The 72,089-nt window shown below is 36.2% G+C and overlaps 3 protein-coding genes and 2 non-coding genes across 5 annotated transcripts; 3 read left to right on the top strand and 2 right to left on the bottom strand.

Moving 5' to 3' along the window:
• The first annotated feature begins 8,006 nt into the window (after positions 1-8,006).
• LOC148581649 (small nucleolar RNA R71) lies at positions 8,007-8,114 on the top strand. Its single transcript, XR_015896830.1, has one exon. It is a non-coding gene; the product is annotated as a small nucleolar RNA R71 (small nucleolar RNA).
• Positions 8,115-21,398: 13,284 nt separating this feature from the next.
• On the bottom strand, positions 21,399-23,631 carry LOC107621686 (Polyketide cyclase/dehydrase and lipid transport superfamily protein). The gene is made up of 2 exons (XM_088492334.1): positions 21,845-23,631; positions 21,399-21,764 (listed from the first exon to the last, which is right to left on the bottom strand). Exon 1 carries the CDS (start codon positions 23,457-23,459, stop codon positions 22,983-22,985), a length of 477 nt encoding a protein of 158 aa, XP_088348460.1. The 5' UTR covers positions 23,460-23,631; the 3' UTR covers positions 21,399-21,764; positions 21,845-22,982.
• A 5,933-nt stretch (positions 23,632-29,564) lies between these two features.
• LOC107621573 (small ribosomal subunit protein mS33) lies at positions 29,565-31,503 on the top strand. The gene is made up of 2 exons (XM_016323605.3): positions 29,565-29,883; positions 31,137-31,503. Exons 1-2 carry the CDS (start codon positions 29,651-29,653, stop codon positions 31,225-31,227), a joined length of 324 nt encoding a protein of 107 aa, XP_016179091.2. The 5' UTR covers positions 29,565-29,650; the 3' UTR covers positions 31,228-31,503.
• Positions 31,504-36,949: 5,446 nt separating this feature from the next.
• Positions 36,950-37,915, top strand: LOC107621771 (Avr9/Cf-9 rapidly elicited protein). Its single transcript, XM_016323774.3, has one exon. It carries the CDS (start codon positions 37,132-37,134, stop codon positions 37,750-37,752), a length of 621 nt encoding a protein of 206 aa, XP_016179260.1. The 5' UTR covers positions 36,950-37,131; the 3' UTR covers positions 37,753-37,915.
• A 25,115-nt stretch (positions 37,916-63,030) lies between these two features.
• LOC148581648 (small nucleolar RNA R71) lies at positions 63,031-63,134 on the bottom strand. Its single transcript, XR_015898193.1, has one exon. It is a non-coding gene; the product is annotated as a small nucleolar RNA R71 (small nucleolar RNA).
• Positions 63,135-72,089: the final 8,955 nt, after the last annotated feature.

The following is a 72,089-nucleotide window of genomic DNA, read 5'->3' as shown; positions in this document are numbered from 1 at the left end:
TCTCCTCTTTTGGGTGCTGGACGCCTGGAAATGGGCAGGAGGCTGGCAGTGGATGCCGGTTTTGGGCCTTCTATTCTGAAGCAAAGCATGAACTATTAGACATTGCTGGAAAGCTCTGGAAGTCCACTTTCCATAGCCATTGAGAATGCTCCATTTGGACTTCTTCAGCTCCAGAAAAGCTCTTCCGAGTGCAAGGAGGTTAGATCCGGACAGCATCTACAGTGCTTTCTCTGTCTTTGAATCAGATTTTTGCTCTAGTTCCTCAATTTCAGCCAGAAAATACCTGAAATTGTACAAAAGCACACAAACTCAAAGTAGAATCCAAAAATTTGAATTTAACACTAAAACCTATGAAAACTTAATAAAAAAATAAACAAAACATGCTAAAAACTATATGAAAACAATGCCAAAAAGCGTATAAAATATCCGCTCATCACAATACCAAACTTAAATTGTTGTTTGTCTCCAGGCAACTAAAAACACAGTAGAATAAAAAGAATAAGTAAGATACAATAAATTTCAAAGTTTCCAATGAAGCTCAGTTTTAATTAGATGAGCGGGACTTAGTAGCTTTTTACTTCTGAATAGTTTTGGCATCTCACTATCCATTGAAACTCAAAAATGTTGGTCTCTTTAGGAACTCAGAATTCAGATGATATTATTGACCCTCCTATTTTATATCTTTTTTATTCTTGAGCACAACTTTTAGAGTCTTGGCCATGACCCTAAGCACTTAGTTTTCCAATATTACCACCGGATACATAAAGGCCACAGACACTTTAACTAGGTGAACCCTTTCGGATTGTGATTCAGCTTTGCTAGAATCCCCAGATAGAGGTGTCCAAAGTTCTTAAGCACACTCTTTTTGCTTTGGATCACGACTTTAACCGCTCAGTCTCAAGCTTTTCACTTGACACCTTCACGCCACAAGCACATGGTTAAGGACAGCTTAGTTGAGCCACTTAGGCCATGATTTTATTCATTTAGGCCCTCCTATCCATTGATGATCAAAGTCTTGGATCCTTTTACCCTTGCCTTTTGGTTTAAAGGGTTATTGGCTTTTTCAATCTGCCTTCCTTTTCCTGCATTTTTGGGCAGTCATGGATTTTTCTCTTTTTTTTCGCATGTATATTAAAAAAAATTTCCTTTTATTGCAACATGCATTTTCTTTTTCTTTTTTATGCTTTTTCTTGCTTCAAGAATCAATTTTTAGATTTTTCAGATTACCAATAATATTTCTCTGTTATCATCATTCTTTCAAGAGCCAACATTCATAAATTTTAACTTCAAATATGCATTGTTTATTCATACATTCAAAAAATAAAAGCAATGCCACCACATCAAAATAATTGAACTATTCTTATTATATAACTTGAAATTCATGTATCTCTCTGGTGCGCAGAAATTGTGATTACACTTTGATTATGTAAAATTCATCGCTCTTTCTTTCCCTGGTAATGGCGCCAAAAACATGATGCCAATACCATGGTTCACAATTTCGCACAACTAACCAGCAAGTGCACTGGGTCGTCCAAGTAATACCTTACGTGAGTAAGGGTCGAATCCCACAGAGATTGTTGGTATGAAGCAAGCTATGGTCACCTTGTAAATCTCAGTCAGGCGGATATAAAATAGTAATGGGGTTTTCGAAAATAATTAATAAAATAGGGATAGAAATACTTATGTAAATCATTGGTGAGAATTTCAGATAAGCGAATAGAGATGCTTTCGTTCCTCTGAACCTTTGCTTTCCTGCTATCTTCATCCAATCAGTCTTATTCGTTTCCATGGCTGGCTTTATGTAATGCATCACCATTGTCAATGGCTACTTTCGGTCTTCTCTCGGGAAAATGATCCAAATGCCCTGTCACGGCACGGCTAATCGTCTGGAGGCATCACCCTTGTCAATGGTTACATCCTATCCTCTCAGTGAAAGTGGTCAACGCACCCTGTCACGGCACGGCTATTCATCTGTCGGTTCTCGATCATGCTGGAATAGGATTTACTATCCTTTTGCGTCTGTCACTACGCCCAGCAATCGCGAGTTTGAAGCTCGTCACAGTCATTCAATCATTGAATCCTACTCGGAATACCACAGACAAGGTTTAGACTTTCCGGATTCTCTTGAATGCCGCCATCATTCTACCTTACACCATGAAGATTTCGATTAAGAGATCTAAGAGATACTCATTCAATCTAATGTAGAACGGAAGTGGTTGTCAGGCACGCGTTCATAGGGAATGATGATGATTGTCACGTTCATCACATTCAGGTTGAAGTGCGAATGAATATCTTAGAAGCGAAATAAGATGAATTGAATAGAAAACAGTAGTACTTTGCATTAATCTTTGAGGAACAGTAGAGCTCCACACCTTAATCTATGGAGTGCAGAAACTCTGCCGTTGAAAATACATAAGTGAAAGGTCCAGGCATGGCCGAATGGCCAGCCCCTCTGATCTAAGAACCAGGTGTCCAAAGATGATCCTCAGATTCTAAGATGTCTAATACAATAGTAAAAGGTCCTATTTATAATAAACTAGCCACTAGGGTTTACAAAAGTAAGTAATTGATGCACAAATTCACTTTCGGGGCCCACTTGGTGTGTGCTTGGGCTGAGCTTGAATGTTACACGTGCAGAGGCTCTTTCTGGAGTTGAACGCCAGCTTTTGTGCCATTTTGGGCGTTGAACTCCACTTTGCAACTTGTTTCTGGCGCTGGACGCCAGAATTGGGCAGAAAACTGGCGTTGAACGCCAGTTTGCGTCGTCTAAACTTGGGCAAAGTATGGACTATTATACATTTCTGGAAAGCCCTGGATGTCTACTTTTCAACGCAATTGGAAGAGCGTTATTTCAAATTCTGTAGCTCAAGAAATTCCATTTTGAGTGCAGGGAGGTCAGAATCCAACAGCATCAGCAGTCCTTCTTCAACCTCTGAATCTGATTTTTGCTCAAGTCCCTCAATTTCAGCCAGAAAATACCTGAAATCACAGAAAAACATACAAACTCATAGTAAAGTCCAGAAATGTGAATTTAACATAAAAACTAATGAAAACATCCCTAAAAGTAACTAGATCCTACTAAAAACATACTAAAAACAATGCCAAAAAGCGTATAAATTATCCGCTCATCACAACACCAAACTTAAATTGTTGCTTGTCCCCAAGCAACTGAAAATCAAATAGGATAAAAAGAAGAGAATATACTATAAATTCCAAACTATCAATGAAACATAGCTCCAATTAAATGAGCGGGACTTATAGCTTTTTGCCTCTTGAATAGTTTTGGCATCTCACTTTATCCATTGAGGTTCAGAATGATTGGCATCTATAGGAACTCAGAGTTCAGATAGTGTTATTGATTCTCCTAGTTCAGTATGATGATTCTTGAACACAGCTATTTTATGAGTCTTGGCCGTGGCCCTAAGCACTTTGTTTTCCAGTATTACCACCGGATACATAAATGCCACAGATACATAATTGGGTGAACCTTTTCAGATTCTGACTCAGCTTTGCTAAAGTCCCCAATTAGAGGTGTCCAGGGTTCTTAAGCACACTCGTTTTTTTCTTTGGACCTTGACTTTAACCGCTCAGTCTCAAGTTTTCACTTAACACCTACACGCCACAAGCACATGGTTAGGGACAGCTTGATTTAGCCACTTAGGCCAGGATTTTATTCCTTTAGGCCCTCCTATCCACTGATGCTCAAAGCCTTGGGATCCTTTTTATTTGCCCTTGCCTTTTGGTTTTAAGGGTTACTGGCTTTTTGCTCTTGCCTCTTGGTTTTAAGAGCTTTTGGCTTTTTCTGCTTGCTTTTTCTCTTTTTTTTTTTTTCTTTCTATTCTTTTTTCGCCTATTTTTTTTCCCTTTTTTTTTCTGCAAGCCTTGTTCTTTGCTGCTTTTTCTTGCTTCAAGAATCATTTTTATAATTTTTCAGATTATCAAATAACATGTCTCCTTATCATCATTCTTTCAAGAGCCAACATATTTAACATTCTTAAACAAAAACTTCAAAAGACATATGCACTGTTCAAGCATACATTCAGAAAACAAGAAGCATTGTCATCACATCAATATAATTAAGCTAAGTTCAAGGATAAATTCAAAACTCATGTACTTCTTGTTCTTTTGAATTAAAACATTTTTCATTTAAGAGAGGTGATGGATTCATAGGACATTCATAACTTTAAGACATAGTTACTAACTACTAATGATCATGTAATGAAGACACAAACATAGATAAGCACATAACATAGAAAACGAAAAACAAAAGAAATAAGAACAAGGAATGAATCCACCTTAGTGATGGTGGCGTTTCCTTCTTGAGGAACCAATGATGTCCTTGAGCTCTTCTATGTCTCTTCCTTGTCTTTGTTGCTCCTCCCTCATTGCTTTTTGATCTTCTCTTATTTCATGAAGGATGATGGAGTGCTCTTGATGTTCCACCCTTAGTTGTCCAATATTGGTACTCAATTCTCCTAGGGAGGTGTTGATTTGCTCCCAATAGTTTTGTGGAGGAAAATGCATTTGAGGCATCTCCGGGATCTCATGGTGATGAGCTTCATACGCCTCTTGAGCTCCATGAATGGGCTCTCTTGCTTGCTCCATCTTTTTCTTAGTGATGGGCTTCTCTTCCTTAATAGGAATGTCTCCTTCTATGAAAGCTCCAGCTGAGTAACATAGATGGCAAATAAGATGAGGAAAAGCTAGCCTTGCCATGGGGGATGACTTTTCGGCTATTTTGTAGAGTTCATTAGAGATGACTTCATGAACTTCTATTTCCTCTCCAATCATGATGCTATGAATCATGATGGCCCGATCCACAGTAACTTCAAATCGGTTGCTAGTGGGGATGATGGAGCATTGGATGAATTCCAACCATCCTCTAGCCACAGGCTTGAGGTCCAATCTCTTTAGTTGAACCGGCTTGCCTTTGGAGTCAATCTTCCATTGAGCTCCTTCCACACATATGTCCATGAGAACTTGGTCCAACCTTTGATTAAAGTTGACCCGTCTAGTGTAGGGGCGTTCATCTTCTTGCATCATAGGCAAGTTAAATGCCAACCTCACATTTTTCGGACTAAAATCCAAGAATTTTCCCCAAACCATTGTAACATAGTTCTTTGGATCCGGGTTCTTACTTTGATCATGGTTCTTGGTGATCCATGCATTGGCAGAGAACTCTTGAACCATTAGGATGCCGACTTGTTGGATGGGATTTGTTAGAACTTCCCAACCTCTTCTTTGAATTTCATGTCGGATCTCCGGATACTCATTTCTTTTGAGTTTGAAAGGGACCTCGGGGATCACCTTCTTCTTGGCCACAACATCATAGAAGTGGTCTTGATGGGCTTTGGAGATGAACCTTTCCATCTCCCATGACTCGGAGGTGGAAGCTTTTGTCTTCCCTTTTCCTTTTCTAGAGGATTCTCCGGTCTTAGGTGCCATCAATGGTAATGGAAAAATAAAAAGCTTATGCTTTTACCACACCAAACTTAGAATTTTGCTCGCCCTCGAGCAAGAGAAGAAAGAATAGATGAAGAAGAAGAAGAAATGGAGGAGAGGAAGAAGGGGTTGTGTTTCGTGAAAATGAGAAAGAATGGAGGGCTATATATAGGGAAGGGAGGGGGTGAAGGTTCGGCCATTTAGGGTGGGTTTGGGTGGGAAATTGATTTTGAATTTTGAAGGTAGGTGGAGTTTATGAGGTAGGTTTATGGGGAAGAGTGGATGGATGTGAGTGGTGAAGAGGTGATGGGGAAGAGAGATTGAGGTGATTGGTGAAGGGTTTTGGGGAAGAGTGTTTATGGGATTGTGTGAAAGAAGGGTGAGAAGAAGTGAGTGGAGGTAGGTGGGGATCCTGTGGGGTCCACAGATCCTGAGGTGTTCAAGGATTTACAACCTTGCACCAAATTAGGCATGTAAAATGCCCTTGCACACAACTCTGGGCGTTTAGCGCCAGGTTGGTGCCCATTTTGGGCGTTCAACGCCCATTTGTTGCCCATTTCTGGCGTTGAACGCCAGAACCATGCTTGTTATGGGCGTTCAGCGCCAGCTCTTCTCCAGGGTGCAATTCTGGCGTTCAGCGCCCAGATGCTGCCCATTTTGGGCGTTCAGCGCCCAGATACTGCCCATTTTGGGCGTTCAGCGCCAGAACCATGCTCTGTTCTGGCGTTGAACGCCAGGCAGATGCTTCCTCCAGGGTGTGATTTTTCTTCTGCTGTTTTTTATTCTATTTTCAATTTTTATATTTATTTTGTAACTCCTCATGATCATGAACCTACAAAGACATATAACTAAGAAAAAATATAGTTAGATAAATAAAAATTGGGTTGCCTCCCAACAAGCGCTTCTTTAATGTCAATAGCTTGACAGTGGGCTCTCATGGAGCCTTACAAATGTTCAGAGCATTGTTGAGACCCTCCAACACCAAACTTAGAGTTAGACTGTGGGGGCTTTGTTTGACTCTGCTTTGAGAGAAGCTTTTTCTGCTTCCTCTCCATGGATGCAGAGAGAGATCCTTGAGTTGTAAACACAAGGTTGTCCTTATTCAATTGAAGGATCAATTCTCCTCTGTCCACATCAATCACAGCTCTTGCTGTGGCTAGGAAAGGTCTTCCTAGGATGATGGATTCATCCTCTTCCTTTCCAGTATCTAAGACTATGAAATCAGCAGGGATGTAAAGGCCTTCAACCTTTACTAACACGTCCTCTACTTGTCCATAAGCCTGTTTTCTTGAATTATCTGCCATCTCTAATGAGATTTTAGCAGCTTGCACCCCATAGATTCCCAGTTTCTCTATTACAGAGAGGGGCATGAGGTTTATCCCTGAACCAAGGTCACACAGAGCCTTAAAGATCATGGTGCCTATGGTACAAGGTATTATGAACTTTCCAGGATCCTGTCTCTTCTGAGGCAATGTCAGTTGATCCAGATCACTTAGTTCATTGGTGAACAAGGGAGGTTCATCTTCCCAAGTTTCAATACCAAATAATTTGGCATTCAGCTTCATGATTGCACCAAGGAACTTGGCAGCTTGCTCTTCAGTAACATCCTCATTCTCTTCAGAAGAGGAATACTCATCAGAGCTCATGAATGGCATAAGGAGGTTCAATGGAATCTCTATGGTCTCTATATGAGCCTCAGAGTCCTTTGGTTCCTCAGAGGGAAGCTCCTTATTGATCACTGGACGTCCCAGGAGGTCTTCCCCCTTGGGATTCACGTCCTCTCCTTCCCTTACAGGTTCGGCCATGGTGCTTATGTCAATGGCCTTGCACTCTCCTTTTGGATTCTCTTCTGTATTGCTTGGGAGAGTACTAGGAGGGATTTCAGTGATCCTTTTACTCAGCTGGCCCACTTGTGCTTCCAAATTTCTAATGAAATACCTTGTTTCATTCATGAAACTCACAGTGGCCTTAGATAGATCAGAGACTAAATTTGCTAAGTTAGATGGATTCTGCTCAGAATTCTCTGTCTGTTGCTGAGTGGATGATGGAAAAGGCTTGCTATTGCTAAACCTATTTCTTCCACCATTATTAAAGCCTTGTTGAGGCCTTTGATCCTTCCATGAGAGATTTGGATGATTTTTCCATGACAGGTTATAGGTGTTTCCATAAGGTTCACCTAAGTAATTCACCTCTGCTATTGCAGGGTTTTTAGGGTCATAGGCCTCTTCTTCAGAAGGTGCCTCTTGAGTACTGTTGGATGCAGCTTGCATTCCATTCAGACTCTGAGAAATCATATTGACTTGCTGAGTCAATATTTTATTCTGAGCCAATATGGCATTCAGAGTATCAATTTCAAGAACTCCCTTCTTCATAGGCGTCCCATTACTCACAGGATTCCTCTCAGAAGTGTACATGAATTGGTTATTAGCAACCATGTCAAAAAGTTCTTGAGCTTCTGCAGGCGTTTTCTTTAGGTGAATGGATCCACTTGCAGAAGTATCCAATGACATCTTTGATAGCTCAGATAAACCATCATAGAATATATCCAGGATGGTCCATTCTGAAAGCATGTCAGAAGGACACTTTTTGGTCAACTGTTTGTATCTTTCCCAAGCTTCATAGAGGGATTCACCATCTTTTCGTTTGAAGGTTTGAACATCCACTCTAAGCTTGCTCAGCTTTTGAGGAGGAAAGAACTTGGCTAAGAAAGCCGTGACCAGCTTATCCCAAGAGTACAGGCTGTCTTTGGGTTGAGAGTCCAACCACACTCTAGCTCTGTCTCTTACAGCAAAAGGGAAAAGCATGAGCCTGTAGACTTCAGGATCTACTCCATTAGTCTTAACAGTATCACATATCTGCAAGAATTCAGTTAAGAACTGAAAAGGATCTTCAGATGGAAGTCCATGAAACTTGCAGTTCTGCTGCATCAGAGAAACTAGCTGAGGTTTTAGCTCAAAGTTGTTTGCTCCAATGGCAAGAATGGAGATGCTTCTTCCATGTAAATTGGAATTAGGTGCAGTAAAGTCACCAAGCATTCTCCTTGCATTATTGTTGTTAGGTTCGGCTGCCATCTCCTTTACTTGTTCGAAATTTTCAATAAGGTTGTCTTTGGATTGTTGTAATTTAGCTTCTCTTAGTCTCCTCTTCAGAGTCCTTTCAGGTTCTGGATCAGCTTCAACAAGAATGCCTTTTTCTCTGTCCCTGCTCATAAGAAAGAGAAGAGAAAAAGAAAAGAAGAGAAATCCTCTATGTCACAGTAAAGAGGTTCCTTATTGTTAGTAGAAAAAGAAAAAGAAGAAGAAATTCGAACACAGATAGAAGAGGGGGTTCGAATTTGGTGAGTGAAGTGAGGAAGAGATGTTAGTAGATGAATAAATAAATAGAATAAGATGAGAGAGGGAGAGGATTTTCGAAAATAATTTTTGAAAAAGGGTTAGTAATTTTCGAAAATTAATTTTGAAAAGGGTTAGTAGTTTTTCGAAAATTCAAATAAAAAAATAAAATAATTAGTTTAATTAAAAAGAAATTTTGAAAAAGAGGGAGATATTTTCGAAAATTAGAGAGAGAGAGAGAGAGTTAGTTAGGTGGTTTTGAAAAAGATAAGAAACAAACAAAAAATTAGTTAGTTAGTTGAAACAAAATTGAAAGGATAAGAAGTTAGGAAGTTAGAAAAGATATTTTGAAATCAAATTTTTGAAAAAGGTAAGATAAGAAGATATTTTTGAAAAGATATGATAGAAATTAGTTTTTAAAAAAGATTTGATTTTTAAAATCACAATTAATGACTTGATTCACAAGAAATCACAAGATATGATTCTAGACTTTAAGTTTGAATCTTTCTTAACAAGTAAGTAACAAACTTGAAATTTTTGAATCAAAACATTAATTGATGATGTTATTTTCGAAAACTAGGAGATAAAGATAAGAAAAAGATTTTTGAAAAATATTTTTAAAATTTTCGAAAATAACTAAGAAAAATGAAAAAGATTTGATTTTTTGAAAAAGATAAGATTTTTAAATTGAAAATTTGATTTGACTCATAAAAACAACTAGATTTTAAAAATTTTTGAAAAAGTCAAATCTAATTTTCGAAATTTTAAGAGAGAAAAAAGGGAAAGATATTTTTTTTTATTTTTTGAAATTTTTTATGATGAGAGAGAAAAACACTAAAATGATGCAATGCATGAAATTTTTAGATCAAAACAATGAATGCATGCAAGAATGCTATGAATGTCAAGATGAACACCAAGAACACTATGAAGATCATGATGAACATCAAGAACATATTTTTGAAAAATTTTTAATGCAAAGAAAACATGCAAGACACCAAACTTAGAATTCTTTAATGCTTAGACACTAAGAATTCAAGAATGCATATGAAAAACAAGAAAAGACACAAAACATGCAAATGCAAAGATCAAACAAGAAGACTTACCAAGAACAACTTGAAGATCATGAAGAACACTATGAATGCATGAATTTTTTTCGAAAAAAATGCAAGATGCACATGCAATTGACACCAAACTTATAACATGACTCAAGACTCAAACAAGAAACACAAGATATTTTTTATTTTTATGATTTTCTAATTTCTTTTTTGTATTTTTATTTTAAAATTTTCGAAAATCATTTTGAAAAACAAAAAAAATAAGGATTCAAAATTTTTAATATGAATTCCAGGAATCTTATACTCTAAAGCTCCAATCAAAGGGTCAGGCATGGCTTAATAGCCAGCCAAGCTTTAGTATGTAATTCAGACATGACACGCCTAACATGCCCTACAGTCGTGGCTTTACAGCCAGCCAGGCTTCAACATGCTTTATGAAACACTAGAATTCATTCTTAAAAATTCTGAAGAAAATTATATTTTTGAAAACATTTTTATTTTAAAAATTTTTTTGAAAACAAAGGAGAATTTTTTGAAAGATTTTTGAAAAAATTTTTGAAAACAAAACAAAAAGAAAATTACCTAATCTGAGCAACAAGATGAACCGGCAGTTGTCCAAACTCGAACAATCCCCGGCAATGGCGCCAAAAACTTGGTGCGCAGAAATTGTGATTACACTTTGATTATGTAAAATTCATCGCTCTTTCTTTCCCTGGTAATGGTGCCAAAAATATGATGCCAATACCATGGTTCACAACTTCGCACAACTAACCAGCAAGTGCACTGGGTCGTCCAAGTAATACCTTACGTGAGTAAGGGTCGAATCCCACGGAGATTGTTGGTATGAAGCAAGCTATGGTCACCTTGTAAATCTCAGTCAGGCGGATATAAAATAGTAATGGGGTTTTCGAAAATAATTAATAAAATAGGGATAGAAATACTTATGTAAATCATTGGTGAGAATTTCAGATAAGCGAATAGAGATGCTTTCGTTCCTCTGAACCTTTGCTTTCCTGCTATCTTCATCCAATCAGTCTTACTCCTTTCCATGGCTGGCTTTATGTAATGCATCACCATTGTCAATGGCTACTTTCGGTCTTCTCTCGGAAAAATGATCCAAATGCCCTGTCACGGCACGGCTAATCGTCTGGAGGCATCACCCTTGTCAATGGTTACATCCTATCCTCTCAGTGAAAGTGGTCAACGCACCCTGTCACGGCACGGCTATTCATCTGTTAGTTCTCGATCATGCTGGAATAGGATTTACTCTCCTTTTGCGTCTGTCACTACGCCCAGCAATCGCGAGTTTGAAGCTCGTCACAGTCATTCAACCATTGAATTCTACTCGGAATACCACAGACAAGGTTTAGACTTTCCGGATTCTCTTGAATGCCGCCATCATTCTAGCTTACACCACGAAGATTCCGATTAAGAGATCTAAGAGATACTCATTCAATCTAATGTAGAATAGAAGTGGTTGTCAGGCACGCGTTCATAGGGAATGATGATGATTGTCACGTTCATCACATTCAGGTTAAAGTGCGAATGAATATCTTAGAAGCGAAATAAGATGAATTGAATAGAAAACAGTAGTACTTTGCATTAATCTTTGAGGAACAGCAGAGCTCCACACCTTAATCTATGGAGTGCAGAAACTCTGCCGTTGAAAATACATAAGTGAAAGGTCCAGGCATGGCCGAATGGCCAGCCCCTCTAATCTAAGAACAAGGCGTCCAAAGATGATCCTCAGATTCCAAGATGTCTAATACAATAGTAAAAGGTCCTATTTATAATAAACTAGCCACTAGGGTTTACAAAAGTAAGTAATTGATGCATAAATCCACTTCCGGAGCCCACTTGGTGTGTGCTTGGGCTGAGCTTGAATGTTACACGTGCAGAGGCTCTTTCTGGAGTTGAACGCCAGCTTTTGTGCCATTTTGGGCGTTGAACTCCACTTTGCAACTTGTTTCTGGCGCTGGACGCCAGAATTGGGCAGAAAACTGGCGTTGAACGCCAGTTTGCGTCATCTAAACTTAGGCAAAGTATGGACTATTATATATTTCTGGAAATCCCTGGATGTCTACTTTCCAACGCAATTGAAAGCGCCCCATTTCGAGTTCTGTAGCTCCAGAAATTCCATTTTGAGTGCAGGGAGGTCAGAATCCAACAGCATCAGCAGTCGTTCTTCAACCTCTGAATCTGATTTTTGCTCAAGTCCCTCAATTTCAGCCAGAAAATACCTGAAATCACAGAAAAACACACAAACTCATAGTAAATTCCAGAAATGTGAATTTAACATAAAAACTAATGAAAACATCCCTAAAAGTAACTAGATCCTACTAAAAACATACTAAAAACAATACCAAAAAGCGTATAAATTATCCGCTCATCACTCTCAATTCTTTTCAAATAAAATTTTCTTTTAAGTAAGGTGAGAGACATATGGAACATTTTACAATTTTAAGACATAAATACAAATGATCATGCAACAAGAACAAGAGAACAGACAGAAAAATATAACTGAAAATAAAAAAATAACAAAAGAAAAGGAGATAAAGAGAACGAATCCACCTTTAATGGTGGCGGCTAGTACTCCTCCTTGAGGATCCAATGTGGTGCTTGATCTCTTCAATGTCACTCCTTTGTCTTTGTTGTTCTTCCTTCATGGCTCTTTGCAGGAGTGGTAGAAGTCAAAAAGCAAAGCTTTTGCAACACCAAACTTAAGAGTTTTGCTCGTCCTCGAGCAAATATGACCAATGGGGAAGATGGTGTGGGACCCAGTAGTCCTGAGAGGCTAGGAATTTAAGAATCCCTGCCCTCTGCATTGGCATTGAACACCCAGAGTCTGCTCCTTGGCTGGCGTTCAATGCCAGCTATGCTGCCCATTGGGGGCATTGAACGCAGAGCCAATGCTCCCTGGCTGGCGTTCAATGCCAGTAACACTCCATTCAAAGTGTTTTGTTTTCACTGCTTAATATTTCTGTCTCTATTTTGACTGCTGCACATAATCATGACCTTACAGAAAATAACTAGAAAAACAAATTTAAATTAAAGAAAACATAAATAATAACTATGGTCGGGTTGCCTCCCAACAAGCGCTTCTTTAATGTCTTTAGCTAGACTTTACTGTACTTAACTTAGTACCAGTGTTGAGCCTCCTGGCTTTATATCTCCTTCAAGGTAATGTTTAACTCTCTGTCCATTGACAGTGAACCTATTTTTAGGATCTTTACCTTGAAGTTCTATGTGCGTATAAGGTGATACACTAGTAATCACATAGGGTCCCTTCCAACAGGATTTGAGTTTCCCAAGAAATAATTTGAGTCTTTAGTTGAAGAGAGAGACCTTCTGTCCTAGTTCAAAGACTCTGGAAGATATTTTTTTGTCATGCCATCTTTTTGTTTTTTCCTTATAGATCCTTGCATTTTCAAATACAGCTAAGCAGAATTCATCCAACACATTTAGTTGGAGCAGCCGTTTCTCTCCTATTGCTTTAGCATCAAGGTTAAGGAATCTAGTAGCCCGATAGGCCTTGTGTTCTAGTTCCACTGGAAAATGACAGGATTTCCCATATACCAGCTGATATGGTGAAGTTCCAATGGGGGTTTTGAAAGCTGTTCTGTATGCCCACAAAGCATCATCAAGCTTTCTAGCCCAATCCTTTCTATTGGCGCTTACTGTCCTTTCTAGGATTTGCTTTAGTTCTCTATTTAAAACTTCATCTTGCCCATTAATTTGGTTATGATATGGTGTTGCTACTTTATGGCAAACTCTGTAATGGCTTAAGACAGAATCCAGCTGTCTGTTGCAGAAATGTGTACCTCCATCACTAATTAGTGTCCTAGTGACACCAAATCTGCTAAAGATGTTCTTTTGGAGGAACTTCATTACTACTCTAGTGTCATTAGTGGGTTTTGTTATTGCTTCAACCCATTTAGACACATAGTCTACTGCCACAAGGATGTAGGTGTTTGAGTATGAAGGTGGGAAGGGTCCCATGAAATCTATACTCCATACATCAAACAGCTCAATCTCTAGGATTCGTTGCTGAGGCATGCCGTGACCATAAAGGAGATTGCAAGCCCTTTGGCAACTATCACAGTTACGGACAAACTCTCTAGAGTCCTTAAAGAGAGTAGGCCAGTAAAAGCCACTTTGGAGAACCTTGGTGGCTGTCCGCTCACCTCCAAAATGTCCTCCATAGTCTAAGCAATGGCAATGCCATAGGATTCTCTGTGCCTCTTTCTCAGACACACACTATTGGATTATTCCATCCGAGCATCTCTTAAAGAGATATGGCTCATCCCACAAGTAGTATTTTGCATCATGCATGAGTTTTTGGGCTTGCTGCCTGTTAAACTCCTTGGGAATGAACCTTATGGCCTTGTAGTTTGCAATGTCTGCAAACCAAGGTGCTGTCCGAATGGAATAGAGTTGCTCATCTGAAAAGGATTTGGATATGTCAATGGAGGGAGGAGAAGTCCCTGCTACTGGTTCAATCCTAGACAAGTGGTCATCCACTTGATTTTCTGTTCCCTTTCTGTCTCTAATTTCTATATCAAACTCTTGCAGGAGTAATACCCATCTTATGAGTCTGGACTTAGAGTCCTGCTTAGTGAGAAGATACTTTAGAGCGGCATGGTCAGTATAGATAATGACCTTAGATCCTACTAGGTAGGATCTAAACTTGTCAATGGCATAAACCACTACAAGTAGCTCATTTTTTTGTAGTTGTGTAATTCTTCTGCGCATCATTTAGTACACAACTAGCATAATAAATGATATGCAGAAGCTTGTCATGTCTCTGCCCCAGAACTGCGCCAATGGCATGGTCACTGGCATCACACATTAGTTCAAATGGCAAGTCTCAGTTGGTGCAGAGATGATAGGAGCAATGACAAGCTTGGTTTTCAAGGTTTCAAAGACATGCAGGCATTCTTGGTCAAAAACAAATGAAACATCAGTGGCCAAGAGATTACACAGGGGTTTTGTGATTTTAGAAAAATCTTTTATGAACCTCCTGTAAAATCCTACATCTCCTATGAAACTTCTGATTGCCTTGACATTAGTAGGAGGAGGCAATCGTTCAATCACTTCCACCTTACTTGATCTAATTTTATCCCCTTGTTTGAGATCTGATGTCTGAGAACAATGCCTTCAGTTACTATGAAGTGGCATTTCTCCCAGTTTAGAACTAGGTTTGTCTCTTGGCATCTTTTCAAAACTAGGGCCAGATGATCATGGCAGGAGTCAAATGAGTCTCCAAAAATAGAGAAGTCATCCATGAACACTTCAAGGAACTTCTCTACCATATCAGAGAAGATGGATAACATACATCTCTAAAAAGTGACAGGTGCATTGCACAGGCCAAATGGCATTCACCTGTAGACAAACACGCCAGATGGGCATGTGAATGTTGTCTTCTCTTGATCTTGTGGATCTACTGCTATTTGATTGTACCCAGAATATCCATCCAGAAATAATAAAAAGCATGCCCTGCTATTCTTTCTAGCATTTGGTCAATAAATGGTAAAGGAAAATGATCCTTCTTGGTGGCGTCATTGAGTCTTCTATAGTCAATGCACATACGCCACCCTGTAACTGTCCTTTTGGGGATCAGCTCATTCTTTTCATTATGAACTACTGCCATACCTCTTTTCTTGGGAACAACATGGACAGGGCTCACCCAGGGGCTATCAAAAATAGGATAAATGATCCCAGCCTCATAGAGCTTAGTGACTTCCTTCTACACTACTTTCTTTATAGCCGGATTTATTCGCCTTTGTGGTTGCACCACTGGTTTGGCGTTATCTTCCAGTAGGATTTTGTGCATGCATCGGGCCGGGATGATGCCCTTAAGGTCACTTATAGTCCACCCAAGGGCGGTCCTATGTGTCTTAAGCACTTGAATTAGTGCTTCTTCTTCCTGTGGCTTTAAGACAGAGCTTATGATCACAGGATAAGTATTTTCGTCTCCCAGAAATGCATATTTCAGGGAAGATGGTAATGGCTTGAGCTCAAGCTTTGGAGGCTTCTCCTTTTCCTTAGGAATTTCCAAAGGATCCTCCAAGGCAGGCTATTCATCAATAAGGATGTCATTTAGCCTTTCCTTGAGACTTTCAGCCATGTTTACTTCTTCCACTAGGGAATCAATGAGGTCAATGCTCATGCATTCCTTTGGGGTGTCTTGATGCTGCATGGCTTTTACAGCATTCAGTACGAACTTTTCCTCATTAACTCTCAGGGTTACTTCCCCTTTTTCAGCATTAATGAGGGTTTGTCTTGTAACTAGGAAGGGTCTCCCTAGGATAAGAGATGCACTCTTGTGTCCTTCCATGTCCAACACCACAAAGTCAGTGGGAAAAGTAAAGGGTCAAACCCTAACAATCATGTCTTCAATTACGCCTGATGGTATATTAATAGAGCCTTCAGCAAGTTGAAGACATATGCGGGTTAGTTTGACTTCATCAGTCAAGCAAAGCTTCTTTATTAATGAAGCAGGTATTAGGTTGATGCTTGCTCCAAGGTCACATAGAGTTGTCCTTGTACAAGCATCACCTAGAGTGCATGGTATCATAAAGCTTCCAGGATCCTTAAGTTTCTCCGGTAAGTTGTTTTGAATGATTGCACTGTACTCTTCAGTAAGGAGGATTGTTTCTGTCTCTCTCCAATCCTTCTTATGACTTAAGATGTCCTTCAGGAACTTAGCATAAGAAGGTATATGTTCAAGAGCCTCTGCAAAAGGGATCTTGATCTCTAGGGTTCTGAGATAATTCGCAAAGCGGACAAATTGTTTATCTTTTTCCTCTTAATGGAGCTTCTGAGGAAATGGCATTTTAGCCTTATACTCATCAACTTTAGTTGATGAAGGCCGAGTTCCATGTATGTTGGAAGAGGGGTTACTAGCTTGCTTAGGAGGGTTGCTATTAGTATGTGACTGGCCTCCCTTGCTTGGGCGTTCAACGCCCATGTTGCTGCCCCCTTCCTGGCGGTCAACGCCAGGGGCATCATTCCCTTGTGGGTGTTCAACACCAAGGGTGCTGCCTCCTTGGGCGTTTGAACACCCAGTCTCTGCCTTTTCCTGGCGTTCAACGCCAACAGTGATACCTCCTTGGGCGTTTGAACGCCCAGAGTTATCTTGTGCAGAGACCTGGTTATCCTCTGTCAATTGTGCTTTTCCTATCCTCCTGTTGTTCTGAGGTTGGGTATTCAAGGTTTTCCCACTCCTTAGTTGAATGGCTTGGCATTTCTCTGTTATTTGCTTAGATAACTGCTGCCTTGTTTGATTCAGCTGGGCTTCTGCATTCCTATTAGAAGCCTGAGTTTCTCACAAAGCCTCTTGTAGTTCCAGTAGTTGCTGGGCAAGGGCATGCAATTACTGAGTCAATGGACCATCTGGCTCTGAAGGGTTAGGTTCAGTAGATATGGCCTTAACCTCTCCTTTCATAGAAGTCTCAGCAGCTAAGGACAGATGCTAATTAGTGGCAACTGTCTCAATAAGCTAGCGAGCCTCTTTAATGATCTTTCTCATGTGTATGGAACCACCAGCAGAGTGGTTCAAAGATATTCTAGCCATGTCTGAAAGTCCATAATAGAAGATGTCTAAATGTATCCATTCTGAAAATATTTCAGTGGGACATTTTTTTAGCATCCTTCTATACCTCTCCCAGGCATCATAAAGAGATTCATTATCTCCTTGTTTGAAGCCTTGGATGTCCAGTCTCAGCTGGGTCATCTTTCTTGTAGGAAAGTATTGATTTAAAAACTTTACTAACTGTTTCCAAGTTTTCAAGCTAGCTTTAGGCTGGTTATCCAACCACCTCTTTGCTTGGTCCTTTACAGCAAAAGAAAAGAGCAATAGTCTGTAGACATCTTGGTCTACTCCCTCATTGTGTACTGTGTCAGCAATCTTTAAGAAATCTGCCAAGAACTCAGTAGGTTCTTCCTGTGGAAGACCTGAATACTGACAATTTTGCTGCACAATAGTAATGAGTTGAGGGTTTAGTTTAAAGTTACTTCCTCTTAGGTGAGGTATGCTAATACTTCTTCCATAGAAGTCAGTAGTGGGATTTGTATAAGATTCCAGAGTTCTGCTGAACTCTTCATTCCCATTTGGGTTCATGATGAAGAAAGGTAGAAGAAGAAAAAGAATGTGGGATAAAAATAAATTTTTTTTTCAAAAATTAAAAAAATAAATAAAATAAAAATAGAAAACTAATTCAAAAATAAAAGGAATAATTAAAAATTTTGAAACTTAGAAGTGAGAGGAATTAGTTAGTAAGTTTTGAAAAAGAACAGAGAGAAGATAAGTAACTAATTAGAAAAGATTTGAAAACAAAATAAGATATAAGACTAGAAAAGTTTTGAATTTAAAATTTAAAATTAGAAAAGATAAGAAAAGATAAGATAAGTTAGGTAAGACAAGATAGGGAAGTTAAGAGAAGATAAGTTTTTAAATTAAAAAGATTTGAAATTTAAATTTTAAATTTGAAAATTAAATTTTGAATTTTAAATTTTGAAATTTGAATTTTAAACTTTGAAATTTGAATTATAAATTTGAAATTTTTAATTTTTAATTTTGAAAAAGTAAACAAGATAAGATAAAGATTTTAAAAAGATTTAAATTTTGAAAAGGTTTAATTTTTAAAATTTAAAATTTAAATTTTGAAATTTAAATTTTGAAATTTGAATTTTAAAATTTGAATTTGAAATAAGATAAGATTTTTTAAAAAGATAAGATTTTTTTGAAAAGATTTGATTTTAAAAAGATTTGAATTTTGAAATTTAAAAGTAAGATAAGATAAGATAAAAGTTTTAAAATAAAAATCTGAATTTTTTTAATGTAAATTTCGAAAATTCAATTAAAATAAAGATAGAAAAGATATTTTTTATTTTTGAATTTAATGAGGAAAGAGAAAAACAAGTAAAAGACACAAAACTTAAAATTTTTAGATCTAGGAAGAGTAATTTTCGAAAATTTGAAGACAAACACCAAAAAGAAACCAAACTTAAAATTTTTAAGATCAAAACAAAAAGAAAAGTACAAGAACACTTTGAAGATTAAAAAAAATACCAAGAACAAGACTCAAGAATTTTAAAGAACAAAAGAACTTGCAAAAGACACCAAACTTAAAATTTTGAAACCAAGAACAAAATTTTCGAAAATTATAAAAGAAAAACACAAGAAGACACCAAACTTAAAGATTTGACACAAGATTTAACCAAAGAAACTATTTTTGAAAAATTTTTAGAAAAAAAGACTCAAAGTTTCGAAAATTTAACCCAGAACAAAAACAAAAGACTCAAACTAAGAACAAAGATTAAACAAAGAAAAGAAAAATATTTTTGAAAAAAGGTTTTTAATTTTTTGGAAAAAAAGAAAAATAAAATAAAATACTCTTGAGAAAATCAAAGACAATACCTGATCTAGGGAACAAGATAATCCGTCAGTTATCCAAACTCGAACAATCCCCGGCAACGGTGCCAAAAACTTGGTGTACGAATCCCCACACTTCGTATAACTATACCAGCAAGTGCACTGGGTCGTCCAAGTAATGCCTGAGTGAGTCAGGGTCGATCCCATGAGGATTGTGGTTTGAAGCAAGCTATGGTTATCTTGCAGGTCTTAGTCAGGCGGATAGAAGAGTTATTGGATTTGATTGTTTGATAGAGTGAAAAAGGTCTAAAGAAAAGGGTATAAAATACTTTGTGAATGGAATTATACTCAGGGATAAGAAATTGGTTAAGATTTGGAGTTGCTTTGTCTTTCTGGATTAACTCTGGTATTACTGTCTTCTTCAATTGTGAATAATTTCTTCTATGGCAGATTGTATGTAATTGACGCTGGTTTGAGCAGCCGCCAATACTTCTCCAGATCTGAACCCAAGGGTTAGTGCGGATCCATTCTGATTGAGGGTGAAGCTTCTGCACTTCATTCTCCTTGGTGATCCTACTTAAAACGCCACAGACAAGGTTGAATCTTCCAGATCAGAGGATGTTGCGTCTTTGGGTTCTAGCCTTTACCACAAAGACCCTAATCTCCCCATAAATCGGCTGAACTGGTGTCTCGAGAAGTCCCCAACGAAGTTGTGGATTAGCCGTCTAAGATATGCATAATCAAGCTGGTGGTTCATCATTGTCCGATGAAAGATGCACTCTGAACCCATGTAGAATGTGATAACCTTATGCCAGTTCAACGCATTCATATTGATGAAGAACGAATATACATCTTAGAATAGAGAATCAAACATGGATTAAAGAGGAACAGTAATCTTTTATTAATCCATAAAACTCAGCAATACTCCTCCCCTCAACCTAAGAGGTTTAAAAACTCATACTGATAGAAAATACAATGTGAAAAATGAAATTATGGTAAATGATGGGCGAAGATCCTTAACAAAGAGTGGTCTTCTACTTTAAATACTAAACGAATGACTAGTAAGGGTAAAACAGTCTTTTTAGTGCTAAAATCAACTTATGGGTCCCACTTAGTGAGTGTTTGGGCTGAGCATTGATGAGATCCACGTGCTAGGAGTCCTCTAGGGTGTTGAACGCTGACTAGGGGGTCCTCTTTGGGCGTTTGGACACTGGTCTCCTCCTTTGGGCGCTGGACGCTTGGAATGGGGTAGGAGACTGGTGTTGGACACCAGTTTTTGGCCTTTTATTCTAAAGCAAAGTATAAATTATTATACATTGCTGGAAAGTTATGGAAGTCATCTTTCCATAGCCATTGAGAACGCTCCAATTGGACTTCTGTAGCTCCAGAAAAGCTCTTACGACTGCAAGGAAGTCAGATCCGAACAGCATCTGCAGTGCTTTCTTTGTCTCTGAATCAAACTTTTGCTCCAGCTCCTCAATTTCAGCCAGAAAATATCTAAAATTGTACAAAAATATACAAACTCAAAGTAGAATCCAAAAATGTAAATTTAACACTAAAACCTATGAAAACTTAATAAAAAATAAACAAAACATGCTAAAAACTATATAAAAACAATGCCAAAAAGCGTATAAAATATCCACTCATCAAGGTTCACCATGTGGAAGCACCGGGACAACATGTGGGGGCATGTTACGTCAGCCTTTCAGAGACTCCAAGCAGCTTTCATAGAGATTCGTTGCACGTTTACAAGGTATTCTAGCAGCTTTTGCAACTCGAAAAAGGCGTGTTGATAGTGTCTGCATGCAGGGGAACATGACAGCTCCTTTCTCCGAAAACACGCAAAACAAGATTACAAGATCTTTAAATTAAGCTCGACCACCCTCTTTGTTGCATGTAAACAGTGAAGTGAGTATCGAATTAGTTTAGAAGAGAGGGAGTGAATGCGAGAGAAGAATTCCAGCGGTGAACAAGAAGAGAGTTAGTGGCTTCTTGAAAAAAAATGTGATTATACATAAAAAAAAATATATAAGTTTGTATTTATCAAAAAATGGTACGTGATTATACTATAGACGAGGAATATATATTATCAATTATTTGGATTATTCTGTTTATATAAATTGATTAATTTTGCTTATTTTTTGTATTTAAATTTTATTCATTTTAATTAATATTATTTTTAGTGTTAGCATCATATGATGATATAGCATTGTTATTTTAGCATTAGGGTTTATAGCATTATTATTATAGCCTCAGCAACTATGTCCGAGTCCAACTTGAAATGATCCTGTGAAATCGTTCCTATAGTGCACGTGTGCCTGCCATTGTATCTCCGTATCTCCCAACAATATTTTTTCTATATCAAGTTTGCTCAGATAAGCCAGTCGTACTCATGACCATACGTCTTGCATTTAGCATAGAACATCTATGGATCAGACTCATAAACATTGTAGTCGACTCTTCTAGAGATAGTATAACTCCTAATTGCTGCGACGACCGATTTTCTAGAACTTTATTCTATTATGATCCTGAACTCCCCGTCCCCAGGATCAGCAACACCTACACAAAAAATAAATCATCATTCATTGATCCATCAAAAATATAAATTAAAAAAAGCGTATTACTCACTCTTCACGTACCTATATTTGCATATTCGGAGAATTCCGGTGCATGCATGACATCAAGATCCAAGTTATGCATAAAAGATGAAATGTCCATCGGTTGACTGACTGCAGGAGGATCGGAACTACTGCATTTTTAATTGCTACCTCACCTCCCACATCACCATCCTTGTCCTCGTCGCCGACCTCATAAGTAGCTTTGAAGTCCTCTTCACTATCACTGTTCATTCTTTCGTACACTTCAGCTCTATCATCTTCTATATCTGAATCATGTTGAATGTTATCTTCCTTTATATTGACATACAGCTCAATCTTTGGCTGTTGCACCTGAGTTTGTCGGTGAATATGAAACATATGCTACATACTTCGTTCGTCAAAAATCGACATAATATCAAACTGTATTAGACCACCAAATACTATAACGGGATTCCGATAAAGAATATTACTCACTTTTTTCAACATATCGTTCTCCATGCTTTGACAGAGATCGTTTTGAAACTCTACGAACGTCATGATGGATAGAACTACAAATGAAAACAAATTCTCATACACAAAAATCACTTCCTCACGAGTATTTCGTATAATCTCACAATTGTGATACACCACCAAATTTGCGGTACCTTTCATCATACCACAAACATACTCAAACATCTCTTCTCTTTACAACAAAATGGTACCAAGCTTCGCTTTATATAGGACGAGCACTCAGTACGCCCTCCATATATTGCAACACTAACGAATCATTATGTGACATGTATGCAACACGCCCCCACATGTTGAAAACATGCCTTTTACATGCTGACTGAGTACACCTTCCACATGTCTTTGTCTTACCTGACACATCCACCTCTTTGCAATTACACCAAACACCCCATTTCCAACAAAAATACCACCAATATTTCCATAATGAAAAATCAGCTGCATATTTCTAGTGTTTTGTATGATGTCAAATTTTTCAATTATTTAATATAAAAATAAAAGACCCACCTTACCTTAGTCTCTCTCACGTTTTAGACAATTTAAGCACTACCATAAAATTTTCCTTTATTTCTTTCACATCTCTCAAAAGTATAATGTCATTTAAAGGTACAAGATCGAAAACAACAAACAGCATCAAATATATTATTCTGGCATAATAATCAAATCCTAGTTAATTTCAGACGCTTGCCTTGGAGCATGCAAGCTCAATCTTCTTGGCCATGAACTGAAGAGTGGAATCTATGTAAGAATTGAGATCTTTGAAACTCCAAGATTCCATTGGATCACACACAAAGCTCCACTCGATCTTGCAACCTTCCAATGATGAAGGCACAACCTTGATTGTGCCCACATAGTTCTTGAAGCCCAAGTTGCCATCAACAACATCATAGGACAAACATCGTTGACCTTGGTCAACGGCAAGCAGCCTCTCTTTGACCCACAACACATGATCATCTTTAGGAGCGGAAGCACAATAGCGTGTGGGGCCAGGGTGGCCTTCAACACTCTCAACTTGGTAGCAAGTGTCTATTGGGATCAAGTTGTGTAGGTTGAAGAAATCCTCTAGTAAAGGCCATGTTTGATTTGCACTTGTGCTTTGAAGCTCAACAATAGATTTGCCTTCCCATTTTGATGCCTTTGACTCTTCTGCCATATCTTCAATGGTGTAATGTGAGAGAGAGAGAGAGAGAGAGAGAGAGAGAGAGAGAGAGAGAGAGAGAGAGAGAGAGAGAGAGTTGGGATGGAATCTTTTGAAATGTGGGTGCTGAAGGAATTAATAGCTGAGAGAGAGTTGGGATGGAATCTTATTGAAATGTGGGTGCTGAAGGAATTAATATAGCATAGCGGAAACAGCAAACTCTTGCAACCACTCATTAAAGAATCTAAGATCTAAGAAAATAATATTTTGTCTCTTTTGTAGCTGCTAAATTTTATGGTGTTTATAATTTGATGTTTAATTTTTGTTTAATTTATTTTTATAATAAATTTTAAATATTTAATAATTATTTATTTTTATATTTTTTAAATTAAATCTCTACCATATTGTTTACAATTTTATAAATGTTACTGCCAATATTTTGTTTGTTTACACTTATAACCAACCCTAATCAATTCTTCATTTTTTTTCTAGTAAAACTATTGCCGTGTTGGTCTCTTATCGTTCTTCTTATATTTTTTAATTTTTAATATATATTAGACAATTGATTATATTTTAGTAATATTATTTGTTTTAAACGACTCTAATAATAATTTATTTTTTAAAAAAAGGAGAACAAATATAGTATGTATTTATTATTTTAATAAAATCTTTTTATTCGAGAATAATTTTATTTTTGCACATAATTAATTTCTGCTATTATTAAGAATTTCTTTTTAATTTTTTCTTAGACTCACTTTTCATTTTGGAAGCCTTTCAGATAAAAATATCAAAAACAAACTTTTTAAGATATTTTTTAATAATTAAAATTTAACATATATAATTGATCAAATTGTGTTATTTTTATTAAAATTAGATCGGATAAATCAGTTTAGCTAGCAAAAAATCAAAAAATTAAATTTTGAATCGGTCTAAATTAATATTTTTTTTATAAAAAATGATTACAATTCTCTATTATAAAAAATAACTAAAATACTCCTATTATATATGTATATATTAATTTTGAAAATTCTAAATCCTAATCCTATCACGACAAAAAATATTGTAGTTATTCCTAAATCCTAATCCTATTATATATTATATAAGGATTTTGTAGTTATTTTTATAAAAAATAATATTAATTTAGACCAATTTAAAATTTGATTCACAATTTTCTCGGTCAAATTAAATTGTCTAACCTAAGTTTGATAAAAAATAATACGATTTAATTAATTAAATATATTAAATTTTAATTATTAAAAAATATTTTTAGTAAAAGATTTTTAAAACATTTTTATCTGAGTAGTTCTTTTTATTTTAGGCCATTGTTATCAAAAGGAAGTGAAAAAAAATCTACGTGTACGTAACCTAAATTTGTAGCAAATGAATATTTTAAAGGTCTTTGCTGGGTTTAATTTCTCATATGGCGGATCTGATTATTAAGAAATGTCCTCATCTTTGAGAATGTTAAATTGTTAATGCTGACCCTTTATATATGTTCTTGCCTTGGCACAAAGTCTCTACAATAGTAGTACACTGGACTTATGAATGCTGCTCTCTAATGCTTTGTTTGATTGAGAAAAGAAAATGTAAAGCAAGAAAAAAAAATGAAAATAAAAAGGAAAAAAGTATATTTTTTTTCATTAATGTGTTTGGATCAGGAAAAAAGAGAACATTTGAGAAGAGAGAAAGTAAAAAACATGTACAATGACATATATAACTTTATTACACGAAAAATAATAAAATATAAATTTTACATGTATTTTATTTCAATTACACCTAAAAAAGTTATAAAATAAGTTTATAACAATTAGTTTTAATTATCTATTAATTGTAATCTATTTATTCATATTATTATTACTTTTTAAAAGTAATTTATCAAAATTAATTTTTGAAAGATAAATTTTAAAAGGATGTAACATTTATATTTAATGAATCAAATTAAAAATAAATTTTAATAAATACAAATAACAATAATTATTTTAATAAAATAATTTTTAAAATTTAAAAAAACTATAATATATATAAATATAAAAATATATTTATATTTTTTTTATATATATAAGGTTATATTGCAGAGGATATGGACAAAATTTGTGTTTGAGTTTGTTGAGTTTAATAAATACTAATAATTTTTTTGGTAATGACAAACATCATTTTAATTGAGTTATAGTCGCTAAAAGGATTTTGATGAAATTATTTAGTGTTGTAGGTCCAAATCACTCTTCATTAGTGGAGGCCAGACAAAAGGAGCAATCAGCCCATTGTGTTGTTACTTGGACAAGATCAACAAGGTTAATGGCAAGTGGATCAAATCTATCCTCAACCATAATTAAGTTGGGTTGGTCTAATAGTTAGTTCACTAGTTTACTTAAGCAAATATCGGGAGTTCGAATCCTGCCTTGTATATGCAGTAATTCATTGGCCAACGGCAAACCCTTAAATGGAGCTCAGTATCGCAATGGATTAGTCTTTGACCTGTCAGACTAAAAAATACCGTGGGAAACCAAAATAAAAAAAATCTATCCTCAACCATAACCAAATTCATTAGCATCATGAAAAAGAAAAAAAAAATGTGCTATTGTTATTGCACAATTCGAGTAAAGCAATTAACCAAAAAAAAAGGTGCTTCACTCTTTCATTAAGAACTAAATTAAAAATAAAAAAAAAAAAAAAACAAATTTTGAAAATTATGTCAAATCAAATAAAAATTGAAAGCAATTTGCTCAAGTTAAACTAAATCAGAAGAAAAAGATAAAATATTTTTAATAATATACAATTCAATTACTTGTTGAATCCTCCTTCTTTCTGTATATACAATTTTGGATAACAAAAGAAAAATAGAGTTTACTTTCTTCTACTGAATTAATGGTTAATATTAAAACTTAAGACTAAAACACAAGATTAAAGATTTGAATTTGGTAAACTGATTAAAAAGGCCAGATCAATAAAATTATTGATACTTATCTCTCTTCTACTGTGCTTAACTCTAATCTCAAATTCTTAATTTTTCGGTCTAATTAAAGAAAAGAAAGGAAGGACATCATCTGGTTCAAATTAAAGAATGGCAATTCGAACCGACACACTCCACCTCGCCCTGCTTCAAATGGGGCGGATTTTTTCAACAATTGACCGAGTATGAGATAGTTTTGGGTCCACTTGATGTTTTATTTGGATATGAAATAAGTATGGATAATAGTTGCCTTACCCCATTAATAATAATAATAATAATAATAATAATAATAATAATAATAATAATAATAATATATTAAAAAATAAAATAAAGTCAGTATTAATACTAGTTTAAAGGATACACTTTTCAGTCTTTTCATCCACACTCAGAAATTCTACTACATTGTCTTCCTGTTTCTCTCGTCCAATCATCTTCTAAGTATCCTTTCTTCTTATTTTAATGTATTGTGAGACTATTTATATCTTATGTGTTATTATAAATAATTTAAATTTGTCTTTATGTTTAATTATATCTATAAAGTATTTAATCATATTTAAAATTTTATTAATTAGTTCAATTTAATTTATTTATTTTTATGTTTTAGATTTTTCTAAAAAAAAAACTATAAAGCAATTAGGTTCTGAGACGAAATGGGACAAAACAAGTAAAGGGCAGGTATATACTTGCGAATTTGAGTATGGGTCAAAAATTAAAATACCCGTGAATATTGGAGCGGATAATAAAACAATGGATCAAAACAGGTATAAATATTTAAATACCTGTGCCGTCTTATTCTACTCTATTGCCATTTTTAATTTAAATTAATTAAAAATATTTAATTTAAAACACTTCTAAAAATTTGTGTTTTAATGTCAATTTTATTATAAATTTTTTATGTGAAACTATAATTTAGTATTGAATTATTATCACATAATTAGATAATTTGACTTTGGACCATAATTATAAATACTAGTCATACCGGTCAGATTGAAAAATCGGTGAATCGGCCTTAGGATTGGTCTTGACAAAGTATAGGTTCGGATAAGGATAAGAATCGGTGAGAATTAGTTTGACTCGTTCGGTTTTAATAAAATCGGTGAACCGACAGATTTTAAATATTCGGACCGGTTCAATATTAAAAAAAAAAAACTAACCCACTGTCCCAATAGGGCTGGAAGTGAGTCGAGCTGAGTCGAGCTAGACCAAGCTCAAGCTCGACTCACGAAAATTGAGTTTGGCTCACGGCTCAACTCACTAACAATCGAGCCTATTTCTTAAGCTCAACCTTGCTCACCGAAAGCTCATAAGCCGGTTCGAGCTCACGAACTGGTTTAAATAATAGGAACATAATCTATAATTCTATATTAATAAATTATAACTTATATATATTAAAAATATTAATTTTATATATTGTGTATCTATTAATTATAAATTTTTTTTATTTATTTCCTACATCAAAATCATATAAAAAATAATCATAAAATTTTAAATAAGAACATTAATATATATAAGATTATATATTACTATTTTTATGTATATATATAATATTAAAAGTATAAATTAAATATATAGAGAATTTGTGTATTAATAATTTAATATATATATATATATATATATATATATATATATATATATATATATATATATATATATATAATCGAGTCAGTTCACGAGTTAATGAGATGAACTTATCTAAACTCAAGCTCGACTCATTTAATTTATGAGCTCAATTTTAGCTTTAAACTCGGCTCATCAGCTCACGAGCTCAGCTTATCGAGCTATTAACGAGTCGATCTCGAGCTGATTCATGAGCTGTCTTGACTCACTTCTAGTCCTAGTCCCCAACTCTAACCCAGTATCCCCCAACCCACTCTCTCATTCTCTCCCTCTGAAATAGATGTGCAAGGGGCATATAGCGGCTCAACCTTCTCAATTCCCACTCTCACAGCGCCGCTATCGCTGACACCGCATGTCGCTGGCTCCTCTGCGCCTTCACTGTTGTCGCATCGTCTGTACCTCCGTCCACGTCGCGTCGTGTGCCTCTCTTGTCGTCGTCAGTTTGCGCCTTCCTCTTCGTCTCCCGTGTGCGTCTCTCGTCGTCATCAGTCTGTGCCTTCCTCTTCGTCTCTCGTGTGCGTCTCTCATCGTCGTCAGTCTCCGCACGATCCTCCTCTCTGTTTTGCCGTGCTTGTTCTCCCTCTTCTCTTCCTTTACAGGTAAACTTTTTAATTTTTTCTTAATTATTCAATTACTGGATTATAATATGTTTAACTGATTAATACTAATTAATTGATTAACTGATGTTGATTAACTGATTCAATTGATTCTTGATTGTTGTTGATGATAATGTGTTGATTCTTAACAGATTATTCAAATTTTGTTGATACATTGCAATATATGTAGGTTTAGTAGTTGATTGATTTTTTTTCCTCTAATTAGTGGTGTTTAGGATTGATTTGTTGCTATTTTTATATTATTACCGTGAATTGAGATGCTGGTTTTATATTGTTAGTATTGTTTTTATATTGTTTTAGAAATTTATAATGTTGGACAGTGGATAAGTTATTGAACCGAATCAACTGGTTTAACTTGGGGTTCACTTGTTAAATTAGTGATCCAATAATTTAGTCTGTTTTATTATTGGTTCGATTCTGACAACTATATTTTAGATGGTATAAATGTAAAATTTAATAAATTATAATAAAAATTTGTTTGAATTGAATTTTTTAAGTGAAAAAAGTACTTTTTTAATAAAATATTTTTATTCAATTTAAAGTCTATTTGAATGTGTTTTAAAAAAATATTTTTATTAAAAAAACAAATTATTTACTTTTTCTAAAAACTAACAATACGTTATTATAAAAAAAAAAAAGAAATAAAAGATGTTTTTAATATTTAATTTTTTAAATTTTTTTTTTAAATATAAAATAATTTTTGTCCGTTAAATAATTTTTTTTAAAAAAAAATATGTTTTTAAAAAACTAATCCAAACTTATCCTAAAACAATTGTTAAAAATAAGTTTGACTTATTTGAAGGTCATGATTTTTTTTTTTTTTCGTTTTGGACAGACTCTAAAAAAGCAAAACTATTTTTAATTGGGCCGAAATCCAAGGTCCTTATGGACATCTCACTAGCATCACCCTTGCATTGTTTGTAAATTTAACTCTGTTGGGGAGCAAACTGAAATTAACGCATAGTTATTTCATCAGCCACGGTGCTTTCGCCCCCATATTTTTTTCTATTCTTCTCTCTCTCATGGCTGGTAGTGGTGGTGGTGGTGGTGGTTTGAAGCTGTTAGTAGGGTCAGCCATCAAGCAAGGAGTCACGGAAGCTCGGGCCCGAATCTTTGGCCACCAGCTGAACCCAACGGGCCAGAAATCGGCCCACAAGATTCTCCGTCAAAAGCTCTTCGGCGAGAAGGTAGCGCAATGGTACCCTTACGACATCAAAAAGGATGACCCTCTGGTCATGGCTCGTCAAGAACAAGAGTAAGTACCTTCTCTCTCCCTCATTACTTTCGCTCACACTCTGTTCCACACTTTAGTTCAATTTTCACAATGCCCACTATGTGTTTGTGATTTTGTCTCTGAAAGTTTTCGTTCTATTTTTTTGTTTTTGGGGTTTGATGTGATTTTTCAGCATGTGTGAATTAATGCGGTGTTCTTATTTTTATCAATGAAATAAATGGTGTTATAAAGTTTTTTGTTTTTGACTTATTAAAAAAATAAATTATTAGATGGGGCTATAGTTTTTGAATGGTTCATGTAATCAAAGTATTATAAAAGGTCATTACATGAGTTATTAGTTGGTTAATATTAACGAGTTTTCAACAATGACTTACTTATAGATTTTGATATTCTTTAGTCTAACCAGGTGTACATTTTGTAGCTGCTACTTAACTTCATGTATCTATATCAGTCAATATTAGATGGATCAACTATTTCTGTACCTTGATCTGTTTGGTTGAGGTTATTTAAGTATGGTGAATGAGCTCCATTAATTTTGGATGTTGAGTGCAATGATGTGTAGTGTGGACAACAATTTCTGTATAATTTTTACACTACCTTAACTGCTTAACATTAAAAGTGAAAATTGATACTGTGAATAAATGAATAAATTTGATGTCACCATTTGATTGTTTGAGATTTTAATTCCCAAGGGAAAAATGTTATCTTCTTCCTTTGTCACATTTTTCAGATATTTGTGTTATCCCAATTAGACTATATATATCTGAGCTTCTTGTTTAAATAGAAATGACAGATGGCTAAACAATGCATCTCTTATTTAGTTTAAGCTTTTTTACAAGTTAATGAAGTTAGAAATGATCTTCTATCAATGATGGTATTTTTTTCTATTAACTTAGCTAAAAGTGCTCTACTTTTTCCTCAATATGCAAACTTATTTGATAGTTTAATCTAGCAAGGTTTGTGGCCTCCGTTGTGAAGTTGGCTGTGTTGTTTTGCACCAAAGTGCACTATTGTGATGCAAATTTATGAATGTCTAGGATTTAAGCATCTGCAATTTTTAAAGGATGCCCTTTAATCCTTGAATGTTACAATCAAAATCATTTATTATTCTTTTTTCTCTTTTATCCGTTATATCATGTTTTGGTATATCCTTGGACCAGATCAATGACATTGATTCAAAGATGGACCTTAAAGTGGGAGTGATAGATAAAAAGAACAAAATTATTTGCACTCATTCTAGGAATTTGATGATTATGTTATCTCGTTCTTTCTAGGCGTTTATCAAAACTTGAAATGTTGAAGCGACGTGGCAAAGGACCACCAAAGAAGGGCCAAGGCAGGCGTGCAGCCAAACGCAACAAATAAACTGCAGTTTACTTGTGGCTGGAATCATCACACACCGTTTACTGTTTCGGGTTAGACAACTACCTTTTGATGTATAAACTTTTAATTTGATTTCTTAAATTATAGAACTTGTCTTGCCTTTGTCCTCAATGTGAAATCTCTATAGAAAGTGGAAGACGTTAACCTAATAATCATTGCATATTTGTCCTTGTGCTAATTAACTATCCACATCTTGATTCAGTTTATCTTGGATGTTGGCTTTGAATGCAATCACGATGTATAAGCTACCTTATGTTACTCTCTTCTTTTTTCATACGGTGGATCACATAATTTATAAACTACAATTCGTACTGAATTTATAGTTCAAAAAGCGAGTGATGCAAAATTTCCAATGCAATATTGTGAAATACTTCCAAAGTGGCTGCAATGAACTAGTGGGTCGATGCTAACCTCTTTTCAATTAGGCCTATTATGGGTTCCTTGGATTTAGTGCTCTGCTATGTATGAATTGGATGTTTATTTGTCTTTGAAATCTTTGTTTAAGGAAATTCAATATTTCATGGGGAAAAAGTTGTATAAAATGGTTTCAATTCAACTCATACAACTCAATTCAATCCAATCCATCTTAAGAGCCGGCTCATTTAAGCTGGTAAAGAGGTTGGTCCGACGAATTTGATCTATTTTGACGGCCCAAACGTTAAGTAATGAACTAATGATGCATATCCCTATGAAAAGCTTAACATTGTCGTAATTTTTATTTCCAAAGTACCAGTTGAGCTTGGGGGCTCACATTCCTTTATTTTCAACTAAATTATATAACTCCTCTTATAATCAAAGCTCAACCTGACTCTTTCAAAATTTGTCATGTCAAAGGTTGGAGACTATGACCCAATTATTATAACTCGATCATAATCGATTACTGACTCAAAAGCAACGGTCATATTTTCGTTATAATTTGAAAATGGGTAAATATTTTATTCCCATTATAATTATTTATAACTCGATGGTCGAAGATTTGAAAAAATAAACAATTAGATGTCCACCAATAAATTGAAACTCCAAGAAGTTAAGGGCATATTATAAATCATAAATATTCTGCGAAGTTATTATTTTATTTTAACTGACTTGAGTGTTAGTGTTTTTTACTTATTTACAAGAATAAATGGTCAAATTAGTTTTTGAAAGATTATTTATTTTTTAAATTAGTCTCCAAAATTTTTTTTTAATCAAATTCGTTTTTCGAAAATTTTAAGTTAGTCATTTTAGTTCTTATGTTATTTCTGTTACTAACGGTGTCAAAGTTTATTGATGTGACATGTTAAGTGACATCACAATACACACTTAATAGTCTTAATTGGCGGCTAACATAGTAAATTTATGAAATTAGGTCATATAAACTCTAAATTGAGGAATTTCAATGCCTTAAGTTCTCTCCTCAATTAGGTTTTGATTTGATATAATTTCATAAACTTATCGTGTTAACAGTCAATTAAGACTCCTATATGTGTGTTGTAATATTATTTAATGTGCCATATAAACAAATTTTGACATCGAATAAAAGAAATGATAGAAGGACTAATGCGATTAATTTAAAATCTTTGAAGGACGAATTTGATTAAAAAAAATTTTGAGAACCAATTTGAAAAACAAACAATCTTTCAAGATAAATTTAAACATTTACCCTTATTTACAAGTAGTCACCCCTATTTTTTTATACCAAAATACACCTCATCTGTTACTATGCGTGTAAAAAGTAAGTGATATCAATAGACATAACCTACTTGTTTTATATTGTTCTAATAATAATAATAATAATAATAATAACAATAATAATAATAATGATAATGCACAACAATGTACAGAGATGTTGATCCATATTGGAAGCATATTAATTGGAACTTGGCTGCTGAAGACAGAAATAGAGAATTAGTTGTTGGAAGAAATCATGGTGCTGACCAAGTGAAAAAGACATGGCATTGTTGTCTGGTTTTCTATGCGGATCATATACGTGTTCTTGAAGTAGAAACCCAACAACATTAAAACCACACTGACACCAACTCATCTTTGTATATCAATAGTGTTTGTAGATCAGCATTCACTAATATTGATAGGACCACCATTTTAAATTTTAACACCCTGTACCTAGGTAGGTATGTTGCTTACAATTATTAAAAATATTTTGAATATTAAATAGGGCCACAAAATTCATTCGAGGGTAAAATAACTCATTTCAATGAAGAGATTATGTTCTCAGCTCGTGTAATTAAAGGTGATATGGCCGTTATAAGTCGGTTATAAAAAACTCGGCATATACGTTATAGGTCGGCTATTAAAATCATAACGGCAAATTAAAACATTATGATTTTCACAAGTTACCACTATAATTCAGTAAAAGACAACTTCGAATCACGAACTTTCCATATAAGAGAAAGAGAGGAATTCATTTTAAGGTAAGTTGAATATCAATTTAGAATAAGTTTATAAAATACTGACTTAACCATCGGAGTGTCTTTTGCAAGTATCTCTCCCTATTTTTATTCATTCTGCATCTAGGTGTATCTCTTTTGTATAAGAAGCTCGGAGCGGAGATAAAGAAGTTCGAAGTAAAAAGTTAAAAGATGAGTTATACCTCAATCATCAAGCAAGAACAAAAGGGTATATTGTTCTTTTATGAAATGTTAATAAATCTAATTAATATTAGTCAAATTCTTAATAATAAAATATTTTGATTATTTATATAAAAAAACAAATAAACATAAATTAACGGGTACTCTTCATATATCAATATCATTCTCTAGTATCAAGTATAATAAGGGAAGACCGTGAAATCTTCAACATATATAATACGCACACAAGACACTAACGCAATACATAGATAACCTATTAATATTAATGATCATATCATGGATCACTAGAAAATATGAAATTAAATTTCGACATTGATAAATTAAACATATAGAAAGTGGTAGAATATTGTATAACGAATCTTGTGTGTGACTATTTTCGATATGAACAAGCAGAAGACTTTTACCAGAAATTAAATAACATAATGGAATTCAGTTACTTAACAAACATATAATTATAAATGCATAATAGTACTAGTACTAGTCATGATGAGAGACTAAACAAAAGGCTAAAAGCTACATGGGATTCGTAATTGATACTATCATCATTACCGTAGGCCATGGTCGGAAATAAAATAAACAAAGTGCTCCAATTATACATGTTGCCTAGTGTTACTTTTACATCTAAGTTGGAAATTAAATATGGATAATGTAGGGATAAAGGAAAACTCACGCCTACCCAAAGTTTTCATTTGAAGCCTCCTCCTCCACTGTAATGCATTCATAATTAATAAATTAATTACTTATTTATAATAATTGTGTGCGTAATCTGTGACTGAGAGTCACTATTGCTTTTTCTTGACACATATCAATTATATTATTTCATGATTTTTATAATAATAATTGACAGATAAAAGAAAATATCTCACTAATTTATAATTATATTTTAAATTTTATATATTACACTAGTGATATCAAGTTTTCAACACATATATACCAAGGTGGGTCCACAAGACCACACTAACACAGATGAGTAATTGGGACCACTCAGAGGGGTAACAAAGTCGCCACCAGCAGTTTGGGTTGGTGGTTATACTCAGTTATACTATACATGTTCAACTTAATAATTCCAATCTAACTATTCTCAAGTTGGCCAAGGTAAACTCACTATTAAGAAGATCATTTTTAATGGTTATTTATTATATTTTTAATGATAATAAATATAATTACTAATATATTTATCCTAGATAATAGACGTCTTATATTTTATTATTAAAAAGTTTTAGTAGCAATTATATAATTATTGGTAATGACTTTTTTAATAGGCGCAAAAAAATATATAATTGTCATTCTTTTGTTTTTAAGGTAGTAGATTATATTTTATTAATTATTGAAAAATAAAATACAAAGATGTCCAAAAGCAGGACATCATAATAAAAAATAGGATTTTTTAAAACAATGTGTTGAACACATCCAATGGTGCATGGTTGAAAAACAAAGAAAAATCTTACAAAAAAATAATAATAAGTCAAATTGAATAAAACTAGAATAATTTATCTCATGGAGATGACGATCTAAACTGAAAATTTTTTGGATTTCATAGAACAACTTGACAGAGCTTGCAGACGACATTGAAGTAGATAATAACAAATAATAATGACAAATATATAATTGACGCAAAAATATAAATTAAATAAGATATATAATGACCATTATATTATGGGCAAGTTACATAATTAAAATGAATGGGTTTGGAATTTATCCAATTGCAATTTTCTTATAAAGAAGACATGTTTGCAACTTTTTTTACTTTATGTAAACTATTACTGTCTATAGTGGTTTTAACTTGAACATAATCCGTTACAGGTTAGCTGGATTAAGTAGGAAAAAGTATTGAGTAGAAACTGCTAGAGGCTGTGTAGCGGTTTATGAAGAAACATTGGTATGCATAATCTACGAAAGTTCTAACGATAGTTTATGTTTAGCTGGTTTGTTTATATATACAAGTGCAAGATAATTGAAAAGAAGTAGAGATATTTAAAGATCTAATTAATGGAATATAAATTAAAATACTATCTTTGACAATTTAAAATAAAAAGAAAATTTATTAAATAGATAAGAAATGTATTAGAAGCAAATAGGGGATTAATGTGGATTGGATTATTCAAAATTTTGATTCGATCCGCAATAAAATCATCGAATCGGATCCAATATCTATATTTTTTTTTATAATTTAGACCTGATCCGCACATTTACAAATCGGATATATTTTATAATAATTTTTTATTAATTTTTAAATATGCATGTTTAGTGTAGAATGATAAAGATCATTATAATAGTTAGTTACTTTACTTATTCAAGCTCCAAATAAATGATCATCACAAGATAATTATTTAGCATTATCTCTTAACTCTAATAATAATAATAATAATAATAATAATAATAATGCACATATATTATTTATTATTCAATATAATGTCTAGTTAAGTAGTTGATGAATCCAAAATTTAAAGTAGAATGAATTTCGTGTATTCTATGGGAGTTTAAAATTCTATGCTCGCCTTTTGTTATATTCCTCTATCTTTATTATTTTTTATTTTAAAGAAAAATAAGAGAATAGGACATAAACCTAATTTAAATGGAATTCAAATCTCATTTAATATTAAGTTATGTGTGAATTGACAACATATTCTACACACATCATATTTAGGAAAGCAAAACTCTATCCCATTTTAATTTGATGCTCATTAAAACCTTTAGCACCACACAAAGACAAGGACTTCTTCACAGACCTTTACTTTAATTAATATAAACAATTTTAAGAAGAAGAAAAAAGGGACATACAAAAGGAAAAGGAATATGTGCACACATATGAAAATGAATTAAATATTAACACAATGATAACAAAAGAAAATCCAATAACAAGGAAAGAGTAAAAGGTAGTTAAAAAAAAAAAAGAAAAAAAAAGTTTAAAGATAAAAGAAGGCATGTACAATAAAAATGTCATGATTAGTCTATCACTAGCAACCATATATTATATATTTATATAAATATCCAAAACATCAATAATAACAAAAATAACATCAATCTAAGTTCCTCCTTCTCCGGCCTTATCCTAGCTACCTTTTCTTCTTTCTTTTTTCTTCTTATTTGCTTTCCTTTAAATTCCTCTCCCCACAAACCAACTCTCTTCACTTAATTCCCTCACCTTGTCCTTATATATATATATACACACCTTATAACTTATTGTACCACATTATTAGCTTATTGTGTGTGTGAATGTGATAACATAGTAAGTCTATAATAACCCCTTATATATATTTTTTCTAGTACATATACAACACTACCAAGCTATAACATCATGAAACCACACAAATCCACATCGACACCACAATTCCCTAATAACGTGGCTGATATCACGTGCATGGACCAACCAATTGTGGCGGAGAAGGCTTGCAAAACGGTGCGTTTAATAGGCTTCCTTATCCAAAACGGAGTCTCCAAGAGTAACATCAACATGCAAGATTTTATGAGAAGGGGGAAGAGTATAGGGAAGTCGCTAAACAACGCCGTGGCGCGTCACCATGAAGCACTCACATGTCGTGGTGACGCGGCCACGGAGTTTGTTTCTCCTTTGGATTACCAGTTCAGCTGCAGCGGTAGCCCGCCGCGGCCGTCTTATTATGCGGCCAGGCGAAGGCTCTCCCCGATCGCTACGGTACATGGAGGGAGGCATTCCCCGCAGGCTCATAAGTTTGCGAGGATGTGTCGCGGCGGCGGGGAGAGCGATGCGCTGGTGAGGCATTACTATCCGGTGAGGAGGCGCGTGAAGATTGCAGCTGCGGGATCGCCGTCCGCGGCTTCTTCTTTGGCAGTGGAGGAGGAGAAGGAGGAGTTCCGGGTGGATGAGGCGGCGGAGGAGTTCATCGAGAGGTTTTATAGGGATCTAAGGTTGCAGAAATGGTTGGATCATTGTTGCTAGTATGTGTACGTTAGAATTTTGAGCGTCCACGTGTCAGTTGGTGATTGGACGTGTTCGATCGAGAGTTTTGAGGTTTAAGCTTTTCTTAATTAACATGTAAATTAATCTTTTACAAGCTTGTAGTGTAATATATAAAAGCAACATGTGTGAGTGGGTTTCGTAATTATTTTACATATGTTGAAAGATTAATTTACATGTTTAAAATAGATAGCTTTGTTCCAAATTAAAAATTCACCCTTCTCTTTAATTTTGAAGTGTTAGATCATTCGAAGTTGAATTCTGGAGGATGTATCTGATCTTTTAGCTAGGGGAAAAAAAAGAAGCTTTAATTCTTCCACTCACTTATATCATGTTTTCATGTTTTGATACTTTAATCATTTAAAACTAATTAAGATAAACACGTTATAACTAATAATAATTCTAAGTCATTCTCATATGTTTGTTCTTACTTTGTTTTCATTTTTTTTAATGTGAATTTGTATGTTATTTATTGAGGTAGACATATGTAGCAGCAGCAGCAGCGAATTTGCTGTTATTACCATGTAAGCATTAACTAATACGTTTAGCTTCTTATTTCTTAATATATAAGTTTTCGTAGTAAGAAACGGAAAAAATTAGACAGTTAATATCAGCTAAAAATACGTCAAGCCATGCTTTAGGGCAAAATATAAATAAAAAGAAACGATTAATGTGATGAGTTACATATCATGTTAAGTCAACAAATTAGATCAGAGTATTACCCATAGCAAATCCTTAAATGAGATTTAACTCTACAATGAATTAGTTCTTTATTTATTGAGTTGGAAGATTCTGTGCAAAAAAAAAAAAAAAAAATTAAAGAATCATGCATCTATGATTTATTTTTAAGTTGATGATAATGTAATTTAAAATTGACGATGTAGATAAAAACTTGTCATAATAACATAGTTATGTTTAACTTTCAAATATTTAGCTATTTTAAAATGAATGTCATAAATAATGTGAATATAAAACCTATTTTTACACATATATTTAATAATATGTATGTGTTTATATTTCAACCCATTAAAAAAGGGTTTAATTCAAGCACCCATCACTGTAAGAGAAAAACATTTTGTTAGCGAATACTGATCACTTCTACCTTTTTAACTATATTCATTTTCGTATAAAAAAAGATGCTAGAATAATTTACTTATTATTGGGAACATAGATTTCAAAAGTATTTGATAATGTAACTCTATCTCTTGAATTAATTAGTTTTCGGTATCATATTAGATACAAATAATTCTAATAGAATAAGAAAAAAAAAAAAATATATATATATATATATATATATATATATATATATATATATATAAAGTTTCTATTCTAGCACCACTTAAGAACTTCAAATTATTCAAAATAAATATATTATTATTATATTCCATGCATAGTAACTACTCAAACTCTAATTATTTTCAACAAGCTAGAAAAACCTTTGACTAAGACACTTCATCACACGACGAAATAAAATTGCGCAGGATCGGAGCTGGCTGTATGATTTGTAACACCCTCAATAATTTTAATTAATTTAGTTTGGTTTTCATTTTGCACAATATCCTACATAAATCAACAATATAACAATTGTTTGCATTGGTTGAATTGTTGAAATAGCAACACTAGTACCAATATACATATATCCCCTCTTGATTCTTAATAAATGAAAACAAGCTGAGCCAGTTCCAAGTAAAATCACACACAATTAAAACCTGTTGTAATGGGGCCAATATTTTTGCGTGTGTTGGTTTGGTAGTTTATAAATTGGGAGAAGCAGCTACTTACAGTAGTTGCAGTCATAAATCCCCAGAACGTGTCTCAGTTTATTATGTTAGTTGGTGTGTGTAAGAACTCTTTTCATAAATATATTTAACGAAAATGTACTGCCACCACTGCCAAACCCTTATGAGGTAGCTACGGAATATGATAGAACCAACACTAGTAAATAGTAACAATAAGAAACCAAAAAGCTAAGGTAGTTCATGTGGTGGAAAATTGATTGGGAGACAAGAATTGAAGCGGAATTGCAATAATAAAGGTAAAAGCTATAAGACATTGTCAATTATTCGATTATAATATCAATCATATATTATATGTACACTAAAATTAATGTTATTATAATATAAAATATATATTAAATATAAAATATATATTAAAAATAAGTTAAATATATATTAAAAATAAATCAAATAATATATATATAATAATTAATTTTAATAATTAATTTTAAAATATAAATAATATTTTTGTTATAATAAAACGATAAAGTTTGGTGTAATCATGAAGTTTGCATTATTCAGTAATAATGATGATGTAAAATATATATATAATTTAAGGTGTAATAATTAGTACTTTTTTGTATTTATATATGGGATTATGATATTATAAAATATATAATATGATAATGATATTGACTTGTATGATGATGAGCAATTGAGCATGCCGTTGTTGCTGCTAGCTAGTTAATTAATTGCGGCTTTCACAACGTCATTGCCACTAAAAAGGCTCTGTTGTTCGGTGGATGCTCTATGCAACGAAAACATTTTTTAGGAAGGAATATGTCTGATGAATAATTAGCGTAATACTAGAAAAACAAAAAAATAATTAAAATTTATTTTATTTAATATTTATTAATTATTATAATAATTAATAAATAATAAATAAAATAAATTGTGATTGTTTTTGATTGATTTTTTTATTATTAAATATTTTCGATAATAAGAATATAATACTTAAAATAATATTATTGTTTGATTAAATTTAGTTTTATTTGTTGAATTGAAATAATTTTTTACTAAACACTAAAATCACTCCATGTATCATATTTTCATTAAGTAATCATATTCTATTTTAAAAAATGCTCCGCTTTATTATATTAAAGAAATTACCACATGCTGTTTGGTGTTTGCAAATTTTTTATAAGAGCACTACTTACCTTTAAGTGTGACCTCAGTTCCAGGAAGTTTCACAGGATTAGTGACAGATTAAACCTCGGTTCCTGGAAGTTTCACAAGATTAGCTGATTAGGGACAGATTAAAGCATAATTAAAGGGATCAAAGGAATACTAGAAGTCATTCATTTTATTAATAGGGTGAATTATATATATTCGAAATAGAGAAAAAAAATTAGAAACTAATCGTTGGTCATCTACTATATATTTTATTCTCTTGTTAGTTAAATAAAAGTTAGTTTTCTAACCAAATTAATTTTAACTATTTTTGTAATTTTTTTAATATGTAATTGTATTTTCATAATTATTTTTTAATTTAAATGTGTATATATATATATATATATATATATATATAGTAATCAATTCTTTATTACTTTTGATCCGGCCGATACAAATCCAACATCATAACGCGGTATTATCTATCATAATTCGGTATTATCCACGTTAATACTCGGCAAGCTGACGTTATAGTTCGGCAGTTCAAATAATCTCAACGGATATCTTAGAAACGAAACGTCCGATTAGATTTTATCACCCAATTATTACTCTTCAATTCAGACGATGAAACGGAAACATAACCGACCTGTCCATTTTCACTCATAAAAGGTATGGTCTTCTATCCCTAGAGAACACATTGAATTCTCAATACTAACTTAAGTTTTAGAGTGCCTTTGTAGGCACACTCCTCCCTTATTTCTTGCTCACGCTATGCACAATTGGACATCCCCTCGGAGTGAAGCTCAGACTTCCCCAAGGCTCAAAGATCGGCACCGAAGATAACAACTCGACGTTGATTCCTAGGAGCCGAGCTCCCCCTTTAGGTATCCATACAAGAACAATTAGTGCCTACCGTGGGGCCGAGAATATAATTCTTTCAATATATCATCGGCCTCGATGTTCTCGCTTGGAGTCATGGATGAACAAGTTCCACCCACACCATCTGAACTCCTTCAGATGGTGACCGAGTTATGGCAAGCCAACCAGCGCATGGCCGAGGAGAACCAAAGAATGGCAAATCAGATTGCTAATTTGAATAACACCCGAATTGAAAACAACAACAATCGACAAGAACGAACAGAAGAAGCCGGGCATCAGTCAGGGCCGACGCACGTCTATGAAACTGCTCGGCACGAAGAAGAGCAACCCGAGCATAATGAAAAAGCTCGGCCAGAAGATGAGGATGACAACCTAGAAAGCTCCCCTAGGCCGTTCACAGTCGAGGTGATGAATTTCGTATTGCTCAGGAGATATAAGAGGTATATAAAATGTAAGACATGAAATAGAAGTTATCATGTGTTGTATATTGTAATAATTCTATGAATATAGAATGTATATAGAATATATCTAGAATCTCCGGTGTATATAGAAATTGGTGCCTTTTATAGGTATAAAGTTGATGGTATGACCGTTGATCATTAAGTCTGAATAATGGTCATTAAGTCGGTAATGAAGGTGTCGATTACAAAATAAATGATAATTAAGGCCGAGTTATAACTTATAATGCACAATAAAGACTGAGTTATAAGGTGACAGATCATAGCCCCCAAGCTTTGTCTGCCAATCATATAATCCAGGCTAAGCTTAGAAAATAAAATGATTTATAACTCGGTTAAAAGATAAGTGAATAATGATATGGTGAGCCCCCAACTTAGTCTGGTTATTATATCGGCACTTATTCAAAAAATAATCGAGTGATAATAGTCATTCAATCAAGATAGTTGTGTGGGGGATACTTTTCCGCTTAAGAATAATTTTAGCATTTGATTGTATGTGAACTGAAAAGTTCAGAGATAGATATCATTGATGGAATCGATTGTATGATCCGAGGATATAATGGTTAATTGTCTTGGAAATTTTTCCAGCCCACAACAATTTATTGATAAATTTCTCGCTCAAAGCAATTAGTTATTGAATATTTACAATTTATAGTGAATGTCTGACATGAATAAGATAAATTGAGAAAATGAATAGGTATAAAGTCGTAACATATATTGAATGATATATATTATAAAAGTAAAATAGTTCAAAGTAAAAAAATATACCTTGAAAGTTGATAATTGTAGAGAAGAAGACAACATATATGAATGTTATACATGCCAAATGGGGCAAAAAACAGAAATAAGCCAAGGGAGAAAATAATTTACGTGAATAAGCCAAAACGAAAACTGCTTCATGAATCCACCAACGCACATTTATATGTAATTCGAACCAGCTTGGTTCGAACTCCATTTCTACATAATTCGAACCAGCTTGGTTCGAATTATACACAAACACATGCACACACATAATTCGAACCAGCTTGGTTCGAATTATGTAGAAACACACACACACATAATTCGAACCAACTTGGTTCGAATTATACACAAACACACACACTAATTCGAACAAGCTTGGTTCGAATTACACACAGTAATTCATGGTATAATTCGAATTATGCTGTTAAAAAATTAATAATTTATTAAAAAAAATTTATTAAAAAATTTATTAAAAAAATTAATAATTTAAAAATTAAAAAAATATATATTTTTATTTCATACGTTAAAAAAAGCTAACAAAATTTTTAATTACGAGACTTCTTTAAAATATTAATGAGCTATCAATTCGAATTCCATACAATACTTTTCTGTCCATTTTTAATAGTTCATGAATATTTTTTAATAAATTTTTTTAAATTATACTACAAAAAATATTTTATCCTATGCAAAACAATTTTAAAAAAATGGCTTAAAAAATGTTAGGAGTACTATAAAAATTTGTAATGTTATAATAACTTAGGTAAATACATGCATGTACTCAAATTTTAAATAAAATATTCTACATAGTCAATAATAATTTAGAAATGAAAGAAAATATTTTATTCCATACAAAATAATTAAAAAATATATTTTATTCTATACAAAATAATTTTAAAAAATGGCTTAAAAGATGTTATGAGTACTATAAAAGTTTGTAATATTCGAGTGATTTAGGTAAATACATGATAAAAATATTTTTTCTTTAATTTCTAAATTATTAGTGACTATGTGGAGTATTTCTTTAATGTCCTAAGTCATTAGGACATTACAAATTTTTATAGTACTTCTAACATCTTTTAAGTCATTTTTTAAATTATTTTGCATAGAATAAAATATTTTTTTGTGGTATAATTTAAATAAATTTATTAAAAAATATTCATGAGTTATCAAGAATGGGCAGAAGAGTATTGTATAGAATTCGAATTGCTCACCATATAATTTGAATCAGAGTAATTCAAACTTCTCTGTGCGTAATTCGAATCATGTAATATCTCACCATATAATTTAAATAATTTTATTAAAAAATTATCATGAATATTTTTTAATAAATTTATTTAAATTATACCATAAAAAAATATTTTATTCTATGAAAAATAATATAAAAAATGGCTTAAAAGATGTTAGAAGTACTATAAAAATTTGTAATGTCCTAATGACTTAAGACATTAAAGAAATACTCCACATAGTCACTAATAATTTAGAAATTAAAGAAAAAATATTTTTATCATGTATTTACCTAAATCACTAGAATATTACAAACTTTTATAGTACTCATAACATCTTTTAAGCCATTTTTTAAAATTATTTTGTATAGAATAAAATATATTTTTTAATTATTTTGTATGGAATAAAATATTTTCTTTCATTTCTAAATTATTATTGACTATGTAGAGTATTTTATTTAAAATTTGAGTACATGCATGTATTTACCTAAGTTATTATAACATTACAAATTTTTATAGTACTCCTAACATTTTTAAGCCATTTTTTTAAAATTGTTTTGCATAGGATAAAATATTTTTTGTAGTATAATTTAAAAAAATTATTAAAAAATATTCATGAACTATTAAAAATGGACAGAAAAGTATTGTATGGAATTCGAATTGATAGCTCATTAATATTTTAAAGAAGTCTCGTAATTAAATATTTTGTTAACTTTTTTTTAACGTATGAAATAAAAATATATATTTTTTTAATTTTAAATTATTAATTTTTTTAATAAATTTTTTAATAATTTTTTTAATAAATTATTAATTTTTTAACAGCATAATTCGAATTATACCATGAATTACTGTGTGTAATTCGAACCAAGCTGGTTCGAATTAGTGTGTGTTTGTGTGTAATTCGAACCAAGCTGGTTCGAATTATGTAGAAATGGAGTTCGAACCAAGTTGGTTCGAACTACATATAAACGTGCATTAGTGGATTCATGAAGCAATTTTCGTTTTGGCTTATTCACGTAAATTATTTTCTCCCTTGGCTTATTTTTGTTTTTTACCCTGCCAAATGTGAATATCTGAATTTTGTTTTGTAGGACATGCTTTAATTTGATAATAAAGTAATAAGATAACAGTTATTGAATTATACATTTAGTATAATGTTTCTAGTAGTTACAGTATGACAAAGGATATTCTCCGTGCAATAATAGTAAATTTTGAATGTTTGCATATGTTTTTGCTTAACTTTTTGTATTAAACAAATAGTAACATAAAAGTTAATAGCATAAAGTGAATAGTATAACAGTTATATACAATTGATATACAATTAATTTTTAATGGAATCCAATTTTAAGATTTGAACTCATCATTACTATCATTTAATTGTATAAATGAAATCATTAAACAATAAGAATATAGTACATAATGAAATAAAAATTCAATTGACATAGTTGTTACATATCATTATTGTATAGAATACATATTGAGGTTTGAATATAACTAATAAATCAGTAAATATTAGTTACACAAAATATAAATGCAAAAGTATGTTGAATAAAATATATAATTTTACTTGTGTAAATAGAGAACTTTGAAAAAGTAAGCAAAATTGATAAGTGAATTTGTGCTCGAATTGATTGAAAGCCGAGTTTATTCTCGGATTGGTTCATTGATCGATTATGAGATGTGAAATATTATGATACGTAAAAGTGAAGCAATTTGAAAGTATAAAGTACATACCTTATAAAAAGTTACGATAGATTAAAATTTGATAAGAGGTATTAAATAAAATTTTAAACAAGATTGTTGAGATTGATTCAAAAATTTGAATGTCATTCAAGTTTTATGAATTTGAGGGGAATAGAAATTATTTACTCGTCTCCACAAACGGCGCCAATTGTTCTTGCTAAGATTGGCCGACGTATAACTCATCCCGACGAAAAGCTTGAAGATATTCATCGACGGACGAGTTATACACCGGCCAATCTCAGCAAGAACAACTTTCAACTATGGTCGGTTACAAAAATGTCAGAGTAATTAAATGAAATATTTCATGAAAATACCTTCCTAATTTAGAGCTGAGCTATGGGAATACTCCAATTCGATTCTCTTTTTTATTGTCGAGTTATTTTTCAACAATAGAATTTGATCTTAATTTTTGAAGTAAATTAAAAGGAAAAAAGAAAAAGACATAATCGACCTTGAGTTCTAATATATTTGAACTTGGCCGAGGTAGAGCTTGTTACTATCTCTTGGTTATGTATACTTCACCTCAGTACTATAACATGAAAATTTGTAAAAAGACACTTAGATATTTAAATCAACATACATATATCAAAAATAATATTTTAGAGCTTAAAAAAAGATTTAATTCATTTTCTCTCTTTGTTTTCTTTTATGGTGTGCTCTTATAATTATTCTAGTTCTAAATGATATATCCATTTTAATCTGTTTTATAATTTAATTTTTTAACTAGAGATTGTAATTTTAAATCTCAGTCTTTGTTTCTAAATTATATCGATAATACTTCGATTTAATGACTATAAAATCATATTTCGAATAGAACTTATACGTTTGTAATAATTTTGGAACAAATAATTTAAAATGATTCTCATTACCATAACTAACAAACAAAAAATTCATAAAGACGTTACTAAGAGTAATAGGGCTAATCATCTATAAAAAGGGGAAGAAACTCTAAATAAAGGACACGAAAAGAAAACGAAAAGAAAAGCGAAAAAGAAAAAAGAGTACTATTGCAAGGTTTCATATTTATTTTTTAGTAATTATATGACCTGATCGTTGGAGTGTTTTGTGCAAGTCCTCCCCCAACATTTTGGCTGGCGGAAAGATTGACAAATTCCTAGAGTCGAGCAATATAGTTCCCCGAGCTAAAGCTCAAATCGGCGGCATTGTCAACTGGTGTAGAACATTTGGCGCACACCGTGGAGCCGAGTTTATTTAAATTAACCCCACGCACACTTTATCTTACTGTTTTTTGCTGGATCATAGCCGATGATGCCGTGCCTCAAACTTTTCCTCCCACTCATGATGAGTTAGTAGCCATGAACGCTACCCTCCTGACCGAAGTCAAGAAGATGGCCGATCTCTAAGAATCAGCTCACAACAGGAAGTCCAATACAGAGGATCCCAAGAACGCGACCTCAAATGACACACGATCTCAGAACTCAGGTTCCAGGAGGTCACCCTGCCAAAAGAAAAGTTGACGATAGACAATCCTTTTTCGAAAGATATCATCAAATTCCAGATGCCGAAGAACTTTGTGTTGCCTACCACGCTCAAGCCATATATGAAAGATTCGGAGATCCCCATGTCCATATTTAGAAATTTCAATCCATGATATTCTTTAACGGTGCCTCTGACCCTATACTTTGTCGATCTTTTCCAACTTTTTTAGATGGTGCTGCTTTACTTTGGTTTTTTAAGATAACTGTAGGTTCAATTTCTTGTTTCGAAGAATTGGCAAGGTCTTTCATCGACTACTTCGCAACTTCAAGAATATGCGTGCATGGGTGGGATTATCTTAGCACTATCAAGCAAGGACAACATGTGAGTTTAAAGGACTATATGACTTGGTTCGCCAAAGCAACTATGAAAATTTTGGACCTCAGTCCTGAGGTACATTTGCACGCACTCAAAAGTGGCCTCCGCCCGAAAAAGTTTCAGGAGACCATAGCTGTAACTAAGCTAAAGACGTTAGCAGAGTTCAGAGAAAAGGCCTCGGGTCACATGGAGATTGAAGAGCTTCGTGAGGCTCGGCGTGAAAAAATATTACAACCTCGTCGGGATGAGGAGAAGCTCCCTCGATCTCAGAACAACAAGGACCACAAAAAGCCTTTCAAGTTAACCCCCAAGTTAGGCCTATGCCCAATTTAATACCAAAAGAGAAGACATCATCAAGGAGATGCTCAATGCAAAGATCATCAAACCATCAACCAAGGCTGGAACTTACCAAGACTAGAAATATGTGGACAAATCCAAACATTGTGCTTTTCATCAGAAGTTCATTCACACAACTTACAAATGTGTCATTGCTAAAGATCTCTTAGAAAGATTGGCAAGGCAAAGGTTATTGGCCAAATACGTAGACAGACGCATATAATAGGGACGTCCAAGAACAAACAACAACTCCCATGATAAAAAAGAATAACCAAGTAGACATACTTGTGTGTTAAGTTTCATGTGCAAAATAACCGGTAGCAACTATCCACTTTGATAAAAAAAAGCCCGATCCTACTACAATGCAAGTCTCAAGACTCCACAAATGCCAAAACCAGAAAGCAACCAACTTGTATATAACATCACTGATATGCCCAAGCTAGCCGAGTTTTACCCTAGAGAAGATTTCCGAGAAAGAGCGACACCAACCGACGAACTTGAAAAGGGTCATTTCTCCCTACAGAAAACAAGGTATGGATCATTAATGAGCGGATATTTTATACGCTTTTTGGCATCATTTTCATATAGTTTTTAGTATGTTTTGTTTAAGTTTTATTAAGTTTTCATAGGTTTTAGTGCAAAATTCACATTTTTGGATTCTACTTTGAGTTTGTGTGTTTTTATGCAATTTCGGGTATTTTCTGGCTGAAATTGAGGAGTTGGAGCAAAAGTCTGATTCAGAGACAGAGAAAGCACTGCAGATGCTGTCCGGATCTAACCTTCTTGGACTTGAAAGTGCTTTTCTGGAGCTACAGAAGTCCAAATGGAGCGTTCTCAACGGATATGGAAAGCTAACATTCAGAACTTTCCAAAAAATATATAATAGTCCATACTTTCTTCAGAATTGAAGGCCCAAAACTGGCGTTCAACGCCAGCTTCTTGCCCAGTTCTGGCGTCCAACACCCAAAAGAGAAGAGTCCAGCGTCCAACGCCCAAGAAGGAGCCCCTAGCCAGCGTTCAACATCCTAGAGGCCTCCTAGCACATGGATCTCAATCAAGCTCAGTCCAAACACTCACCAAGTGGGCACCAGAAATAGATTTTAGCACTAAAAGATTGTTTTACCCTTCTTATGTCCTTAGTCATTAGCTTTGTAATTATTTGAGAACTTTTACATTCTAAGAGGGGGACCTGTCAAATTTTTGTTTATCATTGTATTTTCTATCAGTATGAGTTTCTAAACCTCCTAGGTTGAGGGGAGGAGCTCTGCTGAGTTTTATGGATTAATAAAGTACTACTGTTCTATCTCAATTCGTATTTGATTCTCTATTCTAAGATGTATATCCGTTGTTCATCATTATGAATGCGTTGAACCGGCATAAGGTTATCTCATTCTAAAGGGGTTCAGAGTGAGTCTTTCATCGGACAATGATGAACCACCAGCTTGATCATACATCTCATAGACGGCTAATCCACGACTTCGTCGGGGACTTCTCGAGACACCAGTTCAGTCGAGATATAAGGAGATTAGAGTCTTTGTGGTAGAGGCTAGAACCAAAGGTGCAACATCCTATGATCCAGAAGATTCGACCTTGTCTGTGGCGTTTTAAGTCGGATCACGAAAGAGAATGAACTGCAGGAGCTTCACCTTCAATTAGACTGGATCTGCACTATTCCGGGGGTTCAGATCTGGAGGAGCATTGGCGATCTCTTAAGAAGGGCGTCAATTCGCAGTTGGAGTAGACAGTAAGACCGGAGTAATCCAGAAGAACAAAGCATCTCCAAACCTTAACCATCTTCATATCATTGCATTTATCATCAACTGAGTAACATTTTATTTATTTTCTTTTCATGCGAATTAAACAAACAAACAACTCTTCTATCTACCTGACTAAGATCTATAAGATAACCATAGCTTGCTTCAAATCACAATCCTCGTGGGATCGACCCTGACTCACTCAGGTATTACTAGGACGACCCAGTGCACTTGTTGGTTCAGTTGTGTGAAATGTGGAAATTCCGCGCACCAACTTTTTGGCGCCGTTGCCGGGGATTGTTCAAGTTTGGACAACTGACGGATTATCTTATTGCTTAGATTAGGTAATTTCCTTTTCTTTATAGGTTTAGTTTTATTTTATGTGAGTCTTTTATTTTCTTTTCAAAAATTTTTCAAAAACCTTTTCTTTTCTTTATTAATCTTGATCTTTGGTTTGAGTCTTTTGTTTGTGTTCTTGTTGAATTTTTGAATTTCTTGAGTCTTTTTCTAAAAATTTTCAAAAATAGTGTCTTTTGTTTGAGTCTTGTGTCAATCTTTAAGTTTGGTGTCTTCTTGTGTTTTTCGAATTAGTTTTCAAAATTTTTAAGTTTGGTGTCCTTTACATGTTCTTGTTTTCTTTGAATTCTTTAAATTTTGTTCTTGGTGTTCTTCTTAATCTTCAAAGTGTTCTTATTTTTCTTCTTGTTTTGATCTTTAAATTTTTAAGTTTGGTGTCTCTTTGTGTTTTTCTTTGCAATTTTTGAATTCTAGGTGTCTTAGATCTAAAAATTTGAAGTTTGGTGTCTTTTTGTTGTTTTTCTCTTCCTTCATTAAATTCAAAAAAAAAAATATATATTTTCTTATCTTTATCTTAATTTTCAAAAATATCAACAAAAATTTCAAATTTTAATTTCAAAATCATTATCTTATCTTATCTTAGTTTTAAATTTCAAAATTCAAATCTTTTCAAAATCAAATCTTTTCAAAAATCATATCTTTTTCAAATTCTTATCTTATCTTTTTATCTTTCTTTAAAAATTCAAAATTCTTATCTTATTTCAAATTCAAATTTTAAAATTCAATTTCAAAATTCAAAATTTAAATTTCAAATTTCAAATTTCAAAATCAAACCTTTTCAAAAATCAAAATCTTTTCAAATCTTTATCTTATCTTATTTCAAATTCAAAATTCAAAATTTAAAATTTAAAATTCAATTTTCAAAATTCAAATTTTAAATACAAATCTTTTCTAATTTTCTATCTTATCTTATCTTTCTTAATTGGTTACTTGTTTTCTCTCTCATCTTTTTCAAAACTTCCTAACTAATTCTTCTCTCTCCTATTTTCGAAAATTCTCTTCTATCTCTCTCTTCTATTTTCGAAAATTTATCAATTAATTTTCAAATATTTTTAATTAATTAGCTTCTATTTTTGAATTTCATTAATAAATAAAATAAAAACAAAAATATTTTAATTCTTGTTTCTCTTTTCACTTTTAATTTTCGAATTCTCTATCTTCATAGCCAAATTCTTCTTCTCCTTCTTCTATCTTCATTCTTCTTTCATTTCTTCTTCACATCTCACAGGGAGTCTGATAAACCCCAATTTTGTGATCTATCTTGTGCTTAATTTGAGGGATTTTATCAACTTTTCTCACATTTATTCAATGAAATAGCATAGTTTTGCAATTCTCCCTGAATTTGTGCTTAAGTGTGAAAACATGCTTTTTAGGCCTTAAAATAGCTAAATTCAATTCACTTTAATTCCATTCGATGCCTTGATATGTTTGTTGAGTGATTTCAGGTTCATAAGGCAAGTATTGGATGGAAAGAGTGAGGAGAAAAGCATGCAAAGCGGGAGAACTCATGAAGAAATGAAGGAACCGCAAAGCTGTCAAGCCTGACCTCTTCGCACTCAATCGACCATAACTTGAGCTACAGAGGTCCAAATGAGGCGGTTCCAGTTGCGTTGGAAAGCTAACATCCGGGGCTTCAAAATAATATAAAATTTTCCATAGTTGCTTCGCGTTTAGGGGCGTGCACACGCACTGTATGCGTGCGCGTTGATGGAGCAGCATGATTCACTAAAGTGAAATCGTGGCCAGCGATTTGTAGCTCATTTTGGGCCCAATCCAACTCATTTCTGATGCTATTTCATGCAGAATTCAAGCTTAGGCAAGGGGGAGCAATTTTTTGAGAGTTTTGGCATCATGTAGCTTAGTTTCTAGAGAGAGAAGCTCCCTCTTCTCTCTAGAATTAGGGTTCTTAGGATACTTCCATCTTAGATCTAGGTCAATTTTCATGTTCTCATCTTGTTTCCTTCATAATTTCTTGTTTTTACTACTCTATTCTTCTTAGTTCTCTTGTCAATTTTACTTTTATGTCTCTTTTATGTTTATGAATGCTCATGTTGAATTTTGTTTACATTGAATGAAATTTAATGTTTGATGTTCTTTTTATTGATGATTTGAGTTGTGAATTTTACTTTTCTTGCAATTGGTAGTTGGTAGATTTTATTATTCTTTCACTTTTACTATGCTTTCCTTATACACCCACCAAGTGTTTGACAAAATGCTTGGTTGGACTTTAGAGTAGATTTTGAGCATTCTTGGCTTGGAAAGAGTACTTAGGCAATCTTGACTCATTAATACCCAATTTAGATTGGTGATCTAGAGTTGTTAGTTAATATCATTTTCAATGACTCTAATCTCTTGCTAATTCAATTAGTGAGTTGATTAGGATTTTTGACTTGAGATTAATTAATCTTGTTTGACTTTCTCTAATGGAAGATAACTTACACCTTCTTCCAACATTGGGGATGACGAAATAAGATAAATTCTTGTTAAGTATTGTTATGATTAATGACTAGGATAGAAAGCCTATGATCTCAAACCTTGCCATGAATGTCTCTCTTTATTACTTGCTTTCTTTAGTTACTTGCTTGATTTATTCTTCTTGTCATTTAATTCTTGCCCCTTTACTTTCTTGCCCCTTATCAATCAAACCCCCCTTGTTCCTCATAGCAAATAATTGACCACTTCATTGCAATTCCTTGTGAGACGACCCAGAGTTTAAATACTTCGGTTAATTTTCATTGGGGTTTGTTATTTGTGACAACCAAATTTTTGATGTGAGAATTGTTTGTTGGTGTAGAACTATATTTGCAACGAGAATTCATTCATTTGAGGAATTTCTATACCATCGAGCAAATCTCATTCATCAGAGTCCTCTGTTCTTGAACATAGAGCTCCCATTCTTCTTCTTTCTTGTTTTCCTTTTCTTGTTTATGACCAGGAACAGGGATAAAAAACTTCTCTTTAATCTTGATCCTGAACCTGAGAAAACTCTAAGGAGGCATTTACAACAAGCCAAAGTACAACACTCCGGAAGAAACCTCTCAGAAAATTTCGAACAAGAAGCTGAAGACATGGCAGTTGAGCCTAATTATGAAGGAGAGACAAGAAAGGTTCTTGGTGCTTTCACCATGCCTACCTTTGATTTCTATGGCAGAAGTATCTTTATACCTGCCTGTTCATACACTGGTCCGAACTACAAGGTCCGGGTTAGCCGAAGACAACGGGACCGACCTCTTGAAAGGTTGGCCCATTACCGACCTCTTCACAAAGAGTTTGGAAGATCGCCACAGAGGCCCAAGGAGGCCCAAAACGAAGAACCACCGCCTACTAAGTCGCAGTTAACGAAAGATATGGCCTTACCCACAAAAGATAAGATAAGAAAACAAACTTATCTCAAGGAAGGTCGTCTAGCACTAATATAAATACACTGGAGCACCCAGGTATAACACACACTCCAATTCTACAAAAAATCTGCCTAAAGCCCGTACTGACTAAAGCATCAGAGTCTCTTGCAGGTACCACCCCCCATCCAGTGACGAGGACCAGCAGCGCCTCCTAATCCAACAAGTCGGACACGGCAACCTCGATCAGAAGATCTCATCCGAGATCGACCTCCCCATTTCAGGTAACCCTCAGAACATTGGCGCCGTTGCCGAGAACTCTAGAAGTCATCCCATCATCATGACAAACAATCTTACGAACGACCATAACTCCGGATTAGAAGAAGGAACACCAGCCAAAAACACAGATGGTATACCAACCTCTCCAAAGGAAGTACACCAGTCCAATGGAGACAAACAACCTCAGAACATAGAAATTTTAGATGCCATCCATGAACAGCAGGATCGCCTCAAACAGCTCGAGCAAGAAGCCGAACGTCAGAGAGAAGCCGAGCGAGACATCCGGAGAGAGACAAGACGACGTCGAGAATTGGAAGACAAGCTCTTAAAACTCGAAGCCAACTTGAAAACCAAAACCACACGATCCAACTGCGAGGATAGCCCCCACAAGGATCAAGATCCGTTCACAAAGGAAATCATAAAAGCTAAAGTCCTGAAGGACTTCAAAGCTCCTAACATGACCCCGTACGATGGTACGTCCGACCCCAGCCATCACCTCAACAACTTTAGAAGTCGGATGTACCTCACAGATGCCTCGGACGCAACCCGTTGCAAGGCCTTCCCGACCACCCTGACCAAGACGGCAATAAAGTGGTTCGATAGCCTGCCATCAAGATCAATTACAAGCTTCGATGACCTCGCCAAGAAATTCCTAGCCAGGTTCTCCATCCAGAAGGACAAAAGGAAACACGCTCCCAGCCTGCTAGGATTTAAACAAGGAGATCGGAAAAGCCTCCGCAGCTACATGGAGAGGTTCAATAAAGCATGCCTCAACATACAGAATCTCCCTACAGAAGCGGCAATTATGGGACTCATCAACGGTCTATGGGAGGGATCTTTTAGCCACTCCATATCCAAGAAGCATCCGACATCCCTAAACGAAGTACAAGAACGGGCCGAAAAGTATATCAAAATGGAGGAGAACTCCCGTTTAGAAGAAAGCTCCAAAACCGGATTCTCCTACCCGCCTCGAGACAAGGATAAAGATTCCAGGAAAAAATAAGACCAATCCGCAGAGAAGCCCAGGAAATACCATAACTACACCTCGCTTCGGGTATCCCTTGTGGATGTCTATCGGGAGATATGCAACACAGAAAAAATCCCACCTCCTCGTCCGATTAAACACAAAAGGGGAGAAAGTCGGACCGAATATTACGAATACCACAGGATCTACGGACACCCCACCAACGAGTGCTACAACTTGAAGAATGTCATAGAAAAATTGGCTCGAAAAGGAAGACTAGACCGATTCCTGGCCAATAGAACCGACAAGCCAAAAAAGAGAAGAAGGGATGAAGAGGAGGGACGAGCTGAACGACCTCCTTACACCCCGGAAAGGCATGTTCATATGATTAATGGAAGATTCGCAGGAGGAGGAATCTCCAAATCATCCTGAAAAAGATGCCTCAAGGAGGTATACCATCTCAGAGATGGGGACAGGTCATCCGACCTCCCTACTATCGCCTTCACTAAAGAAGACGCCGTGGGTATCATCCCCGGACATGATGACCCTGTAGTCATTACCGTCATACTCGCCAATGCCAATCTTCATTGAATGCTGGTCGACCAAGGAAGCTCTGCGGATATCTTATTCAAATATGCCTTCGACAAGTTCGGTCTACAAGAAAAAGAGCTCAGAGCATATCCCAACAGCCTGTTCGGGCTCGGAGACGCCCCAATCCTGCCCCTAGGCTACATCCCACTACACACAACCTTTGAAAAGGGAACTCGCTCCAGAACACTGAACATCGACTACATCGTAGTCGACGTGAGCTCCACGTACAATGCCCTTATAGGTCGGACAACGCTAAACTAGCTCGCCGCAGTAGTCTCCATTCCACACCTATGCATGAAATTTCCAACCCCAAAAGGGATAGCCACCATAAAGGGAGACCAAAAACTCGCGCGACGCTGCTACAACGAAAGTCTAAATCTTAAGGGCGATTTTAGAGGAAAGGAAACTAACACTATAGAACTCGGGGGAGCCCGAGCTCGCGAAGAATTTCGCCCCCAACCCAAAGGCGAGACCGAAGAGGTCCAAGTCGGAGACACTTGAGATAAAATAACAAACATAGGCGCAAACTTAAGAGGAGACCTAAAGGAGCTACTGATAAAGTTCCTAAAGAATAATTCCGACCTCTTTACATGGAAAGCAGCGGACATGCCCGGCATAGACCCTGGATTAATGTGCCACAAGCTAGCAATATACACCGGATCCCGACCAGTGCAACAGAAACATAGAAAGCTCGGACCAGAAAGGTTAAAAGTCGTGGAGGAGCAAGTACAAGCCTTACTAGAGGCATGGTTCATAAGGGAGGTCAAATACCTACTATGGTTGGCCAACACAGTATTGGTCAAAAAGCCAAATGGAAAGTGGCCAATGTGTGTCGACTACATGGACCTCAACAAAGCCTGCCCAAAAGATCCCTACCCCCTCCCGAATATCGACACACTAGTCGACGATTCATCAGGATACAAGTACCTTTCCTTCATGGAATCCTACTCGGGATACAATCAGATCCCGATGCATCAACCCGACCAGGAGAAACCTCGTTCCTAACCCCGAAGGCAAACTACTGTTATGTAGTTATGCCATTCGGACTCAAGAACGCGGGGGCTATATATCAGAGGTTGATGAATAAAGTCTTCGCCGACCACATTGAAAAGCTAATGGAAGTCTACGTAGACGACATGCTGGTAAGAACACAAAGGGAAGAAACGCTGCTACCCGACCTCGCCGAAGTATTCAGCACCATAAGAAAGCACGGAATGAGACTAAATCCCACAAAGTGCACCTTCGCAGTAGAGGCCGAAAAATTCCTAGGGTTCATGCTTACCCAAAGAGGTATTGAAGCAAACCCAGACAAATGCCAAGCTATACTCGACATGAAAAGCCCGACCTGCGTCAAAGAGGTACAGTAACTAAACGGAAGGCTAGCAGCCCTATCTCGGTTCCTAGCTGGATCGGCCATAAGATCTCTCCCTTTCTATGAAACCCTAAGGAAAGGAAAGAAGTTTGAATGGACCCCAGAATGCGAACAAGTCTTCCAAACCTTCAAAACATTCCTGGGGCAACCACCTATCTTTACTCGACCTCGACAAGGAGAAGAACTCGTCCTATACCTCACCGTGGGAAATCAAGCGATAGCCTCAGCCCTAGTCGGAGAAGACAAGAACGGATAACAACCCATCTACTTTATCAGTAAGGCTTTACAAGGGGCTGAACTAAACTATCAAAAGATAGAAAATTTTGCCTACGCCCTTATACTTACTTCCCGACGGCTTCGACCATATTTCCAAGCTCACACCATCAGAGTACGAACCAACCAACCCATGAAAGGGATCTTTTAAAAAACCGACTTGGCCGGAAGAATTCTACAATGGGCAGTAGAACTGTTCGAGTTCGATCTCAAGTACGAAACTCGGACAGCTATCAAATCTCAATACCTGGTCGACTTCGTCATAGAATACACCGAGGCCCCAGGAACCCCCATTAATTGGAACCTCTACGTTGACGGCTCATCAAACAAAGCTGGGAATGGAGCCGGCGACCAAGGGACACAACTCAAACTCTCCCTAAGGTTTAAAGCTTTACTGGCTGGTTTGAAGCTAGCTAGGGAAGTCGGAGCACAAAAGCTTACCATCTTTAGCAATTCATAAGTAGTCACCTCGCAAATAGAGGGAAGCTACTAGGCAAAAGATCCCACCATGAGAAAATATCTAGACAAGACCCAAGAACAGCTTGGAAAGTTCATGGGGTACGAGGTCCGATATATGCCTCGGAAACAAAATGCCCGAGCAGATGCACTCTCGAAGCTAGCTAGCACCAAACCAGGGGGCAATAACAGAAGTCTCATCCAAAAGACACTACAAAGCCCGTCAACCTCGGAAAAAGAGAAGGTCCCCAACATATTGGACCAGGACCAGGGTGGATGACTCCCATAATTAACTACCTCAAATCCGAAGCACTCCTTACAGATAAAAAGGAGGAAAAAAGGATCGTGAAAAAGCACAGTATTACACTCTAGTACACTACACACTATACAGGAGATGGATCTCAACACCCATCCTAAAATGCGTCCCAACCTCCGCCACAAAGGAAGTCCTAGAAGAAGTCCACAGTGGCATGTGCGGCAACCACCTCGGGGCGCGAGCTCTTTCCAAAAAGGTAATCTGAGCTGGTTTTTACTGGCCGACCTTGCAAAAGGAAGCCACAGAGTTCGTTAAGACATGCCCCCTCATGCCAGAAGCACGCCTGGGCTGAAGAGCTCTCACAAGTCCTATGGGCATACCGAACAACACCACACTCCACCATCGGAGAATCACCCTTCCGACTGGCTTATGGAATGGAGGCAATGATTCCCGTGGAGGTAGAAGAAAGATCCCCTAGAGTGATCTTCTATAATGAGGATACCAACTCCCAAGCACAAAGGGAAGAACTCGACCTACTTCCAGAAGTCCGAGAAAGAGCTCGGATTAGAGATGAAGCGCTAAAGCGTCGAATGGCTTCAAGGTACAACCGGAAGGTAATCCAACGAAGATTCACCACCGACGACCTCATTCTAATCCAAAATAATATCGAAACAGATCGGTCAGGAGAGGGGAAGCTAGTAGCTAACTGGAAAGGAACATACCAAGTCTCAGAAGTACTAGGAAATGGTTACTACAAGGTGGCCAACCTCCAAGGGCGGGAGCTCTCGAGGTCATGACATGCCTGTAACCTAAGAAGGTACTACAGCTAGAAAAAAGGTCTCAGGCCAATGTGCGCTCTTTTTCCCCCTAAAAGGGTTTTTTAATGAGGCACCAGACCGAGACCAAAAAGCTACCCGACTTGTAGGGCAAGCCCTCGTATGTACATACTCTTATTTACAATCTTCATTTTTGTTACTTAAATAAAAATTTAAGATTTCCTAAAAAGTTTTCTACCAAGACGCATTAATCTATGCTCTAAATAAACGCGAAATTCATCACCCGACCAGGAAAGGTCGGCAAGGAGAAGCGACAAAGCCTAAGTTAATGCAAGAAGTTATAAAACATAACCCATATAAAGCAGTCTGACGAGGTCGGACTAAAATGGGATTACTAAAAATAACTTAAGAAGGCCCAACAGAGAAGTTGGACCAATGAAAGGATCACTACAAAGGGAAATACAAAGGCCAAAAAAGGTTAAAAAACCTAGGCCCGAAGTGCTTAGCTAAAGGGTACAAGTCCTAAAAAGGGACGCTACTTAGAAAGCAAAAGCACGACCTCAAGACAGGGCTAAAAAGTCATCCAAACAAACTGAGAAGAAAATGTTCTATATGAGAACGCTACCTAAAAAGTTGTTGGAAACTGACTAAAAAGCCCGGACAGCAAGCCATAAAGGACGACATCGTCAAAACAGAACGCTGTCACCACAGCTAAAAAAGGCGCGATCCAAAGGGCAAAGGTAGAAATTCACAAAGCGAACACTACCTCAAAGGATGTCAGCACCGGAAAAAGCCCCAAACATCCAAAACCTAAGGGTATAGGAACCCTCATAGAATTCCCCGTCAAGACCATACAAAGGTCAAGGAAACAACCTAAAAGTAAAGGTACTTCGTCAAGGCCAAGCACTCGTCACCAGAATAGATGGACCGAAACACGAAAATTAAAACATTAAAGGTTCAAGGGTTGCCTAATGGCAACCCAAGAGTTAAAAGTATTTTTGATTAAAGACAAAAGTTGCTAAGGAGCAACTAGGGAAAGTGTTAGAAAAGTCATCCCAAAAGAGTTACAAAACCAAAGTTCAAAAGGTCCACAGGTCGGACCACATCAATACATAATAAAAGAGATATGAAAAGAGAACTATAAAGGATCCAGCTTCGCCTCGATGGCAGCATCTTTAGGAGAAGGAGGGATCACCAAGATCGGGGTAGCTCCAACAACTCCGTCCGGACCATTCAAGATTTTCTCGTCGGGCTCAGGACCAGGAGGGATCACCTCGGCGGAAGGAACTGCGGACGATCCAGCAGGAGGGGCTGCAGAAGCCTTGGATGTCGACACTGAAGGAGGAGCCTCATTATCATCATCATGGGCAGGCATAATTTTCCCATCCTCCACAACGTTGTCCATGCTGAATAGGGAGAGGTCGACATCGGGAGCAAGAACTCAGACCTGGGCCTTCAAATTTTCATACAGCGCAGTCATACCATTCACCAGATGACCCTGGAGCTTGGCATAGTCATCTTGAGCAGACTGAAGCCTCTCCCTAGTCTCCAACAGCTCGCCATAGGCCCAAGTATAACTCTCCTTAGCCTTCTTAGCCATATCTTCAGCCAAGTTAGCAGCCGCCTCCACAGCAGTGGCCTTAGCCTTCTCCTTCTCCACTGCAAGCTCCAATCCAACACTCTTGGCCTCCCACTCCCTCCTTGAACTCTCCACCCTATCATAATTGGCCTTAGCCTCCTCAAGAAAAGCCTTGGTAGCATGCATAAGAGACTCTTTGACAACCCGAGACAAGGCAGCACTAATATTAGCCATCCAGATGCTATTGCTTGATATAAAATCAAAATGGTGAAGGATCGACACATCATCCGTAGGAACCTTGCCATAAGGGGCAATAAATTCTGAAGCGAAAGCCACACCATCAAAGTCTTTATCATCCAAATTATAAGGCCCGGTAGCCCTCGGCTTCTTGGGAGGAGTAACAGACGAAGTAAGGGAGGAAGCAGCACCAGAAGTCCCCAAAGGAGGCTCAGTAGGAACCGTCTGAACTCGAGGGGTCGGGATGACCTTCTTCGGACCCTGAGGGTCGGACTCCGGCTTCTTCTGAGGGACCTGTTCAGAACCCTCCCCCGACGTCTTATTCTGAATATTTTGAGCAGCCACTGTTTTCTTGGTCTTCCTGTAGAACTTCATCGAATCAGAATTGGCCACCATCTCTGAAAAAGAAGAAAGGAACCACAGAAACAGTTAGCCAATGAAAAAATAAAGTAACAAGAGAAGACCGCCTTATAAAGAAGTCAGGCACTACCTAGCTCAGAACGGAGGAGAGTGAGATCTCCTAAAAATCTCTTCGTGTCCAGATAGGGAGGCTCCCCCCAATGCTCCTCTAAGACACCTACAAAGGCCCTCTCTACATCATCTAGACTCTTCCACGAATACTTAAGAACTCCAGGATCCTTCTGCCACTAAAGGGGGAAGGACGACTCTTCATTCTCATCTAAAAAGAAGGGATAGACACCCTCAACAGCTCGGACTTTGAAATAAAAGTTCTTAAAATCCTAGAAAGAGTCATCAAACATAGAGAAAAATTTTCTTTCCCTGGGTAGCCCGGAAGGAGATCCAAGAAGCCTTCTTCTTGGCCGCCCCCAGCTTGGTCAACACGAATAGATAAAGGAAAAGGGATAGGGAAGGTCGGACATCCAGCTCTTGGCACAACAACTGGAAAATCTTCATAAAGGCCCAAGAGTTCGGGTGAAGCTGCGAAGGGGCCACATTGCAGTTCCACAAAACTTTAGTCTCAAATGCGGTAAAAGGAAGGGTAATACCTAGTTGGGAAAAGAAATAGTCACAGGCATAGAAAAAGGGACGCTCTGCCCGATCTAAGGGAGGGAAACTAACCCTCTCCTCAGGGTCGGGCGACACCAGCTCGTAGTTCTTTTCATCATCCCTACTACTACAGATCCTATGAAATCTCCTAAGTTTCTCACAATACTCCGGGTCAGCCACAGTAACACACATCAACACTATAGAATCCAACCAGTCAGCCATACCAGAGGGGACCTTTGTAGACATCTCAACAATATTTCTACATGAATACATATAAAACTATACCTACAGCAAGAAAACGGAAGAAGGGTCACCACCAAGTAACTCGGACAGAATCAGAATGCAAAAGCAACCAACTGCCAACAAAAATACAACAACAAAAAGGGCGCCCCAAGGCTCGAAGATCACCATTAAACCCCAAGGACACTCTTTTGGAGGCAATACAGATACAGAAAGCTCAGGAAGAAACACCAAGAAAAGTCAACGGAAATCAATACCCTAACCCTTCCAGCAAACAAAAATGCGAAAAGCCCAAGACCAGAAAGCTTCAACCTTTTCAAACAAAAGCTCAGCAAGAGGAAATTTTTTTTGCAAAAGGAAAAGCATGCAGCAGCAAAGAACAAAGAAGAACTACAATTAAAACATGTAAAATGCTAAAGGGTGCGAAGTAAAGTACCAACCTGCAAGGAGAAAGAAAACAGCGACAGCAAGCTCACAGCAGAATCACGAGCGAACCACACCAACGCCTTGAAGCTCCAGAGAAAAGAGAAGGCTTGGGGAAAATCAAGGGAACAAGACCAAAGAAAGAAGCTTTCCCTCAGGAATGTAAAAGTAAAGAAGATGGAAGCAAGAAATTGAAAAAATAAAAAACCTCTTTGATTTCAAATTAAAGGAGGGAACGAAATGGCAATAAAGAAACAAAGCCCAATTAAAAGGCTTTAACAGCGCTCGCTTAAACCCAAGAAAACTGATGCACTCGAGAATGATGCTACATTTAAAAGCAAAAACGCTTCGCGCTTCGAAAGCATTAAAAACGCGAAATTTGTCTGAGAAGAAGCGAACTGGGCGTGACCAGTAAAATGCTTGAACACGATTTCTCCAAAGAGGTCGAAGCTCAGAGACGAGCACAACCTCATGGAAAGGTCGAAGCTCAAGCAGGGGCACTGTTCATACACTGGTCTGAACTACAAGGTCCGGGTTTGCCGAAGACAACAGGACTGACCTCTTGAAAGGTTGGCCTATTACCGACCTCTTCATAAAGAGTTCAGAAGATCGCCACAGAGGCCCAAGGAGGCCCAGAACGAAGAACCACCGCCTACTAAGTCGCAGTTAACGAAAGATATGGCCTTACCCATAAAAGATAAGATAAGATAACAAACTTAATTATCTGAAGGAAGGTCATCCAGCACTACTATAAATACACTGGAGCACCCAGGTATAACACACACTCCAATTCTATAAAAAACCTGCCTAAAGCCCGTACTGACTTAAGCATCAGAGTCTCTTGCAGGTACCTCCCCCCCTTCGGTGACGAGGACCAACAGTGCCTCCCAATTCAACAAGTCAGACACGGCAACCTTGATCAGAAGATTTTATCCGAGATCGACCTCCCCGTTTTAGGTAACCCTCGGAACACTGCCATTGGAGCTAACAACTTTAAGCTTAAGCCTCAGTTAGTCTCTCTTCTGCAACAAAATTGTAAGTTCCATGGACTTCCACTGGAAGATCCACACTAATTCCTGTTAGAATTCTTCCAAATCTGTGATACTGTTAAGACCAATGGAGTGGATCTTGAGGTCTACAGACTTATGTTCTTTCCCTTTGCTGTTAGAGACAAAGCTAAAATATGGTTGGATTCTCAACCAAAAATGAGCCTAGACTCTTGGGAAAAGTTGGTCAATGCTTTCTTGGCCAAATTCTTTCCTCCTCAAAGAATGAGCAAAATCAGAGTGGAAGTTTAAACCTTCAGACAAAAAGAAGGTGAATCTCTCTATGAAGCTTGGGAAAGATACAAGCAACTGATCAGGAGGTGTCCTCCTGACATACTCTCAGAATGGTCTATCCTAGGTATCTTTTATGATGGTCTGTCTGAGATGTCCAAAATATCATTGGACAGTTCTGTAGGTGGATCACTCCACTTGAAGAAAATGCCTGAAGAGGCAAGAGAACTCATTGAGATGGTTGCAAATAACCAATTCATGTACACTTCTGAGAGAAACCTTGTGAAAAATGGGGTAGCTCAAAAGAAAGGAGTTCTTGAAGTTGACACTCTGAATGCCATATTGGCTCAGAATAAGATCTTGACCCAGCAGGTCAATATGATCTCTCAGCATTTGACTGGAATGCAAGCTGCAACTGACAGCAATCAAAAAGCTTCCTCTGAAGAAGAAGCCTATGATCCTGATCAACCCACCATGGAAGAAGTGAATTACATGGGAGAACCCTATGGAGACACCTACAATCCCTCATGGAGGAACCATCCTAACCTTTCATGGAAGGATCAACAGAAGTCTCAGCAAGGCTTCAATAATAATCAAGGTGGAAGAACCCAGAATAGGTTCAACAACAGGCCACCATTCCCATCTTCTCATGGGAATATGGAGACTCCCAAGCAGAGCCTTTCTAACTTAGTCATTCTAGTCTCCAGCCTCTCTAAGACCACTCATAGATTCATAACTGAAATGAGATCCTTCATTAGAAATTTGGAGATACAAGTTGGTCAATTAAGCAAGAGGATCCTTGAGACTCCTCCTGATACTCTTCCTAGCAACACTGAAGTAAACCCAAGAGAAGATTATAAGGCCATCAACATAGAAGTTGAGGCCGAATCTGGAGAGACTGGGATGACGTTGAATGCCAGTGAAGAGCATCTCACTGGGCGTTCAACGCCCAAGCTGCCATAGAAGCTGGCGTTGAACGCCATTGAGGAATACCTCACTGGGCGTTCAAGGCCTAGACAGGCATCAGAGCTGGCGTTGAATGCCAGTGAGGAAGCCCTCACTGGGTGTTCAACGCCCAAAATGGCACTAGAACTGGCGTTGAACGCCAAGAAGAAGGTCCCTCCTGGGCGTTCAATGCCCAACTTGGCAAAAAAACTGGCATTGAACGCCAGTAAAAGGATGCATGATGGGCGTTCAACGCCCAAAGAACCACCAGAACTGGCGTTAAACGCCAGTAATGGCAGACCTACTAGATGTTCAGCATCCACTGAAGAAATTCCTATTCAGGAATTAAAGGAAGCCAAGGCTCATATAGAGACCATAGAGGTTCCCTTGCATGCACTCTTGCAATGCATAAATTCTAATGAATACTCATCCTCTGATGAGAATGAGGACACTAGGGAAGAGCAAGTTGCTCGGTACCTAGGAACTCTCACGAAGCTGAATGCCAAGCTGTTTGGTACAAAGCATTTGGAGGAAGAACCTCCACTGCTTACCAAAGAACTCAATGCTTTGGTTCAGCAGAAGCTACCTCAGAAGCTTCCAGATGCCGGACGCTTCCTAATTCCTTACACCATAGGCACCATGACCTTTGAGAAGGTTTTGTGTGACCTAGGGTCAAGTGTAAACCTCATTCCACTCTCTGTAATGGAGAAGTTGGAAATCTTTGAGGTACAAGCTACAAACATCTCACTAGAGATGGCAGACAAATCAATGAAGACAGCATATGGCTTAGTAGAGGATGTATTGGTGAAGGTTGAAAACCTTTACATCCCTGAAAACTTCATTATCTTAGATACTGGCGAAGATAAGGATGAATCCATCATCCTTGGAAGGTCTTTCCTAGCCACTGCGAATGCTATCATTGATGTAGCAAAGGGAGAACTGATTCTACAACTAGCAGAGGATCACATCTTGTTCAAGATACCTCACCCCAACTCTCCCTTTGAAAAAAGAGAGATAACTGTGCAACACTTAGTATTTCAACCATCTCTTTTAGTGCAAAACTTTACTAAACCCTCAAACATCAATTCTAAGTTTGGTGTTGGAAAGCCATTAACAAGCACTATGAAGAAAGGTACTAAGAAGAAAGTACCTAAAGGCTGAAGGGACAAGAAAATCCCATTGAAGGCCTCTCACCTGGTATGTGAGTTGTCTTCACCAAGAAGCCAGTCATACCACATACAGTGAGTCGTGTCCTGTCTCTAGAGTATGTGGAGCTCATTCATGAGAAGACAGGAAGAAAGTTCACTGTAAGAGGCGAAATTCTGAGCCCATATCCATATCCGTAAGGAGCTAACTGTCAAGCTAGTGACGTTAAAGAAGCGCTTGTTAGGAGGCAACCCAACCATAGTTATTGTTTATGTTTTTCTTTGAATTTATTTTCTTTAAGTTATTTCTTTAGGTTCATAATCATGAGCAGCAGTCAGAACAGAGACAGAAAGGTTCAGCAATAAAAATAGAACACTCTTGATGGAGTGTCCTGCTGGCATTGAACGCCAGCCAGGGAGCACTGACTGGGCATTCAACGTCCCAAATAGCAACAAAGATGGCGTTGAATGCCAGCCAATGGCATTGTGTTGGGCATTTAACGCCCATGCAGAGGGCATGAAATCTGAATTCCCTAGCCTCTCAGGACCAGTGGGCCCCACAGCATCTTTACCTACCGTACTTCTCTCTTTCTTTCATATTTCCCCATACACTCTTCCATATAAACTCTAGCCCAATCACATCCATATCACCAACCCCACCTACTTCAAAATCAAATTTTCCTCCCATTTGTCCCACCCATGACCGAACCCAACCCTAGCCCACTCTTATAAATACCCCTCTCACTAACCCTTCATACACACACCTCTCATACACATCAAAGCCCCCTTGGCCGAATTACTTTCTCTCCCTCTATCTCCATCTATTTTCTTATTCTTTTACTCCATTCTTCTCTTTTATTTAATTTTTTCCGAGGACGAGCAAAGCTTTTAAGTTTGGTGTTGGAAAAGCGTTACTTTTTTCTTTTCATTCCCACTTATGGCACCCAAGGTTGGAGAACCCTCTCAAAAGAGGAAAGGAAAAGAAGTAGTCGCCACCTCTGAATCTTGGGAGATGGAGAGATTCATCACCAAAGCCCACCAAGATCACTTCTATGAAGTAGTGGTAAAGAAGAAGGTGATCCCTGAGGTCCCTTTTAGGCTTAAGAAGAATGAGTATCTGGAAATCCGAAGAGAGATCCGGAGAAGAGGTTGGGAAGTCCTAATGAATCTCGTCGAAGAGGTTAGGATCTTAATGGTGCAAGAGTTCTATGCTAATGCATGGGTCACAAAAAACCATGACATTAGTGTGAACCCAAATCCCAAGAATTAGAGCACCATGGTCCGAGGGAGAATCTTGGACTTTAGTCCAAAAAGTGTGAGGTTGGAGTTTGACTTGCCTTTGATACAAGGAGACCCACATCCTTACACTAGAAGAGTCAACTTTGATCAAAGAATGGACCAAGTGCACTCAGACATCTGTGTGGAAGAAGCACAGTGGAAAAGGAATTCCCAAGGCAGGCCCATTCAACTAAGAAGGCTTGATCTCAAGTCCGTAGCTAAAGGATGGTTGGAATTTATCCAACACTCTATCATCCCTACTAGCAATTGGTTAGAAGTGACCATTGATAGAGCCATCATGATTCATTGCATCATGATTGGGAGTGAGGTGGAAGTACATGAGGTGATACCTCAAGAACTGTACAAGATATCTGAGAAACCTTCCAACCAAGCAAGGTTGGTATTTCCTCACCTCATTTGTTAGCTATGCAATTCAACTGGAATTGTCATAGAGGGGGACATCTTCATTGAGGACAAGCCCATCACTAAGAAGTGGATGGAGCAAACTAGAGAGCATGCACGTGAGCTTGTGCAATCGCCTCAGCAAGAAATCCCTGAGATACCTCAAGGGATGCAATTTCCTCCTCAAGGCTATTGAAATCAATTGCATAATTCTCTTGGAGAATTGAACACTAATATGGAGCAATTGAGGTTGGAGCATCAAGAGCACTCCACCATCCTCAATGAAATAAGAGAAGACCGAAGGGCTATGAGGGAAGAACAAAGGGCTATGAGGAAAGAACAACAGAGACAAGGGCATGACATTGAAGAGATCAAGCACTACATTGGATCCTCAAGGAGGAGTAGTAGCCGCCATCACTATGGTGGATTCGTTCTCTTAATTCCTTTTTCTTATGTTATTTTTCTGTTTTCTATTACATTTTATTGTCTGTTCTCTTGTTCTTGTTGCATGATCATCTATGTCTTAAAGCTATAAAATATTCCATATATCTCTCACCTTACTTAAAATAAAATTTTATTTGAAAAGAATTGAGAGATACATGAATTTCGAGTTTACCTTAAGAATAGTCAATTATTTTGATGTGGTGACATTGATTTTGTTTTCTGAATGTATGAATGAACAGTGCATAATTGAAGTTGGAATTAAGAATGTTGGCTCTTGAAAGAATGATGAAAAAAGTGAAATATTATTGATAATCTGAAAAATCCAAAAAAATTTTGATTCTTGTAGCAAGAAAAAGCAGCAAAAAGAAAAAGAAAAGCATGTTGCAAAAGAAAATAATATATATGCATGCGAAAAAAAAGAGAGAAATAAAAAGCAGAAAAAGCCAATAACTCTTTAAACCAAAAGATAAGACCAAAAAGGTAATAACCCTTTAAACCAAAAGGCAAGGTAAAAGGATCCAAGGCTTTGAGTATTAATAGTTAGGAGGGCCTACAAGAGACAAAATCTTGGCCTAAGCGGCTCAAACAAGCTGTCCCTAACCATGTGCTTGTGGTGTGAATGTGTCAAGTAAAAAGCTTGAGACTGAGCAGTTAAAGTTGTGATCCAAAACAAAAAGAGTGTACTTAAGAACTCTGGACACCTCTACCCGGGGATTGTAGCAAAGCTGAGTCACAATCCGAAAGGGTTCACCCAGTTAAGTGTCTGTGGCATTTATGTATCTGGTGGTAATACTGAAAAATAAAGTGCTTAGGGTCACGGCCAAGACTCTAAAAAGTTGTGTTCAAGAATAAAAAAGAACTAAACTAGGAGAGTCAATAATATCATCTGGATTCTAAGTTCCTAAGGATGCCAATACTTCTGAGTTTCAATGGATAGTGAGATGCCAAACTATTCAAGAGCAAAAAGCTACTAAGTCCTGCTCATCTAATTGAAATTGAGCTTCATTAGAAACTTTGAAATTTATTGTATCTTACTCTTCTTTTTATCCTACTTTGTTTTTAGTTGCTTGGAGACAAGCAACACTTTAAGTTTGGTGTTCTGATGAGCGGATATTTTATACGCTTTTTGGTATCATTTTCATATAGTTTTTAGTATGTTTTGTTTAAGTTTTGTTAAGTTTTCATAGGTTTTAGTGAAAAATTCACATTTTTTATTCTACTTTGAGTTTGTGTGTTTTTATGCAAAAGCACTGCAGATGCTGTCTGAATCTGACCTCCTTGCACTCGAAAGAGCTTTTCTGGAGCTACAAAAGTCCAAATGGAACTTTCTCAATGGCTATGGAAAGCTAACATCCAGAGCTTTCCAGAAATATATAATAGTTTATACTTTGATTCAGAATTAAAGGCCCAAAACTGGCGATCAACGCCAGCTTCCTGCCCTATTCTGGCGTCCAACGCCCAAAGGAGAAGAGACCAGCGTCTAACGCCCAAGAAGGACCCCGTAGCCAGAGTTCAACACCCTAGAGGCCTCCTAGCACATGGATCTCAATCAAGCTCAGCCCAAACACTCACCAAGTAGGCCCCAAAAGTGGATTTTAGCACTAAAAGACTGTTTTACCCTTCTTATGTAATCCTTAGTCATTAGCTTAGTATTTATTTGAGAACTTTTACATTCTAAGAGGGGGACCTGTCATATTTTCGTTTATCATTGTATTTTCTATCAGTATGAGTTTGTAAACCTCCTAGATTGAGGGGAGGAGCTGTGATGAGTTTTATGGATTAATAAAGTACTACTGTTCTATCTCAATTCGTGTTTGATTCTCTATTCTAAGATGTATATGTGTTGTTCATCATTATGAATGCGTTGAACCGGCACAAGGTTATCTCATTCTAAAGGGATTCAGAGTGAGTCTTTCATCGGACAATGATGAACCACCGGCTTGATCATACATCTCTTAGACGGCTAATCCACGACTTCGTTGGGGACTTCTCGAGACACCAATTCTGCCGATGTATAGGGAGATTAGAGTCTTTGTGGTAGAGGCTAGAACCAAAGGCACAACATCCTCTGATCTGGAAGATCCGACCTTGTCTGTGGCATTTTAAGTAGGATCACGAAAGAGAATGAACTGCAGGAGCTTCACCTTTAATCAGATCGGATCCGCACTAACCCTGGGGTTTAGATCTGGAGGAGCATTGGCGATCTCTTAAGAAGGGCGTCAATCATGTACAGCCTGCCATAGAAGAAATCATTTACAATTGGAGTAGACAGTAAGACCGGAGTAATCCAGAAGATCAAAGCATCTCCAAGCCTTAACCATCTTCATATCATTGCATTCACCATCAACTAAGTAACATTTTATTTATTTTCTTTTCATGTGAATTAAACAAATAAACAACTCTTCTATCCACCTGACTAAGATCTACAAGATAACCATTGCTTACTTCAAATCACAATCCTCGTGGGATCGACGTTGAGTCACTCAGGTGTTACTTGGATGACTCAGTACACTTGCTGGTTCAGTTGTACGAAGTGTAATTCCACGCACCAATCATCAACATCCTACAAGACAATGTGGACTTTATTGCATGGACTCCTACGAATATGCCTGGCATTGACCCGAATTTCATATGTCACAAATTACAAATCAACCCGGCTGTCCGACCTATAGCTCAGAAGAAGCGACAGTTGGAAAATGACAGATGATTTCATCACTAGAAGAAACCTAAAAGCTCTTGGTGGCAAGCTTTATCTGGGAACTTCGATTCACTACATGGATATCAAATGTTGTGATGGTAAGGAAAGCCTCAGGTAAGTGGCGAATGTGTGTAGATTTCACAAACCTAAATAAAGCATGCCCCAACGATGCTTATCCCCTCCCCTATTATAGACAAATTGGTAGATAATGCATTAGGATATGATTTTCTAAGTTTCATGGATGCATATTCTGGTTATAACCAGATCCTAATGCACCCAAACATCGAGGATAAATCTGCTTTTATAACTGAATATGGAAACTATTGTTATAAAGTTATGCCTTTTGGACTAAAGAATGCAGGGGCTACTTATCAGTGTTTAATGGATAAAGTATTCGTCAATCAAAGAGGAAGAAATATTAAAGTCTATGTCGATGATATGGTGGTAAAAACAACCTGTGAAAATCAACATGGTGCCGACCTTGAAGAGATATTCGCCTAATTACGACACCATAATATGCGACTAAACTCTAAAAAATGTACTTTCGGAGTCCAAGGAGGCAAGTTCCTGGGTTTTATGCTGACTTCTAGAGGAATTTAGGTGAACCTAGAAAAATGCCGAGCTATTATAGATATGCAAAGCCCGAGAATAATCAAGGAAGTACAACAACTTACAGGGCGGTTAGCAGCACTTGCCAGGTTCCTACCAGCTATATCTAACACTCTCGCCAATTCTTCAAACTACTGAAAAAGCAGCACGCCTTCAATTGGAGCGAGGAATGTGAAGTAGCATTTCAAGCACTCAAAAAATTGTTATCGTCTCCATCGATCTTACAAAAGCCGACACCAGGTAAGCCTTTAAAAGTCTATTTGTCCATATCTAATGATGCCATTAATTCTGTCCTAATAATAAATGTAAACAAAAAAGAGGAGCCAGTCTATTTTGTGAGCAAGTTACTACAACAGGCCAAGCTCAGATACTCAAACATGGAAAAACTGGCGTTCGCGTTAGTAACTACGGCCAGGAGACTAAGACACTATTTCCATAGCAACACAATTATTGTCAAAACAAATCAACCCCTAAGACATATCTTAACTAGACCTGAGGTATCTGGAAGGCTCATCAAATGGTCTATAGAGCTCTCCAAATTTGAAATAAGGTATGAACCTCAGACAGCGCTCAAAGCACAAAACTTAGCAGACTTCCTCGCCAAGTTTACCTCATAAACAAATCACATTGAAGAATGGCATTTGTATGTGGATGGAGCAGCTAAGATGGAAGGATCAGGAGCAGGAGTGCTCTTAACCAACAACCACGACCTATGTACAGAACAATCAATCAAATTCTCTTTCCCCACAAGCAACAATCAGGTAGAATATGAGGCATTACTAGCCGGTCTTCGGCTGGCACAATCCTTGAATATTACTCATCTACAGGTATATTGCGATTCAATGCTGGTAGTCCAACAAGTGACAGGTATGTGACCATTCACTAGACAAATACTTTATATTAGTTCAAGACCTTATTTCACAGTTCATTTTATTTCAAATAACTCACATACCCAGAGATCAAAACACCCGAGCTGACGCACTATCTAAACTAGCAACAACCAGAAAATAAATGAACGAACTTATTTTTTCTTAACTCACGCTTGCTGAACCAAGCATTAGCAGCAAAGCAGTTTTATCTTTTTCACAGGTCGATGACTGGAAAGAACCTTACAAGAATACATCCGAACAGGACAAATGCCGGAAAGAGTTACCAATCCGATCTTATTCAAAAAAAGGGAAAGGTTATTCACTATGATTAGGGATGAATTATTCAAATGAGTATTTTCACAACCCCTCTTACAATGCCTGGGAAAAGACGAATCCAACCTCGTAATGGCCGAAGTTCACGAAGGAGTGTGTGAAAACCACGTCAGAGGAATGAGTTTAGCATCCAAAATCGCAAGGGTAGAATACTATTGGCCGACCATGAAACAAGATTCTCTCAATAAAGTCAAACGTTGCGATAGCTGCCAAAAACATTCATCATGCATACACCACCCAGTCGAACTCCTATATAATACGGAGGTAAGCTTGCTTTTTTACAAATGGGGGCTCGACATTATTGGACCATTCCCTAAAGCCCCCGGCCAAGTAAAA

This window comes from Arachis ipaensis, chromosome B10 (assembly GCF_059453495.1).
Source record: "Arachis ipaensis isolate K30076 ecotype BB chromosome B10, ASM5945349v1, whole genome shotgun sequence".
NCBI lineage: Eukaryota > Viridiplantae > Streptophyta > Magnoliopsida > Fabales > Fabaceae > Arachis > Arachis ipaensis.
This window is presented reverse-complemented; position numbering and strand designations above follow the sequence as displayed.

Bases quoted from the DNA above. Each gene is read 5' to 3' on its own strand.
- LOC107621573 (XM_016323605.3), top strand. From the start codon at position 29,651: ATGGCTGGTAGTGGTGGTGGTGGTGGTGGTTTGAAGCTGTTAGTAGGG. The intron at 29,884-31,136 runs GTAAGTACCTTC...CGTTCTTTCTAG, and splicing joins ATGGCTCGTCAAGAACAAGA to GCGTTTATCAAAACTTGAAA.
- LOC107621686 (XM_088492334.1), bottom strand. From the start codon at position 23,459: ATGGCAGAAGAGTCAAAGGCATCAAAATGGGAAGGCAAATCTATTGTT.
- LOC107621771 (XM_016323774.3), top strand. From the start codon at position 37,132: ATGAAACCACACAAATCCACATCGACACCACAATTCCCTAATAACGTG.